General features: G+C 40.2%; 3 protein-coding genes across 5 annotated transcripts; all 3 read left to right on the forward strand.

The window, feature by feature from the left end:
• The first annotated feature begins 16,424 nt into the window (after window positions 1-16,424).
• LOC137604173 (amine sulfotransferase-like) lies at window positions 16,425-20,027 on the forward strand. The gene is made up of 7 exons (XM_068328131.1): window positions 16,425-16,484; window positions 16,902-17,066; window positions 17,944-18,152; window positions 18,323-18,449; window positions 18,803-18,897; window positions 19,428-19,602; window positions 19,722-20,027. Exons 1-7 carry the CDS (start codon window positions 16,466-16,468, stop codon window positions 19,838-19,840), a joined length of 909 nt encoding a protein of 302 aa, XP_068184232.1. The 5' UTR covers window positions 16,425-16,465; the 3' UTR covers window positions 19,841-20,027.
• A 3,916-nt stretch (window positions 20,028-23,943) lies between these two features.
• On the forward strand, window positions 23,944-30,918 carry LOC137603900 (amine sulfotransferase-like). 2 transcript variants are annotated; one of them, XM_068327740.1, is made up of 7 exons: window positions 23,944-24,030; window positions 27,883-28,047; window positions 28,903-29,111; window positions 29,232-29,358; window positions 29,751-29,845; window positions 30,361-30,535; window positions 30,658-30,918. In XM_068327740.1, the coding sequence occupies exons 2-7, from the start codon at window positions 27,894-27,896 to the stop codon at window positions 30,774-30,776; spliced, it is 879 nt and encodes a 292-aa protein (XP_068183841.1). In that variant the 5' UTR covers window positions 23,944-24,030; window positions 27,883-27,893; the 3' UTR covers window positions 30,777-30,918. The 2 variants fall into 2 exon arrangements, with proteins under 2 accessions (XP_068183841.1, XP_068183842.1); XM_068327741.1 differs by lacking the exon at window positions 23,944-24,030 and adding an exon at window positions 24,153-24,159.
• A 974-nt stretch (window positions 30,919-31,892) lies between these two features.
• On the forward strand, window positions 31,893-36,782 carry LOC137603899 (amine sulfotransferase-like). Of its 2 annotated transcripts, XM_068327737.1 has the most exons (7): window positions 31,893-31,943; window positions 32,823-32,976; window positions 34,422-34,630; window positions 34,758-34,884; window positions 35,277-35,371; window positions 35,830-36,004; window positions 36,127-36,781. In XM_068327737.1, exons 2-7 carry the CDS (start codon window positions 32,823-32,825, stop codon window positions 36,243-36,245), a joined length of 879 nt encoding a protein of 292 aa, XP_068183838.1. In that variant the 5' UTR covers window positions 31,893-31,943; the 3' UTR covers window positions 36,246-36,781. The 2 variants fall into 2 exon arrangements, with proteins under 2 accessions (XP_068183838.1, XP_068183839.1); XM_068327738.1 differs by lacking the exons at window positions 31,893-31,943; window positions 32,823-32,976 and adding an exon at window positions 33,105-33,425 and having other exon boundaries at window positions 36,127-36,782.
• Window positions 36,783-54,808: the final 18,026 nt, after the last annotated feature.

The raw sequence follows: 54,808 nt of genomic DNA on the forward strand, positions 1-54,808 counted from the left end.
AAAACATTTAGCGAAAACATTTAATCAGTCTACAATCTGTGGATGTTTGGAATAGTTTCTATTCATCAGACCAATCATTTAGTTCCTCTACCAGAAAGAAAACACAGACTGAGACTGATTATGTTACGTTACTTATTGAGACTATTAATATATGTTAACGCGATAAGTCATTAAACTTCACTGCCAGAGAGACACTCTTGTTATGAAGCAATGATGTCCATGTAGGAGAGTTGGATGTAGGATCAAAATGCATGAGATTTAGAAGATCTACAACAACCAGAATGGACCAGGTAAAGACACACACTTTGCAGATACACTCTTTGTAATGATATGAGTGAGCGGGTGAATGAAAGAGCGTCTCTTCCCATCACTATACCTTGAACATGAACACAGGAACTCTCAGATACTATCATTATCCTGCAGAGAAACAGGATCAGTTTGATTAATTATGTATATTATGAAACAGGTTTTACTTTTCTGAGATTTTCAACCTTGTGATTTCTGCTTCCTGTATGTTACATTAAAACACAAACCTTTATTATTCTTACCCTGGAAAATTAGCCAATTAGCTGTTGTTTGCTGTGGTGTGAAATCATTCTTTGCTTGTTTAATTGAGCTTCAATGGATTATTATGGTTTCCCTCATTTTGAATATTATCTATGAAACACAATGCGCTAAAACATTTTTTTATTTCATCACAGTCTTGGTAGGAGGGAGGCTTGTTTTTGAAATGTTTACAACCACTTGTTCATCTCAAATCTTAGAATTCAGATCTAATAGGTTTGGCATTCACACATTGAATCAAGTCAGTTAAAATGATTAATTTAATGTTGCATGTTTTTTTTTTTTTTTACAGGTATAAGGTGTTCAATCATTTGCTTGTTGTCACTTAAAGTAGAACTGAGGCAGAAGAGGACGTCATTACCTTTCAGGAGTTGATTATCAATAGATTGGTAATGCTGGCAGATGAAATATTTGGATCGGGCTCAACAAAGTGATGCTTGACATTTGATACAAGCATGGGCAGGAAACGCCTCCCCCAGTGTCTGTTTTACGTTGATGTCTCGCGTCATCATCTTCCTCATCATCCCCAACCCACTCGTGGCTTGCACTGTCCTATTTCTCGTTATTCCTGCCCTTGTGGAAGCCCCAGTCTGACCCATCCAGGCAACCCCCCTGAGTGGTGGGAATGCAGTCCTGTGCAGCAGGCCATGACAGGCCCATGTTGGGACGGGCCTCCGCGCACCACTCCACAGAGCATCTGATTGACACCTCTCACTGAGGGGGGTGGGATTCCTCATCCGTCAGTCAAAGTACCGCTGAGATAAAGATGCGATGTGAGAGATTTCATGGATGTGTGACGTGCTAGAGGCCAGTGTTTCCTCTCCTCTGCTCTCCCAGGCCCTTAGCAGCTACATAAAGTTAGCTTGCTTGCTGCGGGTGAAGGTTGCCACAGGTCCAGATGTTGTCGAGGTTTGAGATTCCTCTCCCGGCTCACTGTGATGTGCTGTGTCACATCTGTCTGGGCAGAGGTGTGCCATATTGCTTCCCATCTGCTGCATGAAATGCACACACACACACACACACACACACACACACACACACACACACACACACACACACACACACACACACACACACACACACACACACACACACACACACACACACACACACACACACACACACACACACACACAGAAACGCACATGCAGCATGCCCAGAAACTGCCCATTTTAACCAGGGCCATAAATAGTGTAATTCTTGGGTGTGAAACAGTTGGTTTCTAAGAGCGCTCAGAGGAACAGAGTGTAGCTGGAACCTTTGGCAGCTGACAGACAGATTTTCTGCTCCTGGTCGCCACATGAAATTCTATGAACTGCACATTGAACACAGTGAGGCAGGGAGGCGATGAAGACCTGCTGGTGCAAGAAAACGAGAAGCAAGCCATCTTTGTCTGTCCTTGTGCATCTCACCATCTGTCTCCTTTCACTCTGTGGCTGTGTGTCTTTTTTTTTTTTGTCTCTTCTCTGTCCTCTTTTTTGAGCCAGGGGGGCAGTAGTGAAATGAATGTCACCTCGGTCCCAATGTTACTTATGGGACGTTGACTCCTTAGCCTCTGTGCTGTTGGCCGCCATATGCTGATGTTTTCATATTCCAGAGAAATGAGGAGAGGGAGTCGTAAAAACAGCTCAAGTCAGAATTACAACCCTGGCTACTACTGGTGAGGAGAAAGAGAGGCCCCTTCTGTCACAAGGCTAGCGCTGTTAAAGCTCAAAACTCTCAGTGCTAGGAAGTGCCATGGGCTTCGGAAGCACTACAATAACGCCAGCTTTTCATTGTAAGTTAGACACTATTTTACCTCACTCCACTTGCACACAATTTAGTGTTTATTCATGGCTTGCGTGGCTACATGCTTATCTTCATTTTCTTATTAAACATTCACAACCGCGTGGAGGACGAGGTGCAGTTTGGCTGCTCTGCTGATGGTGGCTTTATGGGAGACGTCACTGTTTTCCTCGGCACAGGCCACAGAGCTATAGGCAGCGTTTCCAGCTTATCTATATTTCATGCTTTTATCTGCTCTCAGCATTTAATTAGGCAGTTAGATGCTCATTAAATTCTATTGAGAGCAAAGTTTTACCTCGTTGTGAAGTCCTGCTGATGTTGAACTTTTCCAAGAGACGGAGCATTTTGATAACCTTGCATCAACAATATCATTATTATTGAGTTATTATTGAGTTACGCTGTCTTTGTTGTTTTGCACCTAATTTTGCAAAGAGAATATTCTCCTGTGACATTTCTGTCTTCTTGCAGAGACAGATGGAGGAATAAATAGTTATAATAAAAGTCATAAATAGTTGTTAAAGTCTAGTGTTCCACGTATCATGTGAGGAATTTGAGAACTCGTTTATGTGTAACTATGCAAACTTGTGTGGAAATTTTATTTAATTTTACACATCTCATATCACAGCACCCACAAAGCAGGAATTTATTGAACCTGTAATGTCTGGAGTTAGGATAACTATAAAAATTATTATTTAATTTAATATAATATGATATAATATAACATAATATAGAAGAGTGTGTTGTCACTTCATTAAATCTGTTGCTCATAAAGAACATGATCCAACTGGCCTTTTTGTAGGAGATGAGATTTACATTATTTTCCTCTCCTACTTTTGCTGTAACAACTCTCCAACATGAAGCCTGTCAGCGGACCTGTGAGTCTCATGTGAACCAATCAGGGCTGTTATGTAAGTATAGGGCATTTGAAAATTGCGGCCAGCAGCTCAGATATGGCTTGTTGCTGATATTCGGTGGCGTGGCGTGGTGCGGCGTGCGGCTGACAGATGCCTGCTCCAGCTGGTACAGGGGGGGTTTATCGCCCGGTTGGAACGTGGGTCCTCACACCCCTCCACTGTGCTGGCTACCGTCGCCGTGTTTAATGAGTCACGAATTGCCTGTTTGTCTTCTGCTCCCTGCTGTTTCTGCACTCCCGCTTCCAGGACAATCCCTGAAACACATGCTGCTGCGCTCCGCAGAGCAGCCAGACAGGCCGGCTCAGCCAAACTGTTAAAAAGAACAAAGTTGTCATTTTTTATTTCTTCCCATTATGTCATTTTTTTTCTTCTTGGGTGTTCATCTAAGAGAGGGATGGGTCGTTCTGTAATAAAGCTGCCTTTTCAGATGCTGTGCCTGACCTCCCCAATATGGCTACCCCGAGAAACCAGTGCCCATTTGAAGCCCCTGACAAACGCACAAATGGCTCTATAATTGGGCCGCTTTGTTGTACAAGGTGCTGGCTCCTCTGAAAGTGTCGTTCACCACTTTGTGGTAAATGGAGATACATTATGACAACACATGGCAGTTGATAAAGGAATAGAAACTGGCAAACTGTTAAGACATAAACAGGTGGTGTTGACACAGAAATGGGTTGTTTTATGTCACAAGAAAACTGAAATTTGAAAAAAGAAAGTTTTCTGTGACTACTAAGCAGAGAACAAATTCCGCTTCAGGCCAGTGACAGAGCTTTGTGCCTTGGCAAGAGAGGAGGGAACTGCCATCCAGTCCAAGTAAACTGAGATGCTTGGATGGCCATCAAATGGACCAAAGCACGTACACATATAAAGACACATACAGTACACATTCATGAAAGGATTGTTTGTTGACTATGATATTCTGCAACATGCCAACACCTTTACGTTAATATCACATGTCTAATGTCTAGTTCCCATTGCAGGAACAGGTGGCTATTGGACCAAAGAGTTAAATTCATTACAGCTACAACATCATTAACAAGGAAATTTATACTTTTAAAATTTTGTACATTAAACATACATACTGTATATTTTAAAATTTTTCAAGTTGTCTGAAAAATGAAACACATTTACAAAATAGAGTTTGGCCTAACTTTTTGTAACAGCCATACTATTGAAAAACATATTTGAATACATGCAGAATCTTCTTCTCCTTTCGGCTTTTCCCTTCAGGGGTCACCATATCGAATCAGTTGCCTCCGTCTTACCCTGTCTTCTGCATCCTCTTCTCTCACACCAACTACCTTCATATCCTCTTTCATTACATCCATAAACCTCCTCTTTGGTCTTCCTCTAGGCCTCCTGCCTGGCAGTTCAAAACTCAGCATCCTTCTACCAATATATCCACTATCTCTCCTCTGGACATGTCCAACCCTCAGTCTGGTCTCTCTGACTTTATCTCCAAAACCTCTAACATGTGCTGTCCCTCTGATGTACTCATTCCTGATCCTATCCTTCCTGGTCACTCCCAGAGAGAACCTCAGCATCTTCATCTCTGCTACCTGCAGCTCTGTCTCCTGTCTTTTCCTCAGTGACACTGTCTCTAGACCAAACAACACCGCTGGTCTCACCAGTTTTGTACACCTTTCCTTTCATTTAGCTGAAACTCTTCTATCACACATCACACCTGACACTTTCCTCCACCCATTCCATCCTGCCTGTACACGCTTCTTCACCTCTTTTCCAGACTCTCCATTGCCCTGGACTGTTGACCCTAAGTACTTAAAATCCTCCACCTTCTTGATCTCTTCTCCCTGTAACCTCACTCTTCCACTTGGGTCCCTCTCATTCACACACATGTACTCTGTCTTACTGCGGCTAACCTTCATTCCTCTCCTTTCCAGGACAAACCTCCACCTCTCTACCTGCTCCTCCACCTGTTCTACCTTATCATATAGTTGTCCAGTCATCTGGAAGCACCCCCTGACCACCCAGAGCCTGTCTTAACTCCTTCCTAAAAGTGATGCGACACTCTTCCTTTTTCAGCTTCTACCATTTTGTCCTCTACTCTGCCTTTGTCCTCTTCATCTTCCTCACAACCACAGTCATCCTACACACCACCATCCTATGCTGTTTGGCTACACTCTCGCCTACCACTAGTTTGCAGTCACCGATCTCCTTCACGTTACACCGTCTACACAAGATGTAGTCTACCTGTGTGCTCCTTATAGGTCACCCTATGTTCCTGCCTCTTCTGGAAAAAAGTATTCACTATAGCCGTTTCCATCCTTTTTGCAAAGTCCACCATCTCTCCTTCTTTATTCTCTCTGTTTCCCACGAACACACTTTCCTCTTCTCTTTTTTCGACCAACAGTAGTTAAATTTCCACCGGCACCCATAGGTGAACAGCACTGATGGTGGTCCTTGTTAACCCGGGCCTCGACCGATCTGGAATGGGCAGAATATCAGCCTTTAAACATTCTGCATCATTCTAAGACACATAAACACACTTACATCGAGCATTTGATGATGAGAAGTATAAAATATCTGTGGAATCTTGGCCGTGTCTGGATTTGGCCCAGAGCCATGAAATCCTAATTCTGCAGGGCTGCTCCCAATGGCCAGCTCTGTGTTCTTGGAGTGGCATTCTTCTCATTGTACAGGTCACCGAGACAGAGGAGGTCGACCTGAAAAGATCCTCAGTAGAGGGAAACAATGGCTTAAGTTGGCCCATAAATGTCTCCTGTTCAGCTTTGCCCCATTGACTCTCTGCCTCCCTGCCAAGCCGGGTCCTGTCAGACCAGCCCCTCTCTCAAACAGCTTAATTAGCAGAAAGAACAACAATGTCAGAGCCTTTTTCGACTGAAATAAAAACAAGAAAAGACCCAAAAGCTGCTTTCCCCGCCTTACATTGTCTATGCAGTCTTCAATAGCAGAGCTATGACTTTTCTGTTCAGCTTAGTACAAATAACACAACATTCCTATACTGTTCCATAAGGAGCATGACGACCGACTGATGGACCAACAAGTGGGTGGGGGGGGAGTCCTTAGCACTCATCATGAGGGACAGTTTTTAAAATGGTGCTTTATGATTTATACCACTGGTGATACCCCGCACATTTCAAATAGGAATGAAATCTGGCCCACTGATGGATTTGAACCAAACCTTTTCCTAATCCTGGTTATGGTGGTGATGATGATAATAGACTTTGCATTGTGTTGCTAATGCAAGCATCAAGGGGGGAGGAGGTTCACTGCAATGGGGTCCACCGCACTAGCTTTGACCTTGTTTCACCCCCGCTGTCTGTCTGACTGACTGATGTGTTGTAGAACTATGTCTGTGTTTCATCTCGTCCTCCTACATCCATGTTTCAGTCAATCAGTTGTTTTGATTTTTTTGTCTACTGTCTTTGTCTGCCCAGTGTGCAGAGGTTAAAGTGGGACAATATGGTTTGGATCGACATTACTACACCTCTGAAGAATAAAAAAAAATATTTTAGCAGGCAAGTTCTTAATTATCAAGCCTTCTGAGGTTTCCCTGAGTCAGACAGAAATACAGAGATTTTAAACAGGATACAAAGAGCCCTGGGACTGATGGGCTAATTTAACAAGCAGTTAAATTAGTTACTGTTTGCAGGGCAGACTGTGAATGAGGATTCTATGTAATAGAGAGTAAAATGATCACGATATGCAACCATAAATCTGTTCGTTCTCAGTGCTGATGTTCCTGTATTTGGTTCTCCTGTGATACAGAAAATTATGTTAAGAGGGCTTAGAATATGCAAATATTTCATAATTTCATTCATAATTTCATTTGTACCAAGTTATTTGTAATTACCTTTGTTTTGTTCATTTTAAAGATCAAAATTGAAAAACAAATACCAAAGAAGACAAGCAAACATGAAGCCTGCATGTCATTTCACATCACCTTTTCATTATAGCATCAGGTTTTGACATTAGAGTTTGTGGATTATTAAATAGATATATTTTCCCAGCATTACTTACTCAATATTATTTGTTCAGGTGTACAATATACAATATAAAGAAATATGTCATGTATAACCATATTAGCAATACATTGTCCTGCAACTTTACTGTCAATATTACTATTTGCATCAAGCCTTAAACCTGGTGTCTGTCAGACCTTCTTTGGTGAATGTGATTCTTACACCACTTCATACATCCACATGTTTCAGTTTGCCTGTGCCATTAATCTCTATGTCTGTCTCTGCCCCACCTTCTCATGCCTCCTGTCAGTCTTTGTTCAGCTTCTTTTATCTGAGATTCACATCAAACACAAGACCAGATTGATTCTCATGTGAACAAGGCTGCAGTAGGGGGCCAATGACTTCTTTAAAAAGCTTCTCTCCATCTTGCTTAGTGCTTCTCAAACCCCTACATGCGTGTTCAACTACCCACTCTCACCTCTGTCTCTGCTCCAGGAAACTGAAAAACTTTACTTGCCATGTCAGAGTCAAACAAACCAGTTTCTGTTTATGATGATTAGCCAATCAATGGTTCAGAAGAGATTAATATGGTCATATGGTCTGCAGAACATTAGACTTGTGCGATCACGTCACATCTTACAATTTCTCTGGCAGTCCATCATAGGATGAATCTTAGACTGTCTGATTCAACCCTGGCAGATTTCAGCAGAAATATATCTGCACATTACATTCATGGTGTCGTGGTGTGTCTTCCAAGTTCTTCTAAACAACAGTTTGGTCTCCTAGATAACCTCCTTCCAAGGTACTTAAACTCATTTTCCCCCATTTTTATCTGAAGGTTGGATCTCCTCCAGCCCAGTTCACCTTGGTGGGGAAGATCTCACTAAAGTGTTGTACAGTTTGTTCCAAAAAATCGACATCTTTCTGTTTTTTTAATAGTAACAACAATATCGTCAGCATATGGACATTTTAAAACCAAAAGTAGAACTGGGAACAATAAAACCATAGAGGTCTGCCCTCAGCTGTTTTAAAAAACACTCCAGAGCCAGAGAGTAGAGCATCCCAGAGAGGGGGCTGCCCTGCCTCATGGCCCTCTGGTCTTGTTAACCTTTAGTGCAATTTCTTCGCACAAGGTCTGAATCTGGCAATAAAGTGAGAGATGAAACTGAAGCTTTCTAGCGTGTGCCACAAGTACGTGTGTTTAACTCTATCAACGGATACTAAAGGGTTGAGTTCTCTGCTGATTTTACCATCTTTGTCTGCATCTTGTGCTTATTTAAAAAGTGAGTTCAGAGACATGCTGTCCTATCCTTGAATTTGGTTATTGAGTTTTCAAATGTTTATATTGATAAAATTATACAAAATCCTCATTGTTGCTTACTTTCAAATTCTGGAAAAATGTTAAGTATTCCCTACGTATGAGTGTGTGTGTAAGATGGGTGGTATTTTTTTCATTCTGTTTCTATGTCCACTAACCAAAGAAGATCACCGAGAAGATCATCCAATCCTGCCTGCAGCTGCTCAATCATACTCATTCACCTGTTTCCTTCACCTGTTGCTAACTGCCTGTTAACCTGTTCCACAAACACTCTACAGAAGCCATCTGTTTGCACTCTCTCTTCACCACAGATTTAGGTGAGTTCACTGCCTCTTAGGTTTGACTTTACATATTAGTTTAAATGTGTTTAAGTATTTTAATGCCCTAAGGTTAGAAAGTCTCTATTTTTAAACATGTAAGGTATTGGTCTGTTTATGTACACTAGTCAGTATTTGGGTATTTTTGTTTGGTCAGGTCCCCCATTGAAGGTAGTAAGGACTTTCTTTTTTTGATTTTCCATGTTGATACCTGCTTTAGTTCAGCTTTGTAGTTTGTCTTTTTGGTTCTATTTGGGTTAATTTTGGACATCATCCATTTCACCCTAGGCCATGTGACAATTTTTTTAACATGTCGTTTGCAGTGCAGTTTGTAATCCTTACAAAATGAGTTTCAACTCAAGTTTATTTTGTGTGTGGTTTACATTTATTTCCATTTTGGCTGTTTGAGATCATGGATTCTGTTGTCTGATTTTTATTTAAGTTTATGTTGTCGCTGCTTCAATGCACACATATTGCAGGAGTGGTTGTAAAAATAAGATATACACAGCTACCGGAGCTAGATGGAGGCTAGTTAGGTGCTGGCTGGCAGTCTTGATAACAGAAGGCAGGGAGCTAGCAAATTCTAAAAACGCCTTTTGTCTCTACTAAGAGAAGGTTTGTCAGTTGTAGTTTCTTCATCAACTTTTTGCAAGTCCAACATAGAAGCATGGGGAAAATCTCTGACCTATCACAGTACACGCTTTGCTCATAGAGTGCAAAGTGCTCCCTCCCATCTGGTCTTGCACCTACTCTTCCAGTTTTCATTGTGTACCCATCCTTCCTCTGTGATTGTACCATGGAAAACTTCCAGTGTCTCCATGAGCTTTTATTTACATTCTGCTAATCATGACTGTTCTTCAGTGTAAGAAGGGCTGCCTTTTTCATTTAGCTTGTTTACTGGTGCAGAACCTCCAGTGGATCTCTTTAAGTGCGTCTCTTGACATGATGCTCTGCTCCAGAGGTGAGTGTAGGAAAACTTAATACACACTTTCATTCTTAATTATATTTTCTTCATTTTAAACGTCATAAACCAGTTGAAATGACGTTCATTAAATATTACTGTAATGAGAGGACTATACAAAACAGAGGAAATGTGTTGTGGCATTTTTAAAAAAATTAATGGTACAACAAAATTGAAGACTGACTAAATTAACTCGTATTTATTTAGCTTTAGAATCCATGGGCTCCTTGGACCTCATCAGTCCTTACCTGTTCAGGTACAAAAAGATTAACTTTATGACAAAGGACAAACTGCGACCCAAAGACTTGGATGCTCTTATCGATGCTGAAATCCGTCCTACAGACATCTTCCTCCTTACATACCCCAAATCAGGTAAGGAGCTGGAAATCATCAGTTTTAGATATGATTATAGCTAGCTTCTTTACCAACAACCCTGAACTGGTCCTTATCTATTGTAACTTATGCTGTTCAAAAATAAATTACTGCTGTATGTGTTGCAACACTACTGTTTGTACAATAGAGTTTGTATGTGTGCAGTATTTTATGAATGAATACGTCCATAAACTATGATATTTTTGTGAAAACTAGAAATTTAAGAACTATACTTGCATGCGATTAATTTTCCCACTGAAAATACCTTATAGGTATTTTTAAAAAGTTGTAACAATGATGGCTGGGCCATTAAAACCATTTTATTTAGGTGCAGATTGAAATTAAGTCAATAGCGAAGTCCACAAAAAGAAATGTAGTCATTATTTTAACATTGAAATGTTGGATGTGTTTCTGAGTGGAATGAATTGGAATAAAGGGAGATCATCAGCTCTTGGTTTGAGTTCAACCAGCTTTAACCATCAGTGCCGGCAGACACTGGACATAGGAAGTTTTGTTCAGCTTCAGGAATAAAAAATCCATCATCACCCTGGTGAATATCCAGGGTTTTGACTTTGGGCTTTTGGAATTATTTGGCATCCAAATTAAACAATAAACGAGACTGGACTGACTACAAGCATGCTCTGTATGAGAACATCCATAACCACCTCAACTGCCTTTGGTTTGTGCAGGACACTAGTTTAGACTGTGTGTGTGTGTGTTATTTATACTTGAATTTACTGTTGGGCTGCACGGTGGCACAATGAATGAATGAATGAGTTTACTGTTTTGTTGCATCTCTGCTGCTCCTTTTTAAAAAGAAAATGTTCACAGTTGGGCGGCACAGTGGAGCAGTGGGTAGCGATGTCACCACATAGCAAGGCGGTTCCAGGTACATGTCCCACTCTTTGTGGAGTTTGCATGTATTCCAGGTGTCTGCGTGGGTTCTCTCTGGGTTCTCCGTCTTCCTCCCACCTCCAAAAACATGTGCTTCAGGTTATTTGGACTGTCCTAGATTGCCCATAGGTATGAATGTGTGCGTGTGTGTCTATGTATATGTATATGTGGCTCTGAGGTGCACTGGTGTCACGCACGGAGTGTGCCCTGCCTCACGCCCCCAGCCAGCTGGGATAAGCTCCAGCACCCCGTAACCTGCGACAGTGGATGAAGTGGGTTTAGAAAATGGATGGATGGATGGATGGCTGTCCACAGTATGGGATTTTAGAGGTATCTCATCTGATGTTAAAGGCAAAATGAAGCAAGATCGTGAGAAAATATTCTAGCACATCCAAACGTCTTCCGGGGGCTGAATACTCTTTTGTCTCCTTAATTTATATCAGTGAGTTAATTAAAAAACATTTGTCAGTTGTTACGTGGTAACAATGGAAGCCTGTCTATCTGGTCCTTCTTCTCCCTTTATTTGAAACGTCTCTATTTGTTTTAGGCACTATATGGATGCAGCAGATCCTGGTGGAGATAATTGGAGCTGCTCACCCTGATAGGGTGGAGGACGTCACCAATAGGGCGTTTTAGGTGACCCCTTCCGACCGAGACCAGATCCTAGAGTGTTTCGTTCACATCTGCACCCTGACATGTTGCCCCATGGAGTGAAAAATAAGCAAGTAAAGGTGACAATTTACAACATTCAAGCTCTGATTCAAGAATACATCAGCAATTCACCAATCAAGACACTCCCAACATTGTTTCTTGAGCTGTGATAATGTCATAGAATTATTGGAAAACGATCATTCTAAAGACCATGTACATATATATCTTCCCTTGAGGTTGTGTATGTTTGGAGGAATCCCAAAGATGTCCTGGTGTCCATGTACTACTTTGCCCACAGTTTTGTCATGCTGGAAACACATGAGTTTTGAGGTTTTCTTTCAGCAGTTCCTGGATGGTGACGGTAGGTTCAATATTCACTGTCACCAGAATAAAAGGTCCATGCTTATGTTGTATTGAATGAGAACAAGCTTTGTCTTGTTTTGCTCTTATATTCCAGGTACATTTTCAAGGTGTTCTCTTCTGATACCATCTGAGTTACTAAAGCAACAGATGTACTTGGGATTTCAAATGCATTTAGCTACCTCTAGAATAAAATAAATAAGGAATGTAAATGTATTGTTTTTGCTAACATTACTAATGTGTGGCAAACAACTTTGTACAACAGAAAAAAACCCTCAACTTTTCTTCTAGTTTTAGGGGGATCATGGTTTGATCATGTGAAAAAAGGTCATGAAGCACGAGATCAACTGAGCATCCATTTTGTGCAGTATGAGAACATGCTGAAGGTTGGGAGTCTTCTTTTTTCTATTGCTTCTATATGAACAACTGTAGCTGATAGTCTGTCACCGTGTGTGTCATCATGAAAAAATGTGATTGTGTCAATTGTGAAATTCCAGTTTTTTTTAAAGTTTATACATCTGGGCAATGACGGAAAGGATAAGATGTGCATACAAGCAGCTTAAAATGATTCTTTACAGGGTGGCTGGCCTTAGCCTCAGAAATAGTGAGCTTGGATATCCAGGAGAGGCTTAAGATCGAGGTGCTGCTCCTCCAAATGGAGCCAGCAGAGATGGCTCAGGCATCTGGTCAGGATGCCCCCCTGATGCCTTCTATGGGAGATGTTCCAGGCAGGTTGATCTGGAGGCGGCCTACAGACAGACCAAAGATTTTCTTGAGAGATTATATCTGTTGGCCCGTGAATGCATTGGGAACATCCCAGAGTAGTTGGTGGAAGTGGCTAGGGAGAGGAGTGTCTGGGCAGCCCTGCTAAAACTGCTGCTCCCACAACCCAGATTCAAATAAGTGGCGGAAAACAAGGAGATTTCTGTCGGTCAGTGCAACATGATAACCGTGAAAAATGATTTCACAAAAATTCAAAGATGTGTTGTCTACAGCAGCTTATTCGGGTCCGTAGATTCAGGAGAAGTTTGAGCAGGGAATCCCAGACAGCTTCCATCAACTCCTCTGGGGGAATCCTAAGCTGTTCACAACCAAGAGATATAATCTCTCCAGGATCCTGGGTCTTCTTCTGGGTCTTGTCCTAGTTGGACATGCCAGGAACACCTCCCAGACAAGGTGCTGAACTACCTGAAGCGGCTTTGCTCGATGCGGAGGAGTAGTGGCTCTACCTTGAGCTTCTTCCGGACACCTGGGCTCCTCACCCTAGCTGTAGGCTGAGCCCAACCACCCTGCAGAGAAAAGTCATAGCAGCTGCTTGTACTTGTGATCTTATCCATTTATTTGTTGCCCAGAGCTCATCACCAGCTCATCAGGTCAGGGTTGAAATGTAGACACCGTGAGTTGGGTCAATGTTCGATCAGGCTAGTAAGACCACGTCATCTGCAAAAGTCAGAGACCGATTCCTACGGCCACCAAATCCGACACCCTCTACCACTTGGCTACGCCCAGAAATTTTCTACATGAGCAGAACCGTTGACAAAGGATACCTTGGAAGATGAGTTGTAAGCCCTGTTCAGTCCCACAATGCACATGTGGACTGGTTGGGCAAGCTCTGATGCTTCTTCCAGCACCCTCGCAAGAGTATGGAACAGGAATAGTAAGGATTATTTTAACACATTCTTTGGCAAGGAGACCACTACACCACCACTCCAGTTTGCCCCTCCAGGAGCACTGTGTCATCCTGCATATTGTTGCACAGATGTGTCACAGCCCTACACCATCCAGAGCATTGAGATAATAATCATCTCATTGTTTAACAGCTGCAGCATCTTCAGCCCCAGTGAACACTGAACCCATCTCTAAGTCCTCTTGCTCTATTGACTCACTGGAATGCATGTTAGTTAGATTGAGGAAATCCTGGGACCTGCACCTCTCAGCTAGTCCTCCAGTTGAGGTCAGCAGGCCCCCTATGCATCCCAGAAATTATGTGGACAAAGGGATGGAGTCCCCTAATGGTTGGCCAGAATCAGTTTGGTGCCAGCTGAAAGCTTTCTTCTAACATCTCACCAAACCTTTCACAACACTTGATCTTTCTCTAATTGATGGCTGAACTTGTATATCACTTTGGCTGCTGATACTCATTAGCTACTACTGGACACTGTTACCACCTGGCTCAAGGTCGGCAACAAAAGGGAGGCCACACACAAGAGATAACAGTCAAAGTTAGTTTTAACTAAAACAAATGAGCAAAAGCAAATTACTGATGGCATGTGTATGTAGGAAGGGTCATGTTAACCGTGCGTGGATGAGTGAATCATGGTGTAAAGTCGTGTTGTAAGGTGCAACAAACCAAACAAAGTGATCAGGCTGATGAGGCTGCAGCAGGCCCAGCTGAGACAGATTGTGACCAAAAGGGCGGTCCTTACAAAGCCCTGCAGGCCCAACCCAGAATGGCGGTCACTAACAGGCACTCCCTCACAGCTCTGCCTACCAGCCAACTCCTAGTGGCTGCAAGAAAGACAGACCAGTGAGAGAAAGGCAAACAGATTGCACAAGGTCGTGACAACACCAACAGGCCAAATTTGCCCTGTAGAACTAATGGCTGAAGATGTTCTGCTGACATGAAAATAGTTTGAAAATGGCTACTGTTGTAAGGTTAATACTGTATAATGCAATGACAGCTACTGAGTTACTGTATTTTAAAGGGTACCATTGGGGTGACTGGGGTAAATATTTTATTCAGTGGCAGGTATTGGGTTTAATTTCTATTTTGTAATGTCAGAAATGCAGCAAATAATTCCACACTAAAATAACTTTGATATCCATGAGTCACAGGACTTCAGACAAGAATTTGTGACTCTTTGTGCCATCCTGGGAGCAGACTTGACTTGATGAACTACAAGGAAATTTTTGAAACCCATTTCTATACAGAGCCAACCATGCGTAAAGGTTTGTTTACACAACTTCTTTAAACATTCTCTTACATTCTATCAACTGTAAAGGTGACAAACTATGGCCATCAGACTAGAAGAGACTGGAAAATATAAAACTTTTTTCTGTGTCATGACAGGTATTGCTGGTGACTGGAAGAATCACTTCACTGTGACCCAGAATACACACTTTGACATAGTTTTCAAGGAGAATATGGGCAACGTCCCTCTAACATGCACATGGGAGGTCAAACAGTAGTGTATAATGTCTGTTTCTCTTGTAATCTAATAAATGCAACCACTCCTTAATGTTAAATAATTCTGAATTTATTACTTTTTCAAGTTACCAACATTACAGTTGCACAAAAAAATGTTTGCTTGTTGTTTGTTATCACATAAATCCTTTTAATTTTTCCGGTTATTAAACCCACAGAACTCTATTAATCAAAGATCAAGTTATCCAACTGACTAATGAAAAATAATATCAACACAAGTTAGGACATTAGCTTTGGTCTAAACGTTTTTGTCAGTAATCAAGCCCATTTGTAATGGGCTTGATTACATAACACTGAACATAAGAAAACACAACACTGAACATAGAATATGAACATTATTAAAACATAAAAGTGTAGAACAATTAAAATAGAACAATTTAACTGATGATAAAATTGATTATTAACCAATGGTTACAAAAAATAGAATAGTGTCATTGTCACAATTTGGTGTGGCTGTCTTGTGAGTGGATCCTCGGCTCCCCACCCGTTGGTGTCTCCACACCCGTTGGTGCTCTCCACACCCGTTGGTGCTCTCCACACCCGTTGGTGCTCTCCACACCCGTTGGTCCTCTCCACACCCGTTGGTGCTCTCCACACCCGTTGGTGCTCTCCACACCCGTTGCTGGTCTTCACACCTGGACTCAATTAGGCTTTTTAAGTCAGGTGGTGTCGGAGCTCTTTGCCGGTTTGTTCCTGTTTTGTTCTTGCTTTGTAGTTTTGTCCTCAGGTTCTCTCCTGTAAGTCTGTTTTGTTCCTGCCTTGTTCTGCCTGCGTTTTGTTTTTGAACAAGGGGGGTGCTGTATGTCTGTGGTTAAAATATTACATTTCAACCATGTACTGTACTGTATGACTTTGACTTTTTCTTGCATTCTAAAAATAGACATAAACAATAAAAATCAGCAACTTTAAAATATTTTGGGGGTGCTAGGAATCAATTTGGGGTTGTTTCCGCACTTTGCTCATAGAATTCAAAGGGTTTCTAGTTGGTCATTCCTGTTTTTAGTATTTACCCATCAACCCTGTCCTATTATGTTATGCAAACCTTCCACTACCATGATTACCTTCATTTAAATGCTGCTAGTCATGACTGTTTGCCAGTACAAAAAGGACAGTTTGTATTCTTTGCTCTCATTCACTGGTGGAAAATTTGAAGTGGACTCCCTTCGCTGTATCTCTTGACATGATGTCCTGCTCCAGAGGTGAGAGGAAGAAAACTTTATACACACGTTCACTTGGCATACATTTATTTAATTTTTTAGCAGAGGTTAGTTGAGAAGAACAACTTCATTAATATTGCAATGATATTAATATGCAAAGAAGAGGAAAAGCATATGTCTCAGTTGAATTTTATTTTAAAAGGTAAAAATAGTTTTGATATTATTGTAACATGAAAATAATTTCTAACTAAAAAGGTCACTATTCCCCCTACCAGAGTCAAAGCAAACTGTTACCTCGATGGGGTAATTATAAGTGGGGTATTTTGAGCAGTTTTAACTGATATTCTACCATCTATCAAGGTTTTTTTGATCAGATTTGTGTTTATATTTGTGCAGAGACATCAGCAAAGTCAGTGATACAACAACTGTGAACAAACTAAATTAACTAAATTTATTCAGTTTTAGAATCCATGGACACTCTGGACCTTGTCAGCCCTTACCTGTACAGGTACAAAAATGTGAACCTCCTGGTAAAGGACAAAATGCGACCTAAAGACTTGGATGCTCTTCTTGATGCTGAGATCCGTCCTACTGACATCTTCCTCGTTGCATACCCCAAGTCAGGTCAGGAGCTGGAAATAATCAGTTTTAGACATGATCATAGCTAACTTCTTTATTAACAACCACTTCACTGACGACAAGCATGCTTAGTACATGACCGGACAAATTAAACAGCTGACAAGAACTCTCAAATGCTGCATGAGACTTAAACCCTGAGCCCCTCTTTCAGCAGGAGACTGTCAGACTCATTTTGTAAGGAGTGCTGGCACAGGTGTTAGTTCCTATCACCTAAGTAATGTGTTTTTTGTTTCATCTTTTGTATCTTTGCAAAGGATGCAAAGATATTTGGTGGACGAAAGAAGGGACGGACAGACGAACACAGGCACACTGACAATTACATTACATCACCGCTTTGAAGCGGGATGTAATAATATATGACAAAAGCACTCACTCTATCCAGTAGAGTGAGTCGCCACCAGCCGATGAAGCAGACAGAGGTCACAAATTACTGAGGATACACCACTCTGAGGACAGACCAAATAAATGCCTCAGTCAAAAAAGTGTATGATTACCCCTACCAAAACACAAACCATAGCTGAACCAGATGAAATGGAACCAGTCTCCCCTAGTGGATGGTTATGCAGATCCATAGCTTTTGATACCACCAGCCAAGGAAGCAGACAGAGGTCGCCAATAGCCGATGATCCACCACACAAAGGCCTGAGAGCGAGAACAGGAGAGGGAGGGAGAGAGAGAGAAAGCAAGGGCGAGAGTGGTGCTAGAGGGATCAAAAAGGCAGAGGATTAATGAGAAGCAGGGGCCGAAAAAAGAAAAGAAAAATCCTACAGCTCGTTGGCAGGACTAGGATGAACCTAAACATTGAGACCCCCCCACCTCAAATATTAGTGATCTACTTGAAACATCCCTTACTTTATTTTAGGCACAATATGGATGCAGCAGATCCTGGCTGAGATAATTGGAGCTGCTCATCCTGACTGGGTGGAGGACATCACAAACAAGACACGCGTTCCTATGTTAGAGAGCAGATTTTTAGGTGACCCCTTCCGACCCAGACCAGATCCTAGGGTGTTTCGTTCACATCTCCACCCTGAGATGTTGCCCCACGGAGTGAAAAATAATCAAGTCAAGGTGACAATTTGCAATATTCAAGCTCTGATTCGAGAATCCATCTGAAGCCTAATTTACCAATCAAGACACTCTAACATTGTTTCATGAGATGTGAAAAGAGCAATTAATTTTTGAAAACCAATCACTCCATAGATTGTGTACATACACATTATATATCTTTTCCCCTTCAGGTTGTGTATGTTTGGAGGAATCCCAAAGATGTCCTGGTGTCCATGTATTACTTTGCCCACAGTTTTGTCATGCTGGAAACACCTGAGAGTTTTGACGTTTTGTTTCAGCAGTTCCTGGATGGTGATGGTAGGTTCAATATTCACTGTTGCCAGAATTTCGGGTCCATGCCTGTGTTGTATCAATTGAGAGCTCACCTGACATTGCCTTGTCTTGCTCTGGATTATTATTTGATTTTACATATCTTGAAAATGTGTAATTTATGTGGGTGATTCCAAATAAACTACACATTTCCAAGTTTGTGGAGGAATCCTCAGAAAATCTCTAATTAAAAGTATTACTTGGATGCATTGAAAGCATTTAGCTACTTTTAGCATGAAAAATTGTGGAATGTAAAGGCGTTTTCTTTTTCTGTGAACATTCGTAATGTGAGACGTTTAACTCAACAGAAGAAAATCTCACCACCTTGTTTTCTTCTGCAGCTGGATATGGATCATGGTTTGATCATGTAAAAAAATATCACCAAGCACAAAATTACCTGAACATCCATTTTGTGCAGTATGAGAACATGCTTAAGGTTGGGGGTCTCCTTGTCGTTTGTTTGTGTATCAACCACTGTGGTTGACCTTGTGTGTCTATGTGTCATTATGACAAAATGTGAAACTTCCACTGATGTAATTTTAATTTGGTGTTCATATTTCTGTGAATGGGTAGCACGGTGACGCAGTGGGTTAGCACTGTCGCTGCACAGCAAGACAGTTCCGGGTTTGCGTCCTGCTCCGTGCGGAGTTTGCATGTTCTCCCCGTGTCTGCGTGGGTTCTCTCTGGGTTCTCCGGCTTCCTCCCATCTCCAAAAACATGCACTTTAGGATAATTGGCCAGTCCCAAATTGACCGTAGGAGTGAGCGTGTGCATGCATGTTCGTCTGTGTCTCCACGTGGCTCCATGGTGCACTGACATCACATGCGGGGGCCTCACACAAGGTTATCTTAATAATTACATATAATTCAGTGGCATTATTAGGTTTATTTTCTTCAATCTTTTTAATGCCAGAAATGCAGCAAATGATTCCACATTAAAATAAAATTCTACATCTATAATTAACAGGATCTGAGACAGGAAGTGGTGAAACTTTGTACTTTCCTGGGAGCAGACTTGACAGATGAAGTCATTGATCAAGTTGTGGAGAAGTCCACATTCAGAAACATGAAGACTGACCCCAAAGCAAACTACAAAGATTTTTTTGAAACCCACATCTATACAGAGCCAACCATGCGTAAAGGTTTGTTTCCAAACTTCTTTAAACATTCTTTGATATTTTATCGACTGTAAAGATGACAAACTATGACCACCACACCAGAACAGAGTGGTGACTATCTGTCTTTATCTGTGTGTGAACAGGTATCGCAGGTGACTGGAAGAATCTCTTCACTGTGGCCCAGAATGAACACTTTGACAAGGTGTTCAAGGAGGAAATGAGCAACTTTCCTCTGACATGCACATGGGAAGTCAAACAGTAGTGTATTAATCTCTTAATCATTATATCTGATCATTTTGTTTAACCTGTTTGTTCAGAGATTAACAGAAATTGATCTCCCACAGCAGAAAGTTACATTTTACGAACGGGCTCTTCATTGGTTCTCATCTCGCCTCATGTTTTCTCATGTTTTCATAGGTAGAATGTGTTCATGCGAATAAAGAAATCATATTTGCTCAGTGAAGTCAAACACTGGATGAAAAAACATTTTTAATTATTGTTTTACTTGTCTGTGCAATTATTTATGTTCAGATGCATCAGTCAAAATCAATCCAGTTCAAGTCAAAAAATGTTCACATATCTCACAAAATGATGTTTAAGTATTTCTTTTATTCATTCATTTTCTAAACCTGCTTCATCATTCGCCGTCCCGGATCGTGGGGTGCTGGAGCCTTTCCCAGCTGACTGGGGACATGACGCAGAGGACACTCCGAGAGCAATGCCAATGCATCGTTGAATCACACATATACACAAACAAACACACATGTACACACACCTACAAGTTGGGATTGGCCAATTAAACTGAAGTGGAGAGAACCCACGCAGACATGGGGTGAACATGCAAACTACATAAGTCCTGATTCATACCAGAAAAACATTTCTGCAGTCCAGAGATCATTCTGTCCAGACAAGGAAACAATTTCCTCCTCTGACTCGGAAGAACCACATATTTCCCAAGATAACTCAACAACAAATCCATCCATGCTCTTTATCTTCTGCCCCTGTCTAGACGACAATTCCCAGACTGTTATCTGGCTTACCTCACATATAGATTTTGCTCTTGTGTGAACATCTGCAGCAGTGACATCATTGCATTTCTGCTTTAAAGTGTCAGTCATTACATCTTTGTCAGAGTTTGCGCAATGTCTATTATGACCCAGTTCATAGGTTACAACAAAAAATTGTGATGGACTCAAGTAAATTAGACAAATGCACACTAATATATGAAAATTTAAACAATGAAAATCAAAACAAAGGTGGAGCAGTATAGTCTGGCAAGGTGGTGAGTGAGCAGCAGCCTCCAAGCTACTGACACTCCTGATGCTGGCAGCTGCTTATCAGGGGGTTCCTCAGGTGTGGTTAAATACACAGAGCTGGCCAGGTCCCTCCTCTTGCTCCGATTGCTCTGCGCTGTACCTCTGTAACTCCAGGTGGTCTTAATTTGCATCTGCATTACCAGGTTTCACAGAATTACTGTTCTTGTTGGATGTAGATGCAATGTAATGGAGCTGTTCATTAGTTTATATTTTCAATGTTCTAAAGTTGTGCAGACCAAGGTCTATGACTTGTGATGTGGTCATTAGCATTACTACTATGTATTTAAAGGTGCAAATGATATCTACTAAATAGCAACTTTATTTTTGAGTAAACTTTCTGAACACATTGAATGAAATGCTAAACAGCCATTGCTAGGGCACCATTTTACTGTATTGATGTAAATTTTTACTTTTCCACGGGCAGATTTGGTACAAACACACCTGTGCTATTTTACTGTCATGCTTTTCTGATGAGATAACCACTATAAGGAAAAATCTGGAGTACGTCTAGCCTGAGTTACATCCTGCACCTACCAGCAGCCCGCATGAAACACGTACCACAAAAGCATCCTGATCACTCTCAACGACCCACTGACCTGTGGTTGTAGCTGGTTGTATAAAGCTAACCTCCTATATATGAAACAGCAATTTGTTGGTAATAATCACATGACAAAAATGCTGGACATAGGAGGTTACATTGCCAGATGATGGATCAAAAAGGTGAACTGGGACTCTTGAAGATGTAAGACAAATCTCCTGACGAGTGCCTGAAACTGAGAAGGGGCACAGTGTTATTGGTTGTACAAGCCAGTAATTTTCATAGAAAGTTCTGGCATTAATGGGTGAGTCAAATGGGTGAGTCAAGTGGTATTGTGTCTAATGCCAACTGTACAGCAATGTTCCAGTCCACGAAAGTCTCACTGTCCCCCGATTCAATGAGTGCACTCAGATATAATTACGTTCAGCCATGAGAAGGTAGCGTTGAGCTGCCCCGTCTCTCTTCAGGTGACAGTCTGAATCGATCCAGGGGCTCAGGGCCTAGTAGACAGGGTTTTTCTCTGTGATAAAAAGCCTCCTCAGTTCTTTGATCTTGAATGAGAGGTGCATCTTCAATAATAAGACACTTTTGTGCTGAGAAAAAAGTTTGCTCAAGAAATTCAGCAGTTTATGAATCAAGTGAAATTTTATTTATGCAGTGTCAAATCATAAAAGAATTCATCTCAATACTTTACATATAGAGCTGGTCTAAACCAGTCTCTCAAGCTTTTTCATGGAAACCCAAAATAAATCTGAGGAACAAACAGTGGTGAGGAAATATTTCCTTTTAACAGGCACAATCCTCAAGCAGACTCCGTCCCCTGAAAGGTGGTTGTCCGTCTTGACCAGTTGGGGTAACAGAAAGGAAGGACGAGATAGAGAGACAGAGAGAGGCGGAACTGGGAGGGGGGCATAGGGGGAATACTATGCACACTATGAATGATGGTACACATGACAGAGAATTCTACCATCTAGTTAGTTATACCAAAAACACTATCGCAGCTGCATGGATAAATGTATGATGACGATGGAGGAAGGAAGCATGACCCCAGCTGATGGATAGATGATACCAGAGGCAATAGAGAAGCAGAGCTGATGGAAAGTTGAGTGGTGAGCCTGGGAAAACCTGCAATGACACGGAGCACACCGACAGAAAGAGGTTCAGTCGGTAAAATGTCATTTCTATGGTGTGAATGGAGAAGATTAGGAGAGAAAGAGGTCAGAAAGGAGCAGGAGTGACGAAGAGGAGACCAGACCGGACAAGGAGTAGAGAAGAGCCCAGTGTCATGGGGAAGTTGGTGAGGATACAGCGCTGGACTCTTCAACAGATGCAACAACATACCTCTGCAGAAGAGTCTCGAATGTTCCTTGGCCATGAGCTCCATAGTGTTGGGTTACAGTTCTCCTTAAGGGACGAGCTAACCGTCAGCCTGACTCAGCCGAACATGTATCAGTTATCTGTGTGCTCTCTATGTTTGAAGAAGAAGAAGAAGAAGATACACTTTATTGATCCCCTAGGGGAAATTACATTTGTCACTCAGGTGTACATTTGTTACATTTTGTTTTGTGTTAGTTTTTCACACACACTATGTATGCACAGGCCCCTGAAACAACCACAGCACACAAAGGGGCCTGTAATCATGCAGTTAGTATACAAACACAACATCAAGCTGTACATCGGGAGGCAGAGTGACGGGCAGCAGCTTCCTGGAGTGCGCCCCAATAGAGCAGCTTGTAAGGGGGACGGCGCCTTGCTCAAGGGTGCCTCGGCAGTGGCTGGGAGGTGAGCTGACGCCTCCCACCGTCAGCTCACACTCCGGAGATGTTCTGGCGGGAGCGGGAATCGATCCACCGATGGCTGGGCGATCTGTCTTCAAGACCTCTGCTCTACCGCTGAGCCACTGCCGCCCCTTTGTGTAAGCAAATGTGGTTTGGGGGCAATTTACCAACAACTACCTCTGTTGAGGTGGCTGAATCGAGTCACCTCATAAAACATGTGAGGTGGATTACAAAAATGTCGAAGCTTTTAGTTAATATTGTCAGCTGGAGTCACGCAGAGTTCTGACGCATCAGGGGAAATGATGTGGCAGCACCGAGTTCAAGTAGTTTGTTTGATTGCCAGAAGGGAATCAACTGGTGGTGCTCCAGACAAGGAGTGTTTGATCAGCTCCGTGTTTGTATTTCTTCAGACCCACATCAGCATAGTCACTGGTGCATCAACCTTGAACAAGCAAACTAAATTAATTTTTAATTTACATATTTAGCTTTAGAATCCATGGACTCTCTGGATCTCGTCAACATTTACCTCTTGCTGTGTGTCGAAGTATATTATGAGCCAAAATGGATTGACAAACAATCATGCTCTGTACAAGACAGACAAAGCAACAGTTACAGGTTTCTCTCCTACTGTCTGGTCTTAGTCCATTGGCTGTCCAGTTGGGACTGCGTTAATAAGGTGCTTACCTGTGACCTGTGTGACGTCAGTGACAAGCTCCACACACCTCGCAGATCAATTGGAGTCAAAGGCAGGTTTGTGTCCACTTGGGTGAGGACAAGCGCTGAGCTCATCACGTTGTGGATGTCAGGACTAAGTGTTGGCGTGAGTACTTAATGATGTGTTTTCACCGCTTTCGGGTATGTTTGGTTTTGGGTTGATTACCGAATGTGTGTATTTGTTTAGGCGGAGGGGAGAGACGTGCCTTCGGTTGTTGTTGTTGCAATTTGCGAAGTGAGTTCAAGGTTATTATTAAAATGTGTATGATAAATATGTTTGTATGTTCACAGTTTTCTTGTAAAACGTATTATACTGTATTGCACGCATGTATTTTTGGTTTGGTGTTGATTACTGTTTATTTTATATATATTTCCAAGACTCACGGTTCCTCCTGCAACTTTTCTTTATTACAAAAGTCTTTTAAACAGTCTATGAGAGCGTGGGAAAAGGTAATACAAATATAAGGTGGTTTCAACTCAGTATGTTCATAAACTTTTAAATGATCGTAAATACAGTAATAAAATAAATATTTGGTCGCTATATAGCGAAATTTTGTTTTTCGCTGGTGGTCCTTGAACTTATTAGAAATAAAGTGAGAATTATCAGTTGATACAGTGGGGGTCTGTCTATCTGGCCCTTCTTCTCCACTTGAAATATCCCGTTCTTTATGTTAGGCACTATATGGATACATCTTCTTTTAGCATTAAAATGTGGAATGTAAATGTATTTTGTGTTTTTGTTAATATTGCTAAACAACAGAATAAAATTTCACCTTTTCTTCCTCTCATGTGAAAAAAATATCATGGAATACATCCATCTTGTGCAGTATGAGAACATGCTGAAGGTTGGGCGTCTTCTTTTGTCATGTGTTTGTGTGTTAACCACTGTGGCTCATCGTGACTAAATGTGATCCTATAGCTAGAACCTCTACTGATGTGATTTGTGTGTGTGTGTGTGTGTGTGTGTGTGTGTGTGTGTGTGTGTGTGTGTGTGTGTGTGTGTGTTCATATGTCTGTGAGTGGAGAAACGTTGTCAGTGCAACAACATAAATACAGATGTTTTCACAAAAATTTAAAGATGTGCTACTGATATTGAAATACAGACAGTCTGAAAATGGCTGTTGTAGTCGTAATACTATCATAGTAATTAAATATAATTCAGTGGCAGGTATTGGATTTCTTTTCTATTTTTTAATGTCAGAAATGCAGCAAATGATTCCACATTAAAATAAAAATCTACTACAACTATAATTAACAGGACCTGAGACAGGAAGTTGTGAAACTTTGTGCTTTCCTGGGAGCAGACTTGATAGATGAAATTATTGATCACCTTGTGGACACATTCAGAAACATTTATTTTATTTATTTTAATTTTTCTGGACATGTTAATATAACAGACTTCACACATTCATCACATTTGCAACATCAACAACAACATCCGAAAAAAAAGGGCTGATGTTGTGAAATTCTTGTCTCCCAGAATCAAGTTAATGTTGAATGGTTTTTCAACTGTTGTATGTAATGTTTGATGAGTCCAAATTTGGTGTAGAGGCTCCCACTATTGTAGTGATTCTGTTGTAATGATCGTTGGTGTAGTAACAACTTTCGTCCATCTTTATTGCTCATATTTCACCAACTCCTTTACACTCCTGTTTATCATTGTTTTGATCTTCCCTGGCAAAAGCTCCTTTGTTTTGATGAAGATCCTGCAGTTGTTCGTCAAGGTGTTGTTCATCAGTCCATTCTTCTTCAGTTGTCGAGCTAGTACCTGAAGCTTATCGTCCGAATTTCAGATCATTCAGGAGAGAAGCAACCGCTGGTGTGTCTCTTCTGACGTAGAAACCTTGGAGGATTTGGAGAAACTGATTTTGCTTGAGCAGTTTAAAAATACTCTACCTTCTGCTCATTTAGGTAACAACACGTTCAGGCAAATAAGGTTTCAGATTAGGCTAAACTGGCTGATGAGTTTGTCCTGACCCATAAAGTTTTTTTGGTGAGAGCCGTGGGCGAGTAGTTTGTTTGATTGCCAGTGTGTGGGGGTCGGCACACACTCGCAGAGCTGTGATAGACAAGGAATGTTTGATCAATTTTATGTTTCTTCAGACCCACATCAGCCCTTATCTGTTGCTGGGTTTCCAACTAAACAGTGAGCTAAACTGGACTGAAAAAAATCATGCTCTGTACAAAACGGGCCAAAGCAACAGCTGTCGTACATCGTGGACAACAACTCTCTTCTGCTGCATGAGACTGAAAGCCCAGAGCCCTCGTTCAGCCAGAGACTGTCAGACTTGCATTGTAAGGAGGGGTGTGTCCCCAGTATGGGATTAAAATGGTATTAATCTCATCTCATGTGTAATGAGATGAGATTAATATCTTCGCCAGGTTGTGCGAAGATATTAGAGTACCTTCAAACTTCTTCCTAGGGGTGAATGCAAGTTTGCTTCATGTATATGTAATCAGGTCAAGTAACAAAACCATATCGAAATGAAGCAGTTACAGGTTTGTCCACTGTTGTTTGGTGTTCCTCCCTTGGCTGTCCAGTTGTGATTGCGTTAATAAGGTGCTTACCTGTGGCGATTTAGATGAACATGTGTGACGTCATTAACAAGCTATAGACACGCATCCACCTCGCATCAATTAGAAATGAGGCGAAGGCGGGTTTGTGTCCACTTGGGTGAGGACAGGCGCTATGCTAATTATATTAAGAGTGTAAGGACCAATTTTTGACGTGAGTATTTTGCATGATGTTTGTTTACAGCTTTTGGGTATGTTACTGACATTGGTTTTGGGTTGGTTACTGAATGTCTTTATTTGTTTTGTTTTCTAAGAGGAGAGCATGCCGGCTGTCGTTGCTTCGGGTGAGAGCCATGAGGTATAGATTAGAGAGTGGTTAGGATAGCTAGGATGTACAGATTAGAGACAGTGGTGAGATCAACCATGATGTATGGATTAGAGACAGTGCCGCTGAAAAGAAGACGGGAAGCTGAGCTGAAGGTGGTTAAAACGAAGATGTTGAGATTCTCACTGGGAGTGACCAGGTTGAAGAAAAAGTTAGAGAAAGCAGACTTGAATTGTTTGGACATGCAAAGGAGAGATTGTGAGTATATTGTTAAAAAGGCTTGGAGGATGGAACTACCACGCAAGAGGAAGACCAAACAGAAGGTGGATGGATGTAGAGAGGGAAGACATGAAGGCATGTTGATGTTGGAGAGGATGATAGAGAAGATAGGCTGACATGGAAAAAGATGACACAAGACAAACCAGAAGGAAAAGAGGAAGAGAGAAGATCTGAGTAGTAGAAATAAAGAAATGTGCTACAGATCCTGGTTTAAGCCAGGTGTTTACACACTACTGTATCTCAGCAGCTATGCAAGGTAGCGGATTCATTGCTCTCTGTGCAGGTGGAGATGGATTTTTGTATTTGCGTTTCAACCCTATCCTATTACAATACCATGCAAACACTCCACATTACCTTCATTTAAATGCTGCTAGTCATGAGTGTTCACCACCATAAAAGGGGCAGCTTATATTCTTTGTTCTCATTCACTGGTGCAAAATCCCTCCACTGTGTCTCTTGACCTGATGTCCTCCTCCAAAGGTGAGCGTAAGAAAAAGTCTTCACTTAAATACAAATGTTCATTCACCATACACTTTTTTTTTTTGCAGAGACCAGTTAAGAAGAACAAGTTCATTAAATATCATTGTAATGACAGAAATATACCGAACAGAGGTCAATCATTATACTGTACTGTATATCTCAATTAAATTTTACTTGAAAATGTAAAGGTGGTTAGGTTCCTGCATGTTTTGATATTATTTTAACATGAAAATATTTTTTAACACCAGATTCTAACCATCTACCAGTTTTGTGTTTATATTTCAGCAGACACATCAGCAAAGTCAGTGATGCAACAACTGTAATCAAACTAACTAAATTAACTCTCATTTATTTATTTAGCTTTAGAATCCATGGACTCTCTGGACCTTGTCAGCCCTTACCTGTACAGGTACAAAAATGTGAACCTCCTGGTAAAGGACAAAATGCGACCTAAAGACTTGGATGCTCTTCTTGATGCTGAGATCCGTCCTACTGACATTTTCCTCGTTGCATACCCCAAGTCAGGTCAGGGGCTGGGAATAACCAGTATCAAATATAAAATTTCTTTATCAACAACCCTTCACTGCTCCTTGTGTAGCTTATGCTGTTTGAGATTAATAAATGAATGTGTGTAGTTTTGGATGTTACAGTATTTTTGTTTGAATACGTACATGAACTAAGATCTTTTCTGTCAAAATTGAAGGAGTTAAGGAGAATTATTTTGGGATATGATCAATTTTTCAAATGAACATTCATTCATTCATTCACCTTCAATACCCACTTCTTTTATTGTTGCGCCTCAGCGGAATTGGGATTTGGGGCGTGAGGCAGGGTACACTCCGCCAGTGCAAGGTGGAGCCACATGAAGACACGCACACACTCACACCTATTGCAATTGGAGACTGGCCATTTTAGCTAAGTGCGTGTTTTGGAGGTGGGAGGAAGCCGGAGAACCCAGACAGAACCCCACACATGCAAACTCAACACATAGCCCTTGCTATGCGGCAACAGTGCTGCCCACTGCACCATTTTCCTGCCCCCAATGAACATATCTTTTGAATTTTAAAAAAATATGTCAGTAACAATGAGGGTTGGGCTTTTCTTCCTGACATGAATTTATTAAAATTTTGGTGCAGACTCAAATTAAGTCTCATGTGATCTGATGTCATCTCATTTCAAAGGTGTAATTAGCCAAGACAGTCAGAAGATGATCAGAGCATGTTCAAATTTCTTCCTAGGGCTAAATAGAATTTTGTGTGCTTGACTTATATCAGCGAATTAAATAAAATAAACATTTGTCAGTTGTTACGTGGTATCACTGGGAGTCTTGTTTATCTGGTCCTTCTCCATCTACTTAAAATATCCCTTTCTTTGTTTTAGGCACAATATGGATGCAGCAGATCCTGGTTCAGATTATTGGAGCTGCTCATCCTGATTGGGTGGAGGACGTCACCAACAGGACACACATTCCTATGTTAGAGATAAGATTTTTATGTGACCCCTTCCGACCCAGACCAGATCCTAGGGTGTTTCGTTCACATCTTCGCCCTGGCATGTTGCCCAATGGAGTGAAAAATAAGCAAGTCAAGGTAGCGATTTGCAATATTCAAGCTCCAAAGTCATATTCAGAGCTGTGAAAATGTCACTGAATTATTGAAAATCAATCACAAAGATCGTGCACATAAACAACATCTATCTTTTCCCTTAAGGTTGTGTATGTTTGGAGGAATCCCAAAGATGTCCTGGTGTCCTTGTTTCACTTTTCCCACAGTTTTGTCATGCTGGAAACACCTGAGAGTTTTGACATTTTCTTTCAGCAGTTCCTGGATGGTGATGGTAGGTTCAATATTCACTGTTACCAGAATAACAGGTCCATGCCTTTGTTTTATCATATGAAAGCTCACTTCACATTTGTGTAAATACCTTGTGTGATATAATTTATATTTTAATCATTGCCAGTAAATCCACTTCACTCTTGTGATTAAAAAATGCAACAAATATAGTTAAAAGAAATTACTGGAATTTGGACTGATATTGAATTAATAAAATAAAATAAAATAAAATCATGAAAAATGAAGAAAAAAATTTCAAAACCTGTTTTGTTTGTGCATTTGATTCATGTCGGTTTTACATAGCAAATAGTCACCTGAAAATATCAACAGAAAGTCTTGCCCACCATTTGTGATTATTTTGAAATGTTAAATATTGCATGTTTTCTTTTCAAACAGTTTTTATGGGATCATGGTTTGATCATCTGAAAGACTATTGTGAAGCACAAGATCAACTGAACATCCACTTTGTACAGTATGAGAACATGCTGAAGGTTGGGCGTCTTCTTTTGTCATTTGTTTGTGTCCTATTCACTTTGACTGATAGTGTTTGTCATAATGACAAAATGTGATCCTGTGGAAGGAACTTCCATAATGTAATACCTGATTCAATGGCAGTTGTTGGGTTTATTTTCATCTGTTTTATGATATTAGAAAATGATGCCATATTTAAATATATGCACTGGCCACAACACTGTAGCTGGTATTACGTCCCATGACTTTGTCATGGTGGTAAATTATCAAAGTGGGAACTATCACAGAGAAAATTGAATATAAAGGGCCATTGAATGCCCCACTATGTGCCACTGACCCGATATTTGCTTCAGGTATTTCCCCACTTTATTCCACTTTCTAGCGGTGCTAGTACTCTTCACCGTATGACACTTTCACTCACACTAATCCTTATTAAAATGGTCTCCAGTTGATAAAATACATAATATACAATTTCCTCCGGGATTAATAAAGTATCTATCTATACCTATATATCTATCTAATCTATGATCAACAGGACCTGAGACAGGAAGTTGTGAAGCTTTGTGCTTTCCTGGGAGCAGACTTGACAGATGAAGTCATTGATCACATTGTGGAGAAGTCCACATTCAGAAATATGAAGACTGACCCCAAGGCAAACTACAAGGATATTTTTGAAACAAATTATTATACAGAGCCAACCATGCGTAAAGGTTTGTTTCCACACTTTTTAAAAACATTCTCTTATACAGTATTTTATCTACTGTAGTGAATAGGTATGACTATCAGACCAGAACAGACTAGTAAATTTCTGACTTTTTCTGTGTGTGAACAGGTATCGCAGGTGACTGGAAGAATCACTTCACTGTGGCCCAGAATGAACACTTTGACAAAGTGTTCAAGGAGAAAATGGGCAACTTTCCTCTGACGTGCACATGGGAGGTCAAACAGTAGTTTTCATCTCTTAGTCATTGTATCTGTTCATTTTCTTCAACCTGTTTGTTCAGGGATTAACAGAAATCAATCTCTGGTCACAGCAGAAAGTTACATTTTACAAATGGTCTCCTTATTGGTTCTCATTTTACCCCCATGTATTCATAGGTAGAATGTGTTCATGTAAATAAAGAAATCATATTTGCTCAGTAATCACTTGTAGCTTCTTGACATTATACCTTCAAACATTTTTTCCACAGTATCCTCAGTGTTACTTACATGTATTTATTTTCAATACCCACTTCTTCCACCGTCAGGCTCCAGCAAGCCTTCGAGCCCTATCTCAGTGGACTGGGGGAGTGAGGCAGGGTACACTGAGACAGACACCAGTGCACCGCAGAGCTGTATATGTACACAGACAATTTTTGCTTGAATTACTGTACGTGTTTTTGAAGATGGGAGGAATCCGGAGAACCTGGAGAGAACCGACGCAGACACGAGGAGAACATGCAAGGTCCACACTGAGTGGGACTTTACCCGGGAACCATCTTACTGTGCAGCTTTTGCTGTAACTACTGTGCCACTGTGCTGCCCATTTAACTTTTTTGGGTTTTTTTTTTTCTTTGACAATATTTATTCCTAACCTATAGTCTGGTTCTGCAACTTTGTTCAAAAAATACTTGTCCAAAAAATGTATATCACTTCCCTCTATGTCAAGAAAAGTGTACTCGCTCCACAAAAAAAGCAAAGTAAAAATAAAGATAGAGAAAAACGAATTACGCAGAGGTAGGTCAATGAAATGCAATTTCTGTACACCATGCATATGAAATCAAGAAGCCAGTCAAATGAGAACGCTTTGCATTATTATTAATCATATAAAAACAATTAACAAGTACTCATTATGTTAGAAGAAATATTACAACTCATGTTTTATGCGTGTTTTGAATAAGTGAATGAGAGAATGTTAAAGAAGAAAAGTGTTACGAAATCGAAAAGAAAATATAATCGTCATAAATATATGATAGAAATTCATTCAAACGCGTGCCCCGTGTGTAAAAGAGGAACTTTTAAACAAAGAGGAAGTGACGTCATTTTATTGGCACGCATCCAAAAAAGGAAGTAGAACTATGAACAAGACGGAAGTAGAAGGCTCGAGCAGTTCTGTCGACATAGCCGGAATATCGTCAGGTGAATAATGTGTTTATTTTACCTTCAATTTTTAACACCTGCAATGGAAGCGATATCAAGTCCAGTCTCAATTGGCAACCAATAGTTTATTCGGTATAATTGCTGTTGTATTTTTGTTGTAGTATTTATTGGTGTATTTCTCGGGTGACGCTAATTAATTTAGTTAACGTTATTGCTATTTGAATTTGTCCTTGTTATTGAAGTGACAGGAGGTCAAATATAAATTATGTCTCATTATTATATTTGTAAAATTTAGTATACTTACTAAGGAATTAAAGTAATTATTACTAAAATTTCGGGTAGTGTAGTTCTTTTTTTTTGTACATTTATTAAAGTCATAAAATAGTAACAGAACAAAAGGCTGAATAATGGATTTCATTTTATATGGTTAGATAAAAATAACAGAATTTAAAAAAAAAACATTTCTCATGGAAATTGCAGTAAGGATATATTTTTATTTTATTTTTTGTGAATTTTAAAGTTACAACCTTATACTCCTGTTGCTTTGAAATTAATGATCAAAAGAAACAAGGGAACTGAGTTGTTCCCTGTTGTTCCCCAAGTCCCTAAAATTAAAACAAATGAAGAAAGAATAGAAGACATAACTTTTATTCTCTGGTGGATGGGTTTAGAATAAACTAAAGGCTGGGCGATTGCTTAAACACGATGGAAACAGTACAAAACTGAGACTGACAAAATGGACTAAAACAGAAGTAACCCATATCACAATGAAAAAATACCTTAGCATTAATCAAAAAATAAAAGCGTGGAAATAGATTCTCACAATTCAAAAGGAAACAGACAAGAAAACCTTGACAACAGCTGTGCAGTCCCTAGAATGTGTAATGAATGACATCTGATTTTTCAAAATAATTTTAGATGGAACCTCTGGATTTAGTCAGTCCTTACCTGTTCAGGTATAAAAGGAGGAACTTCTTGGTGATGAACAAATTGCGTGCCAAGGAACTTGATGATCTTCAAGATTTTGAGATCCGTTCTACTGATATCTTCATCATCACATACCCCAAGTCAGGCAAGTTGGCAGAATGTTTCAGCTACAGTCAAAACTTTTTTATCATGTAACTTGTCATGGCCTATTGAGCATGAATGGATTTGAATAAATGAATTATAGAATTGTAAAAAAGAAATGTATTACAAAATCTGAATAGAAAATTAATAAAAAATATTAATAGAATTAATAGAATATTAATAGAAAATATAAACTTTATGAACATTATAAGATGGAAATTAATTCAAACACATTCCTAGTGTTAAAGAAGAACTTTAAAAAAAAGAGGAAGTGAAATACATTTTTGTGAAATAATCTTTCATTTATGTTCCTGCACTGAGAAAATCAGTGCAACAACTGAGTGGCAGGCATCCAAAAAAGGAATTGGGACTTTGAACAGAAGACAAAAGTGGAAGGCTCAGGCCCTTTCTATTGACAAAGCTGGCCAGGGAGAAGGAAAGGAATATTGGCAGGTGAATAATTGGTTTATGGTACCTTAAACTGTTTTTAGCTGCAATGGAAGCGACAACAGAAGTTCTAATCTTATTAAATAATACTGTCAAAAAAGGGTTGGGGTTAGGGTTAACTTCAAAAAAGAGTTCTTCATAAATTATGAAAAAAATGTTCCACATTTTAGAGTATAACGTACATCCTTTGACAAATGCTTACCAGTTAAGTAGAGCCGATTTAGCTTAGTGAACAAAGTGTAGGGTAAAACTTATCTCAAGTTGCTTCCAAAGATCATTCGGTGCTCCTTGTAAAACTCAACTGTTAAATAAACGGAGTTTTAAAGATAACTAGCTATCTGTGATTCTGCTGCTCTATCTGCCTAATGTGCAGCACTGAATACACTATACATGTACGAATATGCAGTGTTATACTATTGTTGTGAATTTAAGTGAACATTATATACAGAAAGTATGTGCAGTCCAAACAAAGTTTTACAAATAGTAAAATGTACAGAACCATAAAGATATCTCTATTTTTCTGAGAACAGAGGGACATTAATGAAGTTTGCAGAAGCTGCACTACAAAGAAAACTGGACAGCCCAATATTTTTATGTTGTTCAGCCCACGGTTGTCTGTCTGCTCTCTTTCTACATGAAAGAGGTTGGCTGAAATCTTATTCTTTATCAGTGTTTTCATTCAGTCAAGTTTTGTAATAATTTTGTAATAATAAAATGTAATTTTGTAATAAATCATGCTCTTCCCCATCTTTTCTAGTTTTTTTTTTAACTTGCAGCCAATACTTCTGAAAGTGGTCTAGGATTTAGTAATTAATGGGAAAATATCCCAAGTGCATGGAACTAGCAACTTTCACTTATCTTTGTTTATTCCTTGTAAACCCCATTTATTTCAATAAGGTATAGAAGAGATAATTGTCAGGTATTGGGATAATTGAGTCCTCTCAATATGATCATACTCTTCTTTTCCTTTTGAAACAACCTGTGCTTTATTTTACTCTGTAGGCACTGTGTGGATGCAGCAGATCCTGGTCCAGATCCTAGGGGCTTCACAACCTGACTGGTTGGAAGATGGTACAAATAGGGCACATGTTCTGTGGTTAGAGGGGAGATTTTTAGGAGACCCTTTCAAAGAAAGACCAGATCCTCGAACCTTTAACTCACATCTCCCCCCTGACATGTTGCCTCATGGGGTGAAAGACAAGCAAGTCAAGGTACAACCACTGAGTGAGGCCACATTCACCAAGTCAGACCTTTGCCTCTGGAGTTGTGTAAACATCACAGAATCTGTAATAATGCTGATGATCATGTAAAGATACTGCACACATCTTTTCCCTTCAGGTTGTGTATGTTTGGAGGAATCCCAAAGATGTCCTGGTGTCCATGTATTACTTTGCCAGCAGTCATGCCCTCCTAGAAACTCCTGAGAGTTTTGACGTTTTCTTTCAGCAGTTCCTGGATGGTGATGGTAGGTTCAATATTCACTGTTACCAGAATAACAGGTCCATGCCTTTGTTTTATCATATGAAAGCTCACTTCACATTTGCTTAAATACCTTGAAAATGTGTGATATAATTTATATTTTAATCATTGCCAGTAAATCCATTTCCCCCATGTGATTTTAAAAATGCAATAAATATAGTTAAAAGAAATTACTGGAGTTTGGACTTATATTGAATTCATAAAATAAAAAAAATCATGAAAAATGAAGTTTTTTTTTCCAAAACCTCGTTTGTGCATTTGATTCATGTAGGTTTTAAATAGTAAATAGGCACCTGAAAACATCAACAGAGAGTCTTGCCCACCATTTGTGATTATTTTGAAATGTTAAATATTGTATGTTGGGTTTTTTTCAAACAGTTATTATGGGATCATGGTTTGATCATCTGAAAGACTATTGTGAAGCACAAGATCAACTGAACATCCACTTTGTACAGTATGAGAACATGCTGAAGGTTGGGAGTCTTCTTTTGTCATTTGTTTGTGTCCTATTCACTGTGACTGATAGTGTTTGCCATAATGACAAAATGTGATCCTGTGGAAGGAACTTCCATAATGTAATACCTGATTCAATGGCAGGTATTGGGTTTATTTTCATCTGTTTTATGATATTAGAAAATGATGCCATATTTAAATATATGCACTGGCCACAACACTGTAGCTGGTATTACGTCCCATGACTTTGTCATGGTGGTAAATTATCAAAGTGGGAACTATCACAGAGAAAATTGAATATAAAAGGCCATTGAATGCCCCACTATGTGCCACTGACCCGATATTTGCTTCAGGTATTTCCCCACTTTATTCCACTTTCTAGTGGTGCTAGTACTCTTCACCGTATGACACTTTCACTCACACTAATCCTTATTGAAATGGTCTCTAGTTGATAAAATACATAATCTATGATCAACAGGACCTGAGACAGGAAGTTGTGAAGCTTTGTGCTTTCCTGGGAGCAGACTTGACAGATGAAGTCATTGATCACGTTGTGGAGAAGTCCACATTCAGAAACATGAAGACTGACCCCAAGGCAAACTACAAGGATATTTTTGAAACACATTATTATACAAAGCCAACCATGCGTAAAGGTTTGTTTCCACACTTTTTAAAAACATTCTCTTATACAGTATTTAATCTACTGTAGTGAATAGGTATGACTATCAGACCAGAACAGACTAGTAAATATCTGACTTTTTCTGTGTGTGAACAGGTATCGCAGGTGACTGGAAGAATCACTTCACTGTGGCCCAGAATGAACACTTTGACAAAGTGTTTAAGGAGAAAATGGGGAACTTTCCTCTGACGTGCACATGGGAGGTCAAACAGTAGTGTTCATCTCTTAGTCATTGTATCTGTTCATTTTCTTCAACCTGTTTGTTCAGGGATTAACAGAAATCAATCTCTGGTCACAGCAGAAAGTTACATTTTACAAATGGTCTCCTTATTGGTTCTCATTTTACCCCCATGTTTTCATAGGTAGAATGTGTTCACGTAAATAAAGAAATCATATTTGTTCAGTAATCACTTGTAGCTTCTTGACATTATACCTTCAAACATTTTTTCCACAGTATCCTCAGTGTTACTTACATGTATTTATTGTCAATACCCAGTTCTTCCACCTTCAGGGGTCATGGGCTTGCTGGAGCCTATCTCGGGACTGGGGGAGTGAGGCATGGTACACTCCGGGTGAGACACCATTGCACCTCAGAGCTGTATATGTACACAGACAAACCCGCACGCACACACATCTATAGGCAATTTGAAACCGGCCAATTTGCTTCAAGCACATGTTTTTGAAGGTGGGAGGCAGCCAAAGAATCCGGAGAGAACCCACGCAGACACGAGAATATGCAAGCTCCGCAAAGAGCGGGACTTGACCCGGGAACTATCTTACTGTGCAGCGACTGTGGTATCCACTGCGCCACTGTGCCGCCTGTGTTACTTTTATTGAGTTTTGTTTATCTTTGACAATATTTATTCCTAATCTATAGTCTGGTACTGCAACTTTGTTCTAAAGAACTTGTCCAAAAAAATCTAAATCCCTTTCTTTTACATCAAGAAAAGTGTACTCTCTCCACAAAAAAATAAAAATAGAGAAAGGGGAATTACGTATGTTAAGGGATGTTAGTAAAATACAATTTCTGTACACCATGCATATGAAATAAGCCAGTAAAATGAGTACAATTTGCAGCATCATTATTCGGCATAATTGCTATTGTATTGTATACCGTGTTTTCTTGTCGTTGTAGTATTTTTTGGGGTATTTCTCGGGTGACGCTAATTAATTTAGTTAATGTTATTGTTATTTAAGCTTGTTCTTTTTATTTGAGTGACAGGAGGTCAAATATAAATTATGTCTCATGATATTTGTGAAATTTAGTATACTTACTAAGAAAAGAAATTATTACTAATATCACGGATTGTGTAGTTTTATTTTTTTGAACATTTTGTTAAATTCATAAAATAAAAACAAAAGGCTGAATAATGACAATGAAGGCTGAGATAATGGATTTTATTTTATATGGTTGGATAAAAATAACAAATGGAGTTTTAAAAAAAAAATTGCTCATGAAAATTGCAGTCATCTGCTAAAATTTATAAGCTTTTTTTTTTTGTGAATTTTAAAGTTACAACCTTATACTATTGCTTTGAAATTTGGAAAAATGAACACTAAAAAGAAATAATGGAACTGAGTTATTCCCTGTTGTTCCCCAAAACCCTAAAAACAAATAACTGAAAAAAAGAAGACAACTGTTATCCTCCGGTGGATGGGTTTAGACCAGTGGTTCTTAACCTTGGTTCGATCGAACCCTAGGGGTTCGGTGAGTCGGTCTCAGGGGTTGGGCATAGACGGAGGCCAAGACAAAACACCTGACACATTGTGTCGGTGTTTTTGCCGAACATAAACGAATCACTGTGTACGTTTGACACATCGTGTCAATTGGTGAAGACACGCCCCCCGTAGCCATCACTGGCTGCAGGTGATCACGCTACATCGATTAGCCTACCTGTGCTACATGGGATTTTGCGCACTCTAGTCGATTTATGCCTGTCATGATGGTCCGTCATCTGATTGCTTTCTTAATACTTTAATAATAGTAACTATGTTGAGCAAAAAAAGTGGTCGGACGAATATGTGCAATGTGAATTTGCATGTATTGTATAACGGAACATGATGGGAGTCAGCATTTGCAATGTCAAGTTGAGCAACTGTAGTCTGGCACTGGCAAACATGAAAGAACACTTCCTTAAGCTGCGTAGAAAACAACAGAAACAGACTTTGCTGTGAAAATAACATAAGAGGAGCACTTGCCAAGATGAAGCCACGCTTATCTGCACTGGTCTCTCAATAACAACAGCAAAAGTCACACTGATTTGCAGGTAGGTAATTTCATGTGAGTTCATGCACTGTATTGTTTTTTTTCTTTGAAAAAGGTGACATTAATGCACAATTCATTAAATACAGCAGTAAAACATATACTTATGTCTTAAATTTGAAAAAAAGTTATTTTTTTACTACAGAAGGGTTCTGTGAGTGAGCATATGAAACCGTCAGGGTTCGGTACCTCCAACAAGGTTAACCACTGATCTATGGCTTTTGAATTACCTAAATTCAAGGTTTATTGCTTCAGTCACAAGCTAAAACAAGCTAAACATAGAAACTGGGCTGTTATTGTGCTCCAGTCTCAAAGGGCATATTAACTTTTGTTTTTGAGGGAAATATCCCAGCTGTCCGTTCCTTAAATCCAGTTCAGCCTTAAGATGAGAGAATTTCTCGTGACATAAGGTCAAAGTCACTTGTCAATGCTCCACATTGTAAATACGTATAATTATGTGTCATTCATTAATTGGCGGTCACTCACGACTGTGAAATTGTTAAATCTTTAAAGAATGGATGGTGACTACTGCGTAGGCATGAGCGTGATCATTCTATTCTTCACTTTTCCTGAAGTACAGTATTATATAAATATACATCTATATTTTTAAAAAAATAAGTATTAGTGTAGTTAAAGAAGGCAGAGATTATTTTAAATAATTTGCTAGCAGATCACATCAGTAAATGTGCTTTTTTCAATTTGTGACAAAATGTGATTGCTTTAAATTAAAAATCATACAGGATCTTACATAAAATCTACATTTAAATTCACAGCTTTGAACAGCATGATTGACAGATTTTAAAAGAAATCCCGTTTTATTACAGTAAATCTGCAGAACAAATGAGCGAACCTGAGGGGTTCTCAATGTTATGAACAAAATGTGAATCTATAAATCAAATATTTTATTTTTGTAATAATTGCTTGTTTTCACCTTCTGTTGAAACAAGTAAAAAACTACAGTTTACAGTTCCAGACTGTTATTACCAGCTTTGTAAACATGAATGTCCTGGAGCTGTACAGTGTGCACTCGCTGAAATATTGTGTATTCATTCAAGTATTCTTTTAAAAATTAGCTGAGATCAACGCCGTTCCGATTAAAAGAAATCAATTTTTTTAAGTTTTGGTTTTGTACAGTTCAGTAATATTAACATGGATCCCACTGACTCACACTTAGGTTAAGGCCCCTCTTATTAAGTTCTAGTAGAGTTTTAACTTTTCTATATTTTTCTTCCAATTTCTGTGTCCTGGAAAAGTTCAAGTTTGTTGTCATAGATTTGAGTACAAAGAAGTATGATGTCAGGGTTATTGTGTTGATTTTACACCTCTCGTCTAGCCAAGGCTTTGATGGTCCATCAATAAATCCACCAGAAACAAGTGATGCTTTGACTCTTTTTTTCATTTGGACGGTCAAGCATGAAGTTCAGTCCTGGGACAGCCTTGTGCCTCACTGCTCCAGTATTGTCAATTTCCTGACTGCAGGAAGACATACAACCCACATAACTTATTTTTTTAACAGCAAGGCCCTTTCAGAGTGTCCATGGCTGAACCATATTTAACCTTTCCGTGTCAGACCACCCGCTAGTGCCTGGGCCTCTGGCAGCCCATTCACCACCTTAGTGGCACCGGCAAAGTAGCCAAATATGATATAGAGCTGGATAACAGACAAACAGCACAATTTACTCCACAATGCCAAAACATTTTTATAAGATGTGTTGTGCACTGTCTCACAAAGGCTCTGTAGGCCACAATGCCACAGCAGCATTATAAATTACCTTCACTTTGAAGAGGTGGATTTTATGTAGAGAACATCCACACCCCTCTCTTCCCATGGTAAAATAAAACGACACATTTTCCCAGGTTATATCACACACAGGAGTCTAGCTATGTGATTAGAGGGAGGCAGGAGTTACCATCCCTTCTTGGTTGTGTTTGGATATAAAGGGATGTGAGGTTACATACACATAGAGAATTAAAAATATAAAGGTAACCTGAGCTAAGCTGTTGCTAGGAGCAGGAAGTTTTTCTCTCAGTAAATAATAGATTATCGTATTACATTTGACAGACTTATTTTTTCATAAATGAAAAAAAAAAAAATCACAATCATTTTGTGGCCAGATTGAATCGTGTAGCTTTTTCACAACCCCACAAAATTAAACTTGACATTTCTTATCTATCAGGCTGCCACCGACAGGAATCCTGGATCCGGGTGAGTCCTGGACTTTATAGGAAAGCAACACTCATGAATCAATGATCCTGTAAAATGGTTGAGTTATTGAAAGTAAGCACACCAGGTGCTAGCATTACTGAGACAACTGAGAAGGCTGATCCCTTTAAGGCACTATTGTCCTGTTCACAAAGCCAGTGAGAATAATATAAGCCTAACAAACTTCCAGAAAGACAAATAACAAGTTGACCCACAAAATGCCCAGTAGGCGCAGAATCAAGAACAACTTCCTTTTGAGATGCAGTTACAACCTGTCCAAATCACTGCTAATCACTGCTGGGATGTTTTTCTAAAAGAAGACAGAAGAGGGGAAACTATCTGTGTAGCTTTAACATCCAAGGTGTAGCTCTATATCTGGTGGTGGTACGGAAATCTACAAAACGGTGTGTAACTGAAGTGCTGAGGATATAATATCCACCCAATCATCTGTCATAAAAACACAGCGCATGTCATGAATCCATATACACACATCTGGAGCAGACGGACTAGAGAGAGCCTGCGACAGACTCTTCATCTATCAATAAAATCTGATCAATCCCCATCCCCGCTGTGGAGTAACAGAGCTTTACCAGGAGTATTAACTGCGGTTTAATTAGTGCATTGTAATACTTTACACTGGCCATTTGTTTAAAACACATTAAAGTAGTGCTTTACTGAGTAATGCATTTCTGCAGAGTTATATTCTGCTTCTTAGGTTAATCAATCTAGGTTTTGTTCTTGTCATGAAAATAAGTTGACAATGAAAAAAAGCTTCTGCTAGACTTAACTTTTAAGTACTTCTACCGAGAATTTTGTAATATATGATCTATACCTCTTATGTTTAAGTAAAGTGAAGTGTTCTTCTTCAGTCCCCTTCTCATTCTTAATTTCTATGTTGCCTTGTCATGACCTTTGCCGATGGACTCTCAGCAGTTGCCAGATGACCAGATGACGACTGGACAATTCCAGTGGGTTAATAATTACTATGAGTCCCCAGTGAAGGAAACCTGACCTCATGCATATCCCAGGAAGGCATGATAAATGAGCAGCAACTATCTGGTTCTCGGGGCAACAAACCTTCAAAGTGTTTCCATTTTTGCTAAATTGTTAGACTACAAAGACTATGAGTGAGTGGGAATGTATTTCATCCAAAAACAATTAATTTATTTTACTTCTATGCAGTTCACACGTTATAGCTCTCAATATTGCATACACTGTTTAGATCTGACATCTTGACTGTGACCGGGAAATTGGGACATTTTTCAAAAAAGTGCAACTGATAATGATTTTTTTTTATTTTTACATTTCTTGATTTATTCTCTGAAACTTTTATTTTTAGTCTTTCTACACATGTGTGTTAGACAGAGAGAATACAGCAGGGACATGGCCAACCCTGATGCAGATAAAGTTTGACAGAAAGAGGAGGAAGTCCTGCAGAGAGAAAATGACAGAGTGATGCAGACGCAGCGAGGCAGAGGCCGTGGCTTTTCTCAGAGATGAACATTAATAATATGACAAGTCACAATAGAAGCACAGAGATCAGAGAGATCACCTCCATTGTCCTGCCATCTCCTACTGACACCAACCGCCATGGTGAAGGAACAATAAGAAGAATAGAGAAGCATAACCTGGCCGTGCACCGTGCCCCTTCTTTTTAAATTACATAATAGGCTGTAGTCTTTTGCAATGCCTTTTAAATGTGTGTTGTGTTTACCGCTTAATTTGCAGAGATGGAGAGGTAAGGTTTCAAATGGATTAATAAGAGAGAATGAGGAACAAGTAAATCAGCCTCTAAAACAAGCCTTTAGTGTTTATGTTTAACAGAGTGTTATTTATTTTGCTCATGGATATGCAGAAATTAAAATGTGCACGTATTAAGTCCTGCAAACTTAGCAAAGGAAATAAATACCTTGGGCCTACTGCTGATGTAAAGAGATATGCACTATGATGTAAGCTTTACTTCTTAGTTTGAAAAATCAGTCATTTGTGAACTAGAAAACTCAAATCCAAGGACACAGATGCCTCTGCTACTGGAAAGACTCAGGTTGTGCTGACGTGGAGGTCGTGACCTCTATCCCATCATGGAGGGGAACATAAGAAAAATGATTTAAAACCTGAGTAACTTTCAGCTATAGCAATCACATTTAGTAGCCCTATTTTTGTCAGTGGTTGTTGAGGAAATGTGAATCGATCATAACTTTACAGTTGTGTATAAATCTGATTAAAGTAGTTTGCAAAATTTTAACTGTAAAGCGAAAATGAGAGCCATCGCTGCGTGAGCACCATGGATAGCTCCCACCTCACAGCAGGATCAGCACCTTGATACCAGCTGAAGAAACGCTGGAACATGTTTACAAAGGTCGGTGTTTCACACCTGTGCTAAGGTTATAGTGGCTGTGGTACGGCATGTAAAAAAAAGTCACGCAGAATTGCTCCTTTTCATACTGTTGATCATGCAGGATGATCACTGAGATATTGATCTGTTAGCCTAATTGGTGTCGTCGTTTGTAAATAAAATCATGAAGGCTTTGGTCTAGATCTGTCATATGTAAAAAGTGTCATGAAATACCTGCTAATATAATGTGGCCCTATAAAATAATTAAAATATGAATTGAGTTAAATGAAGTGACACAAGTTGATTGCAGAACACAATAATAAGACAACACAAATAACGGAGAAAATATCTCCAGTATCTGAAGAGATCGTTTGGTGCAGACTGGATCACTGTCATCTCTGTGAGGCCCTGAGGCGGTGGGAAACATCATTGGTGAAAGGTAAAACAGTGTCAACAGAGCAGAGGTTCCTTGACTGACCAGGGGAATCCCTGTGGTCATTAATCATAGGACTGGACAGACTAGTCTGAGGTGGACAGGTCTGGGCCACTGGACTTGTCCTTTACCTTTTCTAGGTTTTATTTACTTCAACCCATTTTCTTTCTTATACCAGCTTCCACGATCCTGATTATACGCTTTCTTTCTCTTCTTATTCAATCTTCATGGCCAAAAATGTGAGGTGTGACTGCACTGTGGTTGATTGATTGGTTAACTGTGAAAAAGACAGACTGCTGATTTGACCCTGGATTACAAAGGCAGTGTAGCAATTTAGTTTTTCTCTTGTTATTAGTCCCTACATCAGTTTGAGCCCCAAAGCAATGTTGTTCTAATATTAAGTCGGGGTCACAGGAAGCTTTATATAGATTATCTAAGAGCAGGTGCAACATGACACTTGATGTCAAATGATTTCCAGAATCAAAAGTAAAGGAAGAAGTGAATATCAGCCAACATTAGCAACTTTCTGTTCATTATCCGTCTGCATATTCTCTCAGTGGTTTTCTCTCTCGACATGTTTCTGATCTGATCTTCTCTTTCAGGAGAGAACATTCAAAGGCTGATGAGCTTGAATGGCCCTAAACCATTAAAGCTCAGCCCTCTGACTATTTAGTCCTGCTTTGGCAAATAAAAAGGGGAATTTGAACAAAAGTCTAATCAACAGCCAAGATTGTTGGAAGTGCATGATAGGACGATAGGAGCCAAGTGAATGATGATGTCATGTAAATTGCTGATGGATCATTTAGTTGGCTTGAGTTGGTTTCCTCTCCTCTCCTCTCCTCTCCTCTCCTCTCCTCTCCTCTCCTCTCCTCTCCTCTCCTCTCCTCTCCTCTCCTCTCCTCTCCTCTCCTCTCCTCTCCTCTCCTCTCCTCTCCTCTCCAGGGAGAGAGCTTTGGTTCAGAGCCATTTTTCAGCCAATTTATTTCTTGATGTGGTCTAACCTGGGGCATGTCCCGCTGGGGAGGCTTTATGTGGTGATTAATGACGGGTATTTAGCCCAGGTGCCTGGGGGAGCTGGAGCCCATCTGCAGAACACTGACAGGTACAACACCGCACTCCAGGACACGACAGGACGGGCCAGGCCTGCAGCAGACTGGAGAGTGGCAGACAGGTGTGATGAGTGTCACTTTGCTGCTGCCAACCATAGTTAGACGTAGTTTATGACTGCAGCTAAGAGGTTGCTGCCTTGTTTAACCAATCATAATAATTCTAACTTTGCAGAATTCACATGCTTTCATTACTGTGTCACTGCACCTCTCTTAGCTTATGTGTTTGCGTTTGAAGACCCTGCGTACAGCAAGAGAATCCACCGGGTGAGGCGAGATGATTTAGACATCCATTATACGCTTGAACGCCTTGTCTTCTTCACTCTGTCATAGACCATCCCTCAGCAGAACAGGCCCAGATGCCAGAAGGACTCTAATGAGATTAGGCTCTGGACAGGTTGGTGGCCAGTAGCTGTCACAACTACTCTGTCTGAGTGGAGAGATTAATGTGTGTGTGTGTTTATATGTGAGTTTGCATAAAGGGATACTTGTGTAAGATTGCGTTGGTGCATGTACGTGATGCACTAGCCTATGTGAGTGTGCACAAGCTGCCACTTTGATGGTGATTAATGAGCGAGATAATCCATAGTCTCGTTTTGTCAGTGACAGACACATCATCGGATCCCCAGAGCCAGATGAACAGACTGCGTGGCTCCATCAGTCAAAACACGCAAAAATAAACACACATTCATGCAGGTAAACAAATTAAAAGTGTTGTTTCCTTTGTGACAGACTCTTATTTGTATTCTGTTTATTTGGGGTCAGGAAAATCAAATCATACCCAGATGCTCTCGATGCATCATCAGATTTATCGTGAACAGACTGCTAGTTTTAGCCGTCCGACAGCTTTTCTTCTGAATCATTAATTGTCTTTAACCTCTTTGTGCAGCTTTGTTGACGTACACCTCAACACTAGGATCTAAAACCATGTTAATACTATGCTAAGGCCGTCCATAATGCCGGTCTGCTTGCACAATGCTTGAAACCCCATGGCCCCAGACTCTTTGAAGCACACTGAGATCAAACAGCAATGCTCCGTGGAGCACAGACTAGGTAAGGAGCATGGGCAGAACAAGAGACGAATGGTTAGACGAGAGGAGGGAGGGATGGAGGACAATGCCTGCGGGACAGGGCTGCTTACTTCCGAAGATAAAATCATATTTTGAGGGCAGGCTTCCAAAGCTTCCCGTCTGCCTGTGTCTACCCTCCTGCCTTCCCTCCTTTCTTTTATGAATATGGACAATGACTGTTTGCGTTTACAGAACCATAAATCAGAGTTGCCCATTGCCACAGAGCAGCTGGCACGTTTGCCAATAATTATAATTATTAATCATGCCGATTTCACGGTCTTCAGCGGGACGGCAGGAGACTGCACGGGATAGGGTGCGGCTGGCGCCTCTGGGCCCGCAATGCAGCCTGGGAAGAAAAAGGTGGCCTGGAGAAGAAAGGGGGAGGAGGAGTGTCCAACTTTGGAAGGAATGGAGAACAAATGGATCGCATAAACAAAAAGTTAAGTTGCAATAAACTTCATTTTGTAAATCAATAAACCTTGAAATCAATACTCACACTGTTATCTCGAAAGCCCTCTTGTGGTCATGTGAATTATTTGTAAATAAAAGTCAATACTTCTTTCACATTACTCATACTCACTCAAAAATAGTCTTTTTCAAGCTAAATTTAACCATATCGTTTGATTATTAATATATTTTTCAGCTGTAAATCGTGCCATCCTGAGGGAGGGATCAGAAGGTGCTTTGACGCGCCGCTGCAGGCGGCACTTGTACACAATTATTCAATTCTTATAATTTAGCAGTTTCAAAACATTTTTTTCTAGCATCTTTTACATCCACATCTCTTAATTTCTTCACACCTTCTCCACTTTGTAGGTGTGCTGAGGTTCAGGTGATGACTTGCCAGTTCCCTCCTCCTCCTCCTCCTCCTCCTCCTCAGGTCCTCTGCTAACCAGCTGCTTGGAGAGGCTGGTGAAGCATTGTGGGGAACTGCCAGCATGCATCATCTGCCTATCAAGTCTGCAGTACTGTAAACGTGAGGAGGACTCTATGATTAGAATGTTAACTAGTTGAATATCCTTGTTAAAATGCGTGTGTCACAGAGAGGTTTGTCACGTGTGTGTTCCGTGTGTGTGAGAATGTATTTCTGCCTATGCGGATGAACATATGGGATGCTTTTGTGTGTATTCATCACTGCTCTTGTACAGTGCATAATGCACGTTGGACAGATGGGCACTGCATGGGTGTGACAGAGACCTGAACCCTGTTTTCCTGATCGCCCACAAATACAACAGATAAATACATCAAATAACACGAGACCTGCTGGGTCCAGCTGGTCTGTCAACTGAATAGATGTGATGTTTAAGTCTGGGGACAAATGGTTTTTAAGAAGGAGGAAAAATTAAGTGTGGAAAATACATTATGATATAATTAAGACAAGCTGAAATTTTAATTTTCCTGCTCTGTCTTCTATGAAATATAACTAATATGAAATTGCTGCTACTGTGATTTTTGTTTAATGAAAAAAAGAAGAATCTAGATTTGAAAGATGCAGCTGTTTGGAGACATGCTTTGAAGGACTGTACTGGTGTCCTTTGGCTGTAAATTTTAATGCAAGGCAGTTTTTCCCACAACTTACCACGTATAGTGAAAGTTCTTTTCCAAAGTAACATTGCAGTCCTTCAGGCCACACTGAGCACGCTGAACTCACTACTTTTTCTACTCTGAACTGTAAGTTTCTAAAACAGTTCTTAGGCTGAAGTGAATGTTAGTGTTAGGGATTTAGACGTACAATGTGTAACTTATGTTCTTCCTATTAACCTGCGTAGTTTGTCTCCACCAATGTCCAGGTTGGACGCTGAATGGGACAGAAGAGAACTTTTGTCAACGGGACTGAACAACTGGAAAAACCAACAACCAGCCACTTTTCTGTACCACTTCCTCTGCTTTCGTGGATCAGGGGGTTTGCTGGTGCCTATCCCAGTGGATTTATGGGTATGAGCCACCCAGACGGTCTGAACACATTGTCAGCGCATCGCTGAACCACGTGAAAGACGAACAACCACTCATGCACACACTCACACCTACGGACAATTTGGAACCGACCAATCCACCTGAAGTGCATTTTTTTGGAGGTGGGAGGAAACCTGATTGATAATTATCACTTTCTTTTTTACTATTTAACTGTTGTCTGTGGACAACAGTTTTTGATAATTGTTATAAATGAGGTTTATTGTTGTTGTTAGTATTAATTTCAGCTTGACTTGTTGTTAAATGTGTAACATTTAATCCATCTCTTTCCTTCTCTGTGTCTCCACAGGAGGTGGAGAAACTGACAGCAGGTTTAATGGATGACCTCCAGTCGACTCTCACTCTCTATCTCTTCCCCACTCCATCCTTCCTTCTCCTCCTCTCGCTGTCCCTCTTCTCTGGCTCTCCTTATATCCTCCATGCATAACACAACATCCCCTGGGCAGGATTGAACAGGGGGCCGGTCTGAGAGGCCAGACCCAGAAACAAAGCACTTTCTGCCATTCAAATGCTCTCCCCCCTGGGCCCCTGTTCTCCAGGGAAAGTGCTCTCTGCTGGGCAGGGGCTGTTAATAAGCTGCTAATGAGGAAACAGACCTCTATTCTCTGCTAACACCAAGACAGATGGACACACGCAACATGTTTATTTTAAACTTCCTACTTGTGTGATGGATGAGTTGGAAGGAAGGCCCTGTGTAGGGCTGGGTAAATAGATTTGGAGGAATGTTATTATCACCTAATTTTTGTATTACAGGTAAGATTTCAATCATTAAATAAGTTACAAAAAGTTACAAAAGCATATTGTTGTGTGGCTTTTTAAAAAAATTATATTTCTGTATGTTTCTTTAGAAAGCATGATAGGAGATACTTTTCCTTAGTAAGAAATGGAACGTATTCTTTGACATCTTGGCCAAAAAAAAAAGTCGCCATCAAAAAAAGTCACACCCTCTCATATTTTGTTGGACTGCATTTAGCTTTGATTACAGCATGCATTAACTGGGATATTGTTTTGATGAGTTAATGCAATATCACAAGAGTTATTTCCATCCAGTGATGTGATATTTTTCCATATTTTTTCATCAAGATCTTACATTTATGATGATGGGGTCTGACGACTATGTAAAGCCATCTGCAGCACTCATTGAGATTCTTCTTTCAAAGAATCTCAACGACTTTAAGGTCTGGACTCTGTGGTGGCCAATCCATGTATGAAAATGATGTCTCATGCTCCCTGAACCCCTCCTTCACAATTTTAGCCCAATGAATCCTGACATTGTCATCTTGGAATATGCCCGTTCAGGTCAGGTCTAGGTTCAGCAACAGTGTGTTCAAAGAATGCGATCAGCTGATTACCTGAATATACTGAATGATGTAGGAGTTTATTGATATTATACAACTTGAGTAGCTTTCAGATAACAGAGTATAGAGTACTGGAGTACAGTATACCTGATAATAACAAAAAGTACATAATATTATATTCACCAGTGATAAACATTTAGGGTCATGAAGACTGAAATGTAACTTTTTAGAAATTTCAGAGATACTTGTTTTCACTTGGTCTAAGAGAACTATGTAGAACATCATGTCTCTTTACTGAGATTTATTTCTAGTATGTTTTGTGTCTTTGCCCTCACTCTGTCCTCCATACCTTATTACCTCTTTTGTTTCTGCACACTGGAGGAAGCGTCATGCTGTAAGCTCCGCAGGCCAGATGGGATCCAAAGAGACCACTGATAGTATTAAAGACATCGACAGGACATGGAAGTGTGCCTTTTCATACTCTGCATTGTCTGCTTAGGTCCATCAGTGTAACAGGAGGACTGACAGGAGGTTCACACTCAAGTGCCACACACATTAAAACCCCATCCTCTCTCTGTCTTGACAGGAGGCCCATGCAGGGCTGTCTGTGCCAGGCAGGCAGCCTGGCTGTGTCAAGCAGTGGGAGGCAAAGCAGACAGGTATTCATATGGATTTCTCTCCAGTAGGCCCCAGCAGAGAGCCCGGGACCGTTAATAGGCCTCTAACGGGATGACCATCTCATGGACGGCCCCCATTGACCCCCCAACACTCACCAAGAAGGGGAGATGATAACAGATGGAGAGATGGGAAAGGCATCCTTTTTGACAGACAGATAGAAAGGTGTAGACAAAAAGAGGGTGGCGTGACAGCTCTAGTCGGTGTGTTTGTTTTTCTTTCTCTGACAGTTTGACCAGTTTTTTTTTTAATTGAGCATCACTTATTTTTCAGGAAAAGTTTTACCAGTATAGTTTTTGTTAAGAATTTTGTGAGGTTACCATTCTGGGTCTAAGACAAAAATCTCTTTGCAATATTTCTTAACAGTTATGTCTCAGTATTTTGTCTGAGCACGTTTTTCCTCATTCACAATCTGAAGATGGTTACAGTTACAGTTGTGTTGAAAGGTAAACTTTCTGCTAAACCCCAGCATTAAGCTATACTGTTACTCGTGTTTAAATTGAAATTTGTTCATTGCACTACCCCAAAAAACTGCAATGAAGTGTTTTGTGCTACTACTCGACTGCAACAGGGTTGTTGATAGCTTGGCCATTCTCCCTAGTGGTAGTTAGTGTCATAGTTACCAGCTGCTAGATTCCAGTGCAGCATCCAGTGGCTATTAGCACAGCATCTGGTGCTGCTGACATTTTCAATATAGCAAATCAGAGTGCTGCTGCTTTTATGGCGTTATGTACTAGAGAGAAAGATTGCTGCACAAAGCAACTTTCTCTTCTTTTTTACAGAACAGGACTCTAGAGTTTTTATATGGATAAACACTACTGCAGTCCTTTTAGAATTACAATTAAAAACTTTAAACCAACAGTGGAACAAGACTACCACAACAAAGTGTGGTGACCCATCGGGTATAACAGAACATTAGAAATTATAATATTGCATGTGTGGTTGGCATGTCAGTAAATTAACCGAATAAATACAAGTAAAATACAGAAGAAAGTAGACCTCTGTTTGTTAGATGAACAATACAATAAAGCATTTTTAGAAATTGTGTGAAAATATTTTGTGTTCCAGCTTTTGAAACATGTTTATAGAAACAGAAAACACAGGTAGAATCACTAGACTTTTATGCATGAATATGAACACACACAAAAAAAATTCATAATCAGAAGTTTAATATTCAATCAACCCCACAGCTTGTTTACCTATTAAAAGAGTTACTGCCAGAGGGAGAAACTGAAGAAAGGTCCATAAAATTAGAAAGACTATTATTCACAATGTTATCCAAAAAAAATAATCCATCAAGCAGCAAACAAAATATAAAAATAATTCCCAGCAGCATCATCAGCCACCACCACCAGCATCTGCTGCTCAAAACAAAAGCCCTTGATCTCAACCTCCCTGATGTATATAAGCATCAAATGCATTCTGACAGACTAATTATCACATATCATTTGCTGCAACCAACAATTACGTTGACTTCCGATAGTTGTCTCTCCACATTGAAATGATTAATTTTCAGTCTTGTTTCCAGAAGATGCGAGCAAAGCAACAGAAAACTGCTAGCCTAGCACCACCGGACCAAATCCAAATGCAAAAATATTCTGAAATCTCATTTTCAATTACAGAGGTAAAAAAAACAAAAAAACTCTAGACACAGTTAGATGTATATTCAAACCGTCAGAGCAACATACTATGTGCCATAATTCTTGGCTAAATAAGTGTTGAAATCTAAGCTTGATTCCATTGCTTTATATAAAGTCAGTATGTCGGTCCCTTCTATGTTGGACTGTTGGACTGTCCTTGTCTCATCACACACTGAGATGTAGGGAAATCTCTCTGTGACCAAACATATCCAATGAAACATGAGCTCTCAGATTCTCCTGATTCCTAGGCTAGAAAACTCCCATTTTTCTGTTTAAATAAAGCTTGTCGTTACTATAATAAGTAGGTTTGTTAATGTGTTTATGTCCCTTGAGTAGTTTGATCATCTTGTCCAGAACTTTGCTGTGATGTGCAATAAAAATCTACTCATTCTTTGAAATATGCAGTAGTCAAGCATGAAATTACTCTCTTGTAGCAGAAGGGTTCCTCTATGTCATTCTCTCTCTCCCTCACGCAGACACACACACACACACACACACACACACACACACACACACACACACACACACACACACACACTCACACACACACACACACACACACATACACGCACAAACACACAATTGCTTACATCTTAAATGGTTTATCCGAAACCTCAGATACAAAAGATTCAAATATTACACATGTTCAAGCAGATTTATTAGCCTGAATAAATAATACCCCCCCCCACACACACAGACACACACACACAGACACATCCAATGCACAGACACACACATCCCCCAGCCTATCACTGTCCTGTGTGATTGGGTGAGGTCTTGAGGGAGTCATTTAGTACAAAGCGTTAACATCTGCCAGACATTACTGAGCCAGAGCTGTTTTGATTTGTCCATACGATGACTCTGGCCCATACAGACATTGTTTGCGCACGTATGCTTTTCTGTGTGTGTGTGTGTGGGGGGGGGGTTGGGGGGGGCATCTGGGTGCCCACTGGTGCTGTCACTTCTGGTTTCACACCCATGGTAATGCCTGTTTTAGAGCTGTGTGTCTGCCTGCCGGTGGATGTGCTTACATCGCTGAGCATTGCCAGGCACTTCTGGTGTGGTCCAGCCGGGGTTGGTTATCTCTAGTCTAGAGCAACATGGTGACATCGTTGTTGCTCTATGATCTCCACAAGGAGAGTTTTTTAGCGACACTAATTTCCTTTGCTTTGAATAATCATGATGCTCTTTCAGCTCCATTGCTGTGTTCTTGGGCTGATTGTTTATGAATGTAACAAAATTCTCCCTTCAAACATGAATAGAGAAGTGATTTAACAAGTTACATACAACATGTAAATAAACAGGTTTAATAAAGGTGTTAGAAGGTATATTTTGATTGTTGCTTTATTTTTCTTTTCACACAGACAACTTAGCTCTCTCCAGCGTTTGTGATAAGCTGAGCCAATTCCTGGACACAGAAGTAAGCAGGTATTCAATATTTCCTTTGTTGGTCAATAATTTTATTTTTGTTGGTCATGGCTTTTACATTTATTTCATGCCTTTGTATAGGAGAGACAACCGGACAAACTCGCGTTAAGTGGAGTGGCACTTTTTATCAAAAGATTATGAAAGTATACTACATGTTATACATACAGTATGTTCTAGCAACCATATGCTGACCTCTGAGGGAGAATGCATGCATCTCTGTTTGGCCCCGTTCAGACTGCAGGCATATCAGATTTCATTCCGAATCAGATTTTTAGGCATAACTGTTCACACTGTTTTTAACAAGTGTCCAAATGCGTTCTGGCTCAGTTCAGACTGGGATATATTATCAGCCGATCTGACAGGTTGCCGTAGCAATGACGTCGAGGCGGAGTCGTCGTTTAGTGCGCGTAATGTGTGAGGTCATATACTTGCGACGGTGGCAACAATGACGAAGAGCGTGAAGTTTTGTTACCTTAGCATGTTGGCGGTATCTCTGCCTGGTAGAGGTGGAGAAAGTCTCACACACACCAGACATCGTCAATTTCCTCTTCCATTTTTTACCCTTCCGTAATGCACGACGCTCTTCCTTCTGGCGCATTGCTGCTACGTCGCAGATATGACGTCGCATCTGTCCATATCTGACACGAAACTACCTCCCGAATGTGGTTTCAGTCCATCCTGCAGAAATCAGATTTCATGTGGTATGGGACTGTTCAAACTACAAACAACATACGCGACATCAATCTGGATGCGCTAAAAATCAGATATAGACGACTAGTCTGAACAAGGCCTTTGACCTCTTTACCAACAATCTCACTATCCAGACTGTCAGAACGTGTTGATGCATTTTTTATATGTTTGTTTGTTCTCCAACAAGCTGTCTGAGGGTTGTTAACACTGATATTGATCAAAATCACCAACTGTGATGGAGTTCACCTGGCAGCACCACCAGGTTTGAACATGCCAGCTGTAACCAGGCCAGAGGGAGGAGGGCGATGTCTGCTTTAGCATCACTGCCAGCTCACACAGAGGGTTAGGTAGCAGGCTAACACCTCGGTAAACAGCACTGCCAGATGACATAGCTACTGAGTGACAGACCAAAGGAAATGTATTGAAAAGGTCTCCAGAGAAACCTCAGTGACTGAGTTTTTTTTTAAGAGAGCCTCATCGGATATACTGTAATTAGATCAGTTGACAGGTGGAACGTAAGTAACATCTGGACATTGTGAGAAGGAGAGATGGGATGTAATTAACAGTATATGTTACAGATTCATGGAGGTTAAACTGGATATAGGATGCAAATGTGTACCAGTTCCAAGCATATGAATGTTACCAGATAATATAATTCAGTGTGGTATGATCATTGCTTTGGTGTAGGATATATTTGCTGTACACACGTATTTAAAAGCGTACCTTGGTCTTACATTCTACAAAAGTATTTTACCCAACCTAAACTATGAGTGAAACTGACAGACTCTCATTGCAGCTACAATACAAATGTGGTGGCAAACTCGAAATGGTGATTTAGTGAAGAGGCTCTGAAGCCTGAAATATCTCCTGCTTGTTCAGAAAAAAAAAGATTCTTCTGAACTCTATTAATTGTGATTTCAACTATCTGAGCTTCCCTGAGGACCAGAAAGACATAGCCTGCCTTTGGAATCTGTACACTGGTGGTGGTGGCTGATGACTCTGAAGAGTCTGATGAAAGGAATCTGATTGGGTGGTGTTGGGGCGGTGATGACGCCAGTACATCATGTGGGCCAAGCATAAGACAGGCAAACACACACACACTTCACACCTATGGACATTTTGGATGAACTCAACTAAGCTGCATGATTTCTGTGGTGGGCGGAAACCGGAGAACCTGAACAGAACCCACACAGACATGGAGAGAACATACAAACTCAAAGAGGGGTATCAAACCCATAACCTTCTTCCTGTGAGGAAACAGTAATACCCACTGCGCCCACCCATATCAGCATGTATTAGCACATGAACAGCAAGCATCTAGCCTACTTGCTTGCAGAATCACAGGTTGTTGTACAGCGTTCATGACAGTTGTTTCATGGCAAACACAAAGTGACTTTGGTCTGCTTTTTCCAAAAACATTTCCTGTATCCCCTGCAGAACTTCATGTTGAATGTTCAAAGCAAAAAAAAAAACAAAAAAAAAAACTTGGTCCATATTCAAACTCCCTTCAAATCAAGAACTTTTTTTTTTTGTCCCCATTTTCATTTTTATTTTCATTGCAGAAACATCATCAATCAGTTAATCATTTCATTTTGGGGCGAGATCGTCATAAAGAGGTGGTTCTGATCTCTCTATTTGTGGTGTCTTTTCTTGGCTTCAGTTGTGG

Source organism: Antennarius striatus, chromosome 11, assembly GCF_040054535.1.
Source record: "Antennarius striatus isolate MH-2024 chromosome 11, ASM4005453v1, whole genome shotgun sequence".
Lineage (NCBI taxonomy): Eukaryota > Metazoa > Chordata > Actinopteri > Lophiiformes > Antennariidae > Antennarius > Antennarius striatus.

Bases quoted from the DNA above. Each gene is read 5' to 3' on its own strand.
- LOC137604173 (XM_068328131.1), top strand. The intron at 18,898-19,427 runs GTTGGGGGTCTC...TATAATTAACAG, and splicing joins AGTATGAGAACATGCTTAAG to GATCTGAGACAGGAAGTGGT. The intron at 19,603-19,721 runs GTTTGTTTCCAA...GTGTGTGAACAG, and splicing joins AGAGCCAACCATGCGTAAAG to GTATCGCAGGTGACTGGAAG.
- LOC137603900 (XM_068327740.1), top strand. From the start codon at position 27,894: ATGGACTCTCTGGACCTTGTCAGCCCTTACCTGTACAGGTACAAAAAT. The intron at 29,112-29,231 runs GTAGCGATTTGC...TTTTCCCTTAAG, and splicing joins TGAAAAATAAGCAAGTCAAG to GTTGTGTATGTTTGGAGGAA. The intron at 30,536-30,657 runs GTTTGTTTCCAC...GTGTGTGAACAG, and splicing joins AGAGCCAACCATGCGTAAAG to GTATCGCAGGTGACTGGAAG.
- LOC137603899 (XM_068327737.1), top strand. From the start codon at position 32,823: ATGGAACCTCTGGATTTAGTCAGTCCTTACCTGTTCAGGTATAAAAGG. The intron at 32,977-34,421 runs GCAAGTTGGCAG...TTTACTCTGTAG, and splicing joins CATCACATACCCCAAGTCAG to GCACTGTGTGGATGCAGCAG. The intron at 36,005-36,126 runs GTTTGTTTCCAC...GTGTGTGAACAG, and splicing joins AAAGCCAACCATGCGTAAAG to GTATCGCAGGTGACTGGAAG.